General features: G+C 41.1%; 1 protein-coding gene, 1 long non-coding RNA gene and 1 pseudogene across 12 annotated transcripts; 2 read left to right on the top strand and 1 right to left on the bottom strand.

Moving 5' to 3' along the window:
* The first annotated feature begins 30,815 nt into the window (after nucleotides 1–30,815).
* On the top strand, nucleotides 30,816–44,275 carry LOC147621601 (uncharacterized). 10 transcript variants are annotated; one of them, XR_015269861.1, is made up of 3 exons: nucleotides 30,824–31,166; nucleotides 31,478–31,579; nucleotides 31,791–32,479. It is a non-coding gene; the product is annotated as an uncharacterized LOC147621601 (long non-coding RNA). The 10 variants fall into 10 exon arrangements; XR_015269857.1 differs by adding an exon at nucleotides 43,886–44,275 and having other exon boundaries at nucleotides 30,826–31,579; nucleotides 31,791–31,901; XR_015269856.1 differs by adding an exon at nucleotides 34,550–34,649 and having other exon boundaries at nucleotides 30,826–31,579; nucleotides 31,791–31,901.
* On the bottom strand, nucleotides 34,403–36,972 carry LOC147621602 (calcium-binding protein KIC-like). The gene is made up of 2 exons (XM_086824390.1): nucleotides 36,773–36,972; nucleotides 34,403–35,448 (listed from the first exon to the last, which is right to left on the bottom strand). The coding sequence occupies exon 2, from the start codon at nucleotides 35,154–35,156 to the stop codon at nucleotides 34,803–34,805; it is 354 nt and encodes a 117-aa protein (XP_086680516.1). The 5' UTR covers nucleotides 35,157–35,448; nucleotides 36,773–36,972; the 3' UTR covers nucleotides 34,403–34,802.
* Nucleotides 44,276–50,773: 6,498 nt separating the features above from the next.
* LOC147621600 (calcium-binding protein KIC pseudogene) lies at nucleotides 50,774–51,391 on the top strand (annotated as a pseudogene). The gene has a single exon (XR_015269897.1). The product of XR_015269897.1 is annotated as a calcium-binding protein KIC pseudogene (transcript).
* Nucleotides 51,392–72,089: the final 20,698 nt, after the last annotated feature.

Here is a 72,089-nt window from a genome sequence, read left to right as displayed (position 1 = left end):
AGGACGTGGTATCCCCGGACCCAGCTAACGCTCGTACCCTTGACCATATCCTAACCATCATCAATGGTCACAACAATATTGACCCCATCGGCGTCTAAGCCAGGGTTCCCACTAAAGACGTATGCACCATGGCTACTCCTCATAATGGGGGCCGAACAAATGTGCATTATATATCAAAGTGAGATACATGCTGATAGGCAGGCATTAAGTGTATACTAACATGGTTTGGGAACTAAAGCTGATGAGGTAAGTAATACATAAGCCCTTTTCTTGTCTTTATGTTCTCTTTTATTATTTTATCCTCCTCCTCCTCCCCCACCCCCTACGCATTCCCAACCCTCATCCTCGACTCTCCCCACAGCAGCCCCCCCTACCCCATCCTCTTCACATCCTGCACGCCCCCCTCCATGCGCCTCTCCAGAGCATTCCCACTACCCTTCAGGTGCGCCAGACCCAAAGTGGAGGCAGCTGACGAGTTCACTCCACCATTTGATTCATCGCTTCTTGGAGCCGGTAGAGATGACCATCACCACCTCCCCATGAGGGCTCTCCTACAAGAGTCGCCATTTGATTCATCGCTTCTTGGAGCCGGTAGAGATGACCATCACCACCTCCCATGAGGTCTCTCTTGCCAGAGTCGCCAGGTGGCCCCCCCAGGATCCTGGGGCAGCCAATGGATTACAGTTTCTTCCGATGTCTCTCTGTCGAAAAAAGTGATATTTTCAAGGAGATGGTGACTCCCATTCTAATCTATGTGGTGTTCCATCACTATAGGCCATCCACACCAAAGAGTGACGCGAGGATCCTCTCTTTTCCCTTGAGTGCAGCCTCGCAAACAGATTGGGATTTAGAGTCAGTGTCCACCGCCATCCAGGGGTGAGCAGTGGAGCTTCCACACAGTCTACATGATATGCACATCACATGTGCTTACCCATCTTTGGTCCCTAGATCGGATGGAGCTGGGAGGCTTAAGTCATAGAGATCGAGACGGGGAGGTGGTGTCCTCCAGCTTGGAGGTGCTACTCTTTGTGTTCCTTCATATCTTAGTTGCAGTATCCCTTCCGCCCTCCTACAAGTACCTGCGTTGCAACAAGTGGAGTTCAGAGCATGCTTACTCTCGAGCTCGAACAGAGTGGCAACACATGGAGGATAGGATCCATGCCCACTCGGTGCGCCTAGGACTGACTGTGACTACTTCCCGTCGAAACCTATACCCAAAGACTCTTCCAATGGGGGGAAGTTCTCATAGCTCTGCCTCCCACAAAGATTGATATGCGGATTTCCTCATGGAACATTCAGGGTTTGGGGGGGCCTCGGTGTTTTCAGAGGCACGGTGTCCTTAGAGGAGAGCTCCATAGAGTAGCAATTGGTTGGGGGACCCATCGACATTCTTTTCCTCCAAGAGAACCATATTTCGGAGGAGCATACCCATTCGCTGCAGCAAGATTTTACCAAGCAGGAGTCACTTTCTGGTCTCCCTCTTTTGGCCCCTCCTAGATGCAGGGGGGAGTTTGTATTTCTGTTCACTGAGCAACTCTTGCTGGCAGTAATTGGCTCAGGCATTATAGACACTGGGTAGGCTCAGTGGGTTACCATTAGGATTGGTGCGAGGACTATGTGGGCTTACTTAATGTTTATGGCCCGAACGTCATTGCAGGGTTATGGAGTACAGTTCGTCAATCCCTCCCACAGCCGACTCTTGGTACATGGGTAGGGACTTTAACATGATAGAGTCAGCAAAGCATAGACTCAGAGGAGGCATGGCTAACTCTCATAGCTCAGAGTACACTGCTTCAGAGGAGTTGATCCTGGCACTCAGGGGACAGGATCCTTGGCACTTGCTAGATCTTGGGCGCAACCCAAGGAGTCTATGCTTCTCGCGGTTTGACAAGAGGAGCACCAGCACCAATCTTTCTTGACTTGATAGATTCTACGTGGATGAGTGGGCTTGCATCACGGGGGCATGGTTGGTATCTTGGCGGGCACCACCTTTTCTGATCATGCTTCGGTTATTTTGTCCTTGGAGGACCCCTAGAGGCACGACAGACACTTGAGAACTAGGATTTTGAATGGCCTCATACAGGACTTTGAGATCTAGAGCATAATAGAGCAGATATAGACGGGAGTGGTTTTTTTCTCAAGTTCGCAGGCACCTTGGATGCAAGCCTTGGTGAGATTAGTGGTTTACTACAAGAGGCAGCACAAAGCAGACTTGCGGCATTCCATGTGCAAGAGAGGAGCATTCACCTAGGTCTTGCCTCTCTCTAGAGCCTTCACAAGAGTTCCCCACATAGCCCGTGGATTGAGAATAGCATTTGAATTTTATTCAATCATTTGCAAAACATACAAATCAAGAAAACCATAGATTTTTCATTAAAATTCGTAAACAAAGTAAGAAAATTAGCTTACATGGAGCTTGTAAGCTCTCCTTTGGCTTGAGGGATTGAGGGTTCTACTATTGTTTGAAGTAATAGTGGCCACCAATTCACTTTGGAGAGGATTAAGCCAAAAACAATTGAATTATTAAAAATTCAATGTAGATGGCTCAGGACAGGAGTAGAGTAACAGTGCATGAACACCATTAAGCTTTTACAAAGAGGGAGGCTTCTATTTATAGGAAAAAGTGAGCCTCTAACCAAGCAAACTGATTCTAGAATTTTCCAAATCAGTTTGGTCAATTTTTGACCATTTTTGGGTCAGAGTTCAGCTTACTTTTTGGATCTAGTTTTGAAACAAGAGAGAGGAGAGATGAAAATATCTCATTTTATTGATTAAAAATTGGGGGTAATGATGAGAAAAAGGCGCCTACTTCATGAGGAGAGATCCCCACACTAAGGTGTCAAAATTCAGTTTTTTTATTCTTTTCTTTGGTCCGTAGTCCTGTAAGATTCCTCCCTAGCCTCTCAGGATGTCCAGTATCTTCCCTTGTAGTCAAATCCCTCTTCAAAAATATAAAAGATCTTGTTTCTACCTGTTTTGGCCTAGAGAGAGAAAATATTCTAGAGAGAGATTATTCAGATTTTGGATATTTTTGGATGAAAAAATATCTCTTCATATTTAAATAAGTTCCCCCAAAACAGAATTTCAAAAAGATTTTCATATTTAAATAAGTTCCCCCGAAGAAACAAAAGTTCAAAAAGATTTTCAGAAGGTGCATTCGAAATAAATTATAATCTGTTCAAAAGGCCTTATCTTAGGGGTCCAGATTTTCTGAAAATTTTAAATTAAGATTTTGAAGGACCAATTAGATTCATCCAAATGTGTGGAGGAGATAAATGAAAGAAATAAAGAAAATCCCCCCAAAAATGAGTAAATACTCACATAAGATGAAGAGTTGACTAAGGACAAGGTTAATAGTTAAAAAAGAGAGATATTTAGAAGAAATGATGCATTTTTGACACCTTAGTATGGGGGAATTCCCCTCATGAAAGAGGCACCTATGTGGGAGAGTTTTAAACTCCCAAATAATGAGATATTTTTATCTCTCCTCTCTCTGGTTTCAACTAGATCCAAAAAGTGAGCTAAACTGACCTAAAAATGATCAAAAATTGACCAAACTGATGTGGAAAATTCTAGAATCAGTTTGCTTGGTTAGAGGCTCACTTTTTCCTATAAATAGAAGCCTCCCCCTTTGTTGAAGCTTAATAGTGTTTTTTTGCACTGTTACCCTGCTTCTCCCAAGAGCCAAAGACTGTGAATTTACTCATAATTCATTAGTTTTTGACCTTCCCTCTTCTAAAGATTGGTGGCCACTCTTGTTTCAAGCAAGAGTAGATCCCTCAAACCATCAAGCCAAAGGAAAGCCTTTAAATTCCTTTGTAAGTTAGAAATTCTCTCTTTTTTCTGTTCATTTTATGGTTTTTATGATTTTTGTCTTCTCTAAAATGAATATGATGTTATGCCTCATTGAAATAAGGTATTCCCCTCTCTTCTTAGTAAATCCAATCATTCTTTATCCTAGATGAATGATTAATAAAATCAAGTTTTTCATAATGTTTTTCTTAAATAAGTAGAAAATGTTTACATTAGAATGATTTAAATACTCTTGGTGAAATTCTAGTTGATTTTAGAGAGTTAAAAATTGAAAAATGGTCAGCCATACAAAGGAGATTATGGCAAAATTTTCTAAAAATTGTGTAAAATAAGTTTTATCTTTTATTATTCAAAAAGAGTAATCCCCATCGTATATGTATTCTTAAAGTGTTATTTTTCATTCTAAGTATAGAAAAATGCATACTAGAATTATTTTATTATAAAAGTGTTATTTTCTTTAGAATTAATTTCTATGCATATAAGGATGTATATTGAAATTTTTATTTTGATTATAAAAGTGTTACTTTTATCATAATTGGATTTTATGCATAATTAGATGCATAAAAGAATTTTGTTTTTATTATAAAAGTGTGATTTTCATCAAAATTAGATTTTATGTATAGAAAGATGCATAAAGAATTTTATTTTTATTCCAAAAGAGATATTCTTATCAATTTTGATTTTATGCATAGAAAGATGCATAAAAGATTTATTTTTATTTCGAAAGTATTATTTTCATTGAAATTGAATCTATGCATAGATAGATGCATAAAAGATTTATTTTTATTTTGAAAGTGTTATTCTCATTAAAATGAAATTTATGCATAGTAAAATGCATAAAAGGTTTATTTTTAATTCGAAAGTGTTATTTTTCTTAAAATTGAATTTATGCCTAAATAGATGCATAAAAGGATTTTTATAAAAGTGTTATTCCTACTAAAGTTGTCTTTATGCCTAATTAGATGCATAAAAAAATCTTTATGTCAAAAAAATAAAATTCTCTTACATTCTATAAATAGATGTGATGAGATGTGATAGGAATCAGATAGATGTAAATGTTGCAACAGCTGACGGAGAGTCAACGGAGGACGTCTCGCGTAGCATGGTCGGCCGAGGTCTTGACTAACCTCGGTTCAATTTAAATGGTGAGCTTCTGGTAGTACGGTGGATGGGGGACTAAGGAAGCGGCCTATGAGTGAAGCGTTAGGCAACTTGCGAAGGATCCTAGAGGGTGCTGACCATACGGTGCTCGGGCTCTGGGTCGTCGAAGATACCCACACGTGCGTCGTGGAAGATTTGGATCAAGGAGTAAGTTGTTTTCTGAATTCGGGTGTGGATCTGGTTGATTGACCTTGCCGGTCCTCAACGGATGAGTCCATAACTCATTTATATGGATCTGTTGGTTGATCTTGCTGATCTTCCATGAAGATTCCATTTTGTTATGTGAATATATTGCCGGTTACTATGAGCTAGGAACTATCGAAAAGGCCCCCTGAGTGAACAGGTGGTGAGCGTTCTGGTTGCCAATGATGCCATAAGTACACCGATGAAGGAATGATTGGAAATAAGGATTCAACCAGAGATTTTGAGGATTGTGATCAGTGACAATGGTTTCATTAAAGGATTGTTTTTAAGATAGTTGATGCTGAGAAAAAGGCAATTTCATATTGGGTGTGTACGTGGTGTGACTAGTTTTATGTTTGCATGAATATCCGGCTAGGGGGCCTGGGAACTCTTTTCCCTGGTACCCGGGACAAAATCTAACCAAATTCCTAATTGGATCCCATCACTACAGTGGTTGGGCAGTTGGCTAACCCATGGGACTGGATGCGGTTAGGCTGGATTGATGGATCCGTAAATCGAGACTCAATTGTTTAGTTCGATAATGAAGTAAATTCCGGACAAAAATTGTTCTATGGAAAAGAATCAACGGCTGTGCCTCTCAATGAGGAAAAAAGCATTGGTCTGTATGATCCAAGTACAGTCTTTTTCCCTGATCTGACTATGGGACTTACAGGTTTGGTCAGATGAGCTCAGTTAGTTAAGGCTTTTGACTACGTTAGGGAAAAGTTATCCTGGTGGAATCGCCCGTGCTTTCCGGGCAAAGGAAGTTTTTTCGGGTTCGGTTTTGGAAAAACCGATGGCTTAGTCTCTTGTCCGGATATCCGTGGGTGAGACCCCGAGTGTGGGACCTTGCCCCGCACAAGAAGTGCTACTTCCGCTGTGCTAGCACCCCTGAATTTGTTGCGCGGTGGGGACAGGGATCTTACAGTTGGTATCAGAACGAATTGGCTAATGAGGATCAATCGAGAAGCCAAGAATGTCAAAAATTTATGAAGAAGCAGTAAAAGATTGTAATTGTGTGATAAAATTCATACAAATTGATATTCAAACTGAAATTCGTAAATTGGTAATTGAGTCTTCAAATAGAAGTACCGCAATTGTATGGAATCCCTGACTTGCTTGAGGCCTAGAATTGATAGTATTTACCTTATAGTTCCAAGGACCGTGACTACCCCTATATACCGAGGGTATAACTGCAGCTCTTTACTGGTAGTATATACGAGTAAATCTAAGACTTGAAATTATAAGTATTTATACTATCTAGATGATGAATTCGAATGTGGTTGATATGATTTTAAATTCTGATTGAGAACTAATGAGTTGATTTGGATTCTGATTGAAAAATGAAGATTCTTAAATTTTGGTTGAAATGTAATAAGCTAAGCAAAACCTCAACGAGGATGATTGGGACGAGTCTCTGTGATAATGTTCGTAGCTAGAATGATGTTTATTACTGTTAACTTTTGATCAGTGGATCAAGTTAAGGGTTGATAAATTAAAAATCTGAAATATTAAAATCCCCATGGAGGACTATTCAGATGGAAAAATTCAGTCTGATGGACCATTATTGTGTTAAAGATATGAATGAGATATTCTGAATGAATTGTTATTTGTTGATAATGCATTCTATATGAGTATATTTACCCCATGATTATGTGGGGAGCCGACCTATTTAAAGAACCCCGGAATCAGTTGAATCAAAAATCGGATTGAATCATAAATAAAGAAACTTAACAAGAATTTTCATATTGATAGGAACATGGATCGAGGTCGTCGTGGTAGAAATGTTAACCCCCAACTCGATGAAGAAGAGCTCGACCTGGATGTTCGTAAAACTCTTCATAATTCGCAGCCTGGTCCCTTCAAGGGTGAAGGGGAACAGTTAGGTGAAGTTGTAGAAAAGTGGATTGAGGCCATGCAGGAATACTTTGATGTAATTGGCTACAATGAGAGAAGCAAGATGGCTCTCACCAGGTTAAAGATTGTGGAAACGGTCAGAGTTGCGTGGAGGAATCACTGCGAGACAAACTGTCTCGGCTGAAATACCCAAACCTGGACTGATCTCAAAAATTTACCTAAGGATGAGGTTTTGTCCTCCCGGCTTTTTAGAAACAAAGATGAACGAATTCTTAGAGTTAACCCAGGGGAGTAGAACTATTGAAGCATATCACCAAGCATTCGCCCTCCTCCTCAGATACTCGCCTCCACTGTGGATGAAGAACAACTGATGGCCAGGTTCATTCGGGGACTGAATGAACCTTTGAATATCGTGGTGAAGAATGCCAAGCCAGTTTCCATGGCCGAAGCAGTTCGGATGGTGAAGGATTTCGCCAAAGCCTTTGATGACAAAGTCCCACCAAAGCCAGCACCATCACCTTTCAAAAGGTTTTTACTCCCAAAAGATGATTCCAACCTTCCTCCGCCTAAGAGATATCAGGGTCAAACCTAGGATATGGGAAGTTCTAGAATGGAAGAAATGTCCTTTTCCCAAAACTCAATCCCCTGGATTTCAACTTCAGAAGTTCCACCCTTGAACAAGAGAGTGAAATGCTATAACTGTCAAGGATTTGGACATCGCAGTATGGATTGCCTAACTCCTTTTGGATCAAGGTTTTCAAGGCAAGGAAATCTGGGATCAAGATTCCAGACTCCAGCCCCTTCCTTCCAGAGTAATCAGGGTTCTATCCGCCAAAATCAGGGAAATCCCAGAGGTAGACCCTCTATCCAGCCTGCAGTTTTAATCCAAAGTAATGCAAGACCTCCACCTCAGAATAGGGGAAGTCAAAAAGAGTTGTTCCCAAATCGGCCGTCCACTTCCAAGAAGGCAGTAACGCTAGAAGTGATTGAAGAAGAAGAAGAAGATGAAAGAGATCATACTCCACCTCTGTGAGATGAGGACATCTCACGTTTTTTAAGTGGGGTAGAATGTAAGATTCCTCCCCAGCCTCTCAGGATGTCCAGTATCTTTCCCTGTAGTCAAATCCCTCTTCAGAAATATAAAAGATCTTGTTTCTACCTGTTTTGGCCTAGAGAGAGAAAATTTTTTAGAGAGAGGTTATTCAGATTTTGGATATTTTTGGATGGAAAAATATCTCTTCATATTTAAATAAGTTCCCCCGAAACAGAAGTTCAAAAAGATTTTCAGAAGGTGCATTCGAAATAAATTATAATTTGTTCAAAAGGCCTTATCTTGGAGGTCCAGATTTTCTGAAAATTTTAAATTAAGGTTTTGAGGGGCCAATCAGATTCATCCAAATGTGTGGAGGAGATAAATGGAAGAAATAAAGAAAATAGGGAGAGAGATTATCTAGAGGATTAGCAAGAGAAAGATTCAATTGCACAATGGGAGAGTATTGTATTATGAGAGATATTCACTTATATACATGGCCGTAACTGTCCACACTCACTTAAACTATGGCCGATCGGGCACTGTAGGCTCATAAGAGACCTAATGCTATTACAATGACTACTCTCATAATATATGCATGAAGTACATCACTCAGGACTTCATCCTAACTTGCTACCACAAGCTCTTGAAGCGAGAATCGTCATAAATACTCTGTCACACCATTACGGGCGCCTGTCCAAGTTATAGCTTTGGACACTATTGCTTCATATCTTGAATGTATGACCCTTTGGTGTATCTATTGTGACTCCTTGATGTAAGATAATGGCGGTAGATCTTGTTAACCACCCTAGAATTGGGTTAACATCCCCTCCCCTTCGTGTTGGCGATCATGTCCTCGCGTTATCGCATCGTGAAGACCTTTGTGTGGGGAGAATGGACAAGCTTTGTTGATGGCTTTGATGTTGATTGACACTCAATGGTCTTTGTTCATCTGGAAGGAATAAGAAAAGCTAGTTAGTGAATGAAAAGGTTAGTGGTTTATTGGGAATTCTTAACGGGGTGGGGGTGGGTTTTTTTTGAATGATTACATTTTTATATTTGTGTGAGCCCCCTTTTTTTTGGCTCACTGTGTTTTTGGCAATCATAAGCAAGGTTACATGTGTTTTGTGTTAGTGGGGATACTAAGAGATGTTAATAATGGGAGAGAAGATAAGAAAGGATTTGGAGGAATGTAGAGTTAATCATCAGAACGAGATAGTGATTCTCAGTTCCTCATTTGATTCATTAAAACAACATTCATCATTTGAAAAAATTGGCCTTCGATGATGTCCCTTTGTGTGGCATGATTCTTGTCAAATGTTATTGAGTAGGACCTGTTCGTACTTTCTTCTATTTATGTGTCCTCTTATATACATGAAGTACGAGAATTGAGTCATATAGACTCTTATTAAACTACTCTGTGTGTTGAAGTAGCCACTTGCAAGGTCAATATAGATATCTTCACTCACTAAGGATTGAAGATCATTGATTTGTGAAGATGGTTTTGTCATTTGGAGAGGTTTGGAATTTGAAGGAAAATTCCAGGTGATGGGTTGTACTATTGGTCCCCCATCTAGAGATATACCGGAAAGTTGTCGATGGTGAAGCTTTGGTGAAATCGTTCTATAGTGCATGAGTATAGATATGTACTCATGCTACATTAATGTAGCCAAAAGAATAGTAAGCTTGAAGATCATTAGGAAAGTGTTAATGCGTGAGATGGCTTAATCCGTGATGTGGCTTAAATCGTGAAAGTGCAGGTTCTTAAGCCATGAGACTGTTAATTCATGAGAGACCTGAACTCGTGAGATTGCAGGTTTTTTGGCCATGAAGGGATATTCTGTGAAATGGCCTAATCCCATGAGATTGCAGGTTTTTTGGCCGTGAAGGGATGGATATTCTGTGAAATGGCCTAATCCCGTGAGATTGCAGGTTTTTTGGCCATGAAGGGATATTCCGTGAAATGGCCTAAACCAGTGAAATGGTGTTTTTGTGGAAGTGCAGGCCGTGAAATGGAATTCCGTGAGATGGAATTCCGTGAAATGGAATTCCATGAGACAGAATTCCGTGGAGGGTAATTCCGTGAGATGGAATTCCATGAAGTTGCAGGTTTTTTGGCCATGAAGGGATATTCCGTGAAATGGTGTTTTCGTGAAAGTGCAAATGGAATTCCGTGAGTGAGAGGTAATTTCGTGAAGGGTAATTCCGTGAGATGGAATTTCGTGAGAGGCAATTCCGTGAAGTTGCACATTTTTTAGGCCGCTGTGAAGTTGCAGGTGTTTTTTTTCCGGTCATGAATGGTTATTCTGTCGTGAAATGGCCTAAACCTTTAAAAGTGCTGGTTTTGAACCCGATGATTTTTATTGAAATGATTCTATGGGTCAGCTAGGGCATGATATGCGAGCAACAGGTTCTTGTGTACTTATATGCTTCACATCCAAAGGGGTGAAGAGCATTGTGAGTTTGTCTTTGATGCGCTCATAAGTCTCTGTTTGTAGACGTGGGAATTTCTTCTTGAATTTTTGGCTCACATGTTGTCGAGAGGCAGTAGATAAGACTGCTCATTGGTTACCATTGGGGTTGCTTGAACACAAAAGCTCTTGTGTTGTTGAATGCACGAGAGTGGTTGAGTGACTTGCTTGGTGTTGCTTGGGCCTCCATTCTCGTTGAAGATGTTGGGGTTGAAGTCGATGGTGAGGCTGATTTTGAACTTATAGATGACTATAAGGCCATAGGCGAGGATGGTGTGGAACTGAATACCATCCATTGCCATTTGATTAACACATTGTTTGATTTTGGCAACCATATGATAGGATTACTATCATAGTATTCTTGTTCTTGAAGTACATGCACAGGTACCCATCTTTGCTGAACATGATAAGTTGGTGGGGTTGATGCTTTTGGTGCTGAGACTTTCGTCTTTGTGCAAGCTTAGGGGACTTTGTGATGCGCTTGGGAATCCAAGCTTTGGTATTACTTTGGTAGTACCCTTGTGCTTGCAGTAATATTTTTAGTACCCACACTTGTTGACTTGACCGTGGAGTTCTTTGAGGAACTCGCATAGGCTTTTGTGGACGGTGTTGTGGAGTACTTTTCTTTTTCCTTGGTCTCTGAGTGCTACATTGAGGAAGAGGCTTTAATTGTCGAGGCACCCAAATTTGATTGGCACATTCATAGTAGCCTTGAGCTACAAGTAGCTGCTTCTCCACCCACATCTTGATACTATTAAGATACCTTGACTTTGGTTGTCTTGGTAGTGTTTTCTTTTGGGTTGATGTGGAAGGTTTGGGGCCCTCCTTGACTTTAGTTAGCGCTGAGGCTGCAGGTTTGAGACTCATGGGCATTGTTGACAATGATGAGGCTAGAGTCTCTTGTGGAATGGCTGTCGATGATGAGGTTTTTGAGCATGCGGTTATCTTCTTTGGTGGGGTTTGTCAATGAAGAGGCATAGGCTCCGAGGCTTTTCCTTTTGAGCATGCGGTTGTCTCCTTTGGTGGGGTTTGTTAAAGATAGATGGTTGCACTATGGGAACTTCATTAGGAATAGCTGTTGATTGTAAGGTATTGGCATCTAGCTTCGTTGGTGACGATGGGGTTGAAGGAGTAGATGCGTTATCGGAGTCGGGCATAGATGCAAATGGTAGGTCATTGTGTAGAGGGACTTATGTGGAAGAATCTTGTAACCTTTTGCGTTCAACATCATAGAAATCCATTAAAGTTGGATCCTCTTCCTTACAGTATGGTATTGTCAACTTTTTGTCATTGACCATCATGATGACTCTATCGTTAGCAAAGCACATTGGTGCTTGGGTAGCAATTGTCCATTTATGCCCCAAGATCAAATCTACTTCCAACACATAATCACAAAAAACTTGCAAGTAAGGGGGTTAGTTTCAATATACATTGTATGTTCAAAGTATCCCAAACATGGCATGTTCAAGTCTTGTGTAAAGGGAATTCTTTTAGGATGTGCCATGAGTGTTGGTTGACCTAACAAATCCCATAGGTCGAGGGTCATGAGATTGTGTTCTCATGTTGGATAAAGTTGTGCTTGAGCTTAGATTTTATTTGAAATTTCCAATCCAACCATGATTCTAGGAATCTTTTCAGTAAGATATGTTGGAAGTTCTAGCTCCTCCCCAAGGTCTCTTCCTCCCGTGTAATAGCAATTGTACATTGCCTGCAGGAGTGTTCAAGGTGGCTGTTGCATGGATTCATCAATTGAATACGAGTCACGTATCCAAGTTCCACCAAGGATGACAACATACTCAAGGGAATCTAGGGTAACATGGAATGTAAATTCCATATCTCCACCGATTGTTTGAGTAGCATAGCTAAAAGAACCAAGAACTTCAATGTTTTGTCCATTGGCTCCTCTTGCAAGACTATTGTCTCTAGAAATGAGTTTAGGTTGTCCCAATGACACCCAAGTGTCTATTGTCGTGATGTTATGACTAGCTTGAGGGCTAATCAATGCGCGTTTGCGCTTAACATCATTGCCTATAAGGAAATCTAACCATACCATGATAGAATCTTCCAAAGGAACCATGGATGTTTCAATTTTTGTTTCAACTTCAGATCCCGTTTCTGTTTCATATTTCTATTCACTTTCATCCTCATTTTGGCTCTCAGTTTTTTCAACAGTACCCAATGTGTACACTGGCACACTTGATCAATTCTAAATGAGATCTGTTTGGAAGCTTGCGAATCCTCATTGTTATGTTCGATGGAGCTCTTTATATCTTGGTATAACTCATGTTGAGCCCTTAAAGGTGCAAGTGCTGATGTTATGCTGGCTTCACCATGAGAGAAGAGCATTCTTTCAAATGAGGTTTTGAGAGACTACTTTAATTTTGTAAGGGAATTATCGAATTCCTCACGTGCTTTCTCAAGCGCATAATTTATGCAATCTGTCTCAAATGACTCTCCTGTAGAGAGAGTATGTCTTTCTCTTGAAAGGGAAAATGGTACTCCTCTGGGCTTTGTATTTTGGTTGCTTTCTTAGGACTGGCATTATGAGGCTCAATCACAACCGATAATCCTGTAAGACATTCAACTAAGCTAAGCATGCTCTCCTGAGCTTGCTTTTTGCGTTTTGCATATGTCATGTGATCATTATTATCAATTTGGGGTAGTTGGTGTTAAATTTGCAGTAATGTGATCAGCTATGGTGGATCAAATGCAAGAATCATTATTAACAAAGAGATTAAATGATGATTAAGATAAGATTAGTGAGCAATTAATTATAGCTTAATGTAGGCATGGATAATCAAACAACCAACATATTCTCATTAGGCCAATGCCTCAATTTATAGAGTTTACATGCATCCCACTTATCTCTCCTTGATTCACTCCACCTCTTTTGTTTGATTCTCTCCACCTCTTCTCTTTTCCTAGAATATCTCCACACATCCTAAATCTTCTCATGCTACCCTTTATTCTCTCCCAATAGATACCTTTCACCACAGCTTCTCACTCATTTACAAATTCTCTTTTACAGCCTCTTGCTAAGGGCTTGTTCCTACACACACCTTATTCACTTGTATATTTCAACACCTCCCCTCAAGTGAATAATCTTAGCACACCTGGGCCCTATACCAAGTTTCCCTCTTACTTGGTAGCCCACGACCAGTGCCTCAAGTCCCTAAACTCATAGTCCTTGACACTCTCTCTCTCTATGTGTCCAAGCCTACTACAAGTGCCCGTGACCTTGACTAAAGTACTCACACATACATCTACCACATGGCCTACATCATCGGTGGCTCAGAGGTGGTTTTACTCTGTTGACGCAGATTACATTAGGTTGTGGGGTTTCTCTCTCTCTCTCTCTCTCTCTCTCTCTCTCTCTCTCTCTCTCTCTCTCTCTCTCTCTCAAAAAAGATGATTTGACTCCACTTCCTTAGCTCCATGAAGTTTGCCGATGTCGTTCCTTCTCCATTGGGTTTCTTGTAGCAGTCTCTTTCCATGTGTCCTGGCTTCCCACAGTTGTGGCAAGTGAAGTTCCTTCCTCCTACTCTGCCTCTTCCTCGTCCTCATCCTCGTGAGAGAATCCTCCTCAGGTGAAGAATGCTTTTTCCTCTCCAGCTGTTGAGTCCAACCATTTCTTCTCTTTAACCTTGGTCTCTTGCTCTAGTAGAGCTCCTTCTATCTCGTGCAACTTCAATTCAGGTACATTCTTTAAGGTTGCTACAATGTTTTTATATTCACCTTTGTCTCATTGCTAGTGCCTCATCATCTTCTACCTTCTTGCCCCCAATGGTGGATACCAGTTGTTGCTTAATGCTTTTGTATTCGTTCAAGTGTGTAATTAAAGGTTCACTTTCCTTCATATCCATTTTATAGAATTACATTAACAGATTTATCTTTGAATTTTTTGCTAGAGTGCCAAATAATTTATTGAGTTCATCCCATGCATCTTTTGCCCATTGTATCCCTGTGATGTGATGAATGATTTCATCATTTAAACTAAGTGCAATGAGTCCTAATGATTTCTCATTCCTGCTCTTCCACTCATTTTTCCCACTCACCTCTGGGCATTCATCTCTTCCCTCAACTAGCCCCCACAGATTTCTCCTCACTCATCATGAGCAAATACATGGTTTTTGTTTGTCATGTATAAAACTTCTCTCCATTAAATTTGGCTATCTCTTGTGCCGTGCTCATGATGATGTGAAGGGGTCTTATCTCTTGATCCAATTTCAAGATTCAAGGGTAGTGTCTACCCTTTTACAACTCAATAATGTTTAGGTGATGATTACAATAAATTTATCAGCATAAATTTATCAGCATAATGTTTAGGTGATGATTACAATAAATTTATCAGCATAAATTCACCAAAAATCTGTACTGAATGGTTGGAGTATCAAACCATCTCCGAATTGCAATATGAAGTTATAGGGATCTGTATCAAATACCCAATGGTTAATTTGAACCCTCAATTGCACCAAAATATAGTGATTAGTACTGATTAATCACTAATTAGCAAAATAATCCTCTATTTTGTGTGCAAAAAACAGAGTATGTGGGGAGTCCAGATCTGGGGCCTTAGAGTTCAAATGAGCTCAACTCCTTTCAAATCCATCAATAGCAATTAGTCTAGTAGAGGATTAAGCCAAGAACCACAAGATTTGACCAAACATTGAATGCTTAATCTCTGTTTTACCAAAGTCACCTATAGATTTGATGTAGAGCTTGATTCCACTTTTCCTTGAAGAATTTCTAAATTCTAAGGCCACCAGCATGCTCAAAGCATCCAAAAACACTTTGGGCTAACTCCATTGCTCCCAATTCCAAGTAGTGAAGCCACAATTGAAGTTTTCCTCAGACAAAACAATGTTGGCTTTTTCACAAAAATCGGTAGCTTCAGATGGCGGTTTGGCGATTCGAGTTGATAGGCTAGTGCATGGGAGGCTTGGCTAGGTGGGGCTTGAAAGGTTTGGGCCAATGTTATGGCAAGAGGGAGATTAAGCCCCTCCACTAGCTGGGGATACAGAGGTTATTGAAAGAAAGAGCTAAAAATTTGATTCTCTACTAATCCTAATTAACTAGGTGATTAGCAAGATAATGGGCTCATTAATTTGATGGATTCTAACTTGGCTCTGATACCATGTTAAATTTGTAGCAATGTGATGAGCTATGGTGGATCAAATGCAAGAATCAACATCATTAACAAAGAGATAAGATGATGATTAAGATAAGATTAGTGAGAAATTAACTGATAGCTTAATGTAAGCATGGATAATCAAAAAACCAGCAAATTCTCATTAGGCCAATGCCTCAATTTATAGAGTTTACATCCAAGCATCTAATCCCACTGATCTCTCCTTGATTCACTCCACCTCTTTTGCTGCTTGATTCTCTCCACCTCTTCTCTTTTCCTAGAATATCTCCACACATCCAAAATCTTCTCATGCTACCCTTTATTCTCTCCCAGTAGATACCTCTCACCTTTTCACAACTTCTCACTCATTTACAGATTCTCTTTTATAGCCTCTTGCTAAGGGTTTGTTCCCGCACACACCCTATTCACTTGTATATTTCAACAGTTGGGTGGGTTCTCGTTTCTTGATTGGTCTGTGAAGGGTACTGAGTGAGGAATCAAAACTTGTTTCATCCTCACTAAGTGACGTACTAGAACTTATTTCATTTTCTTTCTTTGGATTGTCAGGTTTTCTTTATGTTTTCCCATGCGACGAGATCGAATTTTCTTTTGGGCTTTCGTATCTTGTGTCGCACATATGGGTTTTGTGGTTTGTGTGGTGGCTTTTGATTTTGATGCTTTGCATCATGTGTATCTTTTGAAAAGATGCAGGGGGGAAGAGATCTTGAGCTCTTGCAAGCACACACACACACTCACAAACCCTAATAGAGAACACACAAGGTGAGAGGCTGAAAATCTTCTTCTTCTCTACTCAACACTCAACACACCATATACAAGAATAAGAGTACACACAATATGAAAGGTACTCAACCAAATACATACACGGGTTCTCTATAGTGTGAACCCGACTAAATGAGCTGGCGCTATAACTATGCCAGTCTCTAGAATGGCTGTCACACAGCCTGTCATCCCACTGGCCACATATCACCCAAGATCTCACCAACCATGCCAGTGGTGTAAGTGTGGGGCCTATCCCCCAGGCGGGTCATCAGTGGCCACCGCCTCACTAGACGAGCTCGATATCTCAACACTCCCCCTCGAGCTCAACTCCATCTCATGTACACCAAGCGAAGCCCTGAATCTGCGGAGCTTCTCTTACCCAATGCTTTGGTGAAGATGTCAGCTACCTGATCCTCTGTGCTGACATAAACAAGGTCAAGGTATCCTGCCAAGACCCTCTCTCTGACGAAGTGGTAGTGAACCTCTATGTGCTTCGTACGAGCATGAAAGACTGGGTTCCTGGCCAACTGTATACTGCTGATGTTGTCACAGAAAATGACAACTTGTCTATCCACTGATAGACCCAAATCTGCAAGTAGCTTTCTCAACCAAGCTACCTCACATGCTGCCATAGCAGCTCCTCTGTACTCGGCCTCTGTACTCGATAGAGCAACCGTAGGCTGCTTCTTGCCGCTCCAAGTCACAGCAGCACTCCCCAAAGAAAACATGAATCCACTGGTAGATCTTCTATCTGAGATACTACCAGCCCAATCAGCATCTGTGTACCCATGTACACATATCTCTGTCCCAGTCTCATAGAATAGTCCACAATGCAAAGTAGACTTCACATACCTCAGTATGCGTCTCACTGCATCCAAATGCGGTTTCCGTGGAACCTGCATAAACTGACTCACCAACCCAACAGCATAGCTCAAATCTGGTCTGGTGATCGTCATGTAGATCAAACTTCCTACTATGCTCCTGTACATAGTAGGATCCTCCAAGATCTCTCCTGAATCTGCACTCAACTTGCCATTCTGATCCAATGCACAGAAATAGACTTACAGCCTGTCATACCATACTTGGACAACATGTCCAAGCCATACTGTCTCTGCAGTAATCCCATACCATGTGGTGACCTAATCACCTCAATGCCCAAGAAATATCTGAGCTCCCCCAGATCCTTCATCTCGAACTTCTGTCTAAGCAAGATCTTTACATCAAAGATCTCTGCATCATGGTCCCCCGTAATGATCAAGTCATCTACATAGATGACAACAAGCACAACCCCTCTATCACCATGTCTCACATACAATGAGAAATCTGCATTGGCTACATGAAAGCCAATAGTGACAAGATATTCAGAAATCTTGTCAGACCATGCTCTTGGTGCTTGCTTTAAGCCATACAAGGCTTTCTTCAACCTGCAAACATGCTCGGGGTGACCCACATCCTCATAACCAGGTGGCTGCAACATATACACCTCTTCTTGCAAATCCCCATGCAAGAATGCATTCTTTACATCCATCTGATGTAAAGACCATTGCTTTGACGCAGCCACTGCTATCACAACTCTCACCGTTGCCATCTTGGCAACTGGGCTGAAAGTTTCCTCATAATCAATCCCATATGTCTGCGCATATCCTTTGGCTACCAATCTAGCCTTGTACCTGTTTATGCTTCCATCACTGTTATGTTTAACTTTGTACACCCACTTGCATCCAATGGCTTTCTTGCCTTCAGGCAATTGTACTAAATCCCAAGTCTCATTTCCATATAGTGCATCCATCTCCTCATCCATAGCTTTCTCCCAACACACATTTCCAACAGCCTCATCAATGCATGTGGGCTCAACAACCTGCACAACCTTTGCCATATATGCATAGTGATGTGCCACATAACCATCATAAGTAAACCTCTGCACAGGGTTCTTCACTCTACCAGATCTTCGCAGCTTTTCATTCATGGCTTCCATAGCCTTCTTTACACCAGGTGTTCTCATAGCTGGGATCCCAAGCTCCTCACCAAGGCTCATATCTGAGCCACTAGACTCTCCATCAACATGAGAATGCCCTGCAGAAATGTCAGGCATACCAAGGGGCTCAACCACTTTCTCTTTTCCTTTACGTGATGTAGTAATCATATTTGCAGGACTGGTATTATGGCGCAGCCTGCCACTCCATGGTCTATCAACAGACCCACTAGATGAGGACTCTCCTGGTCCACTCAAAGACTGTGATTGCTGACCTGCATTCTGTGCAACCACACTTCCATTCACATCAGCCCCAACAGCTTCTTTTTCAGCAGCATACCAGCTGCTCATCTCATCAAAGACAACATCCCTGCTTACCCTCAACTCACGTGTAGCAGGGTTATAACACCTGTATCCCTTTTGCTCAAGGGAATATCCAATAAACACACATTTTTCAGCTTTCGGATCCAGCTTAGTTAGCTCAGCTCATCTGGCACATGCACATATGCAATGCATCCAAAGACTTTCAGATGAGACAAATCTGGTTTTCTACCAGTAAACCTCTCCTCTGGAGTTACATCATGTATGGCTACAGTTGGAGTCCTGTTCATGATGTATACTGCTGTAGAAACAGCCTCAGCCCAATAGCAATGCGGCATATTCTTCTCTTCCATCAATGCTCGCGCAATCTCAGCAATGTGCCTGTTTTTCTGCTCAGCAACTCCATTTTGCTGCGGAGTGTATCTGCATGTATACTGTCTCCGAATACCATTCTTCTTTAAATATTCAGAGAACTCATTGGAGAAGTACTCTCCCCCTCCATCTGACCTTAGGCACTTTACATATTTCCCTGTTTGCTTTTCAACCAAAAATCTGAAATTCTGAAAGTGAGTGAACACCTCACTCTTCTCCTTCATGAAATATACCCACACTTTCCTTGTGTGGTCATCAATGAAAGTCACATAATACCTGCAGAGCCTCCCATAGATATGGTCTTCGTAGGACCCCATACATCTGAATGCACAACATCTAGTGCATTTCTGCTCACATATCTATTACGTGGAAACACATGCTTTGTTTGCTTCCCAAATTGGCATGCTTCACAGATTTTATGCATACCTTCCACTTTAAATTTTGGCAGACCTGTCACAATTCCTTTTGTCTGCATAGACTTCAATCTCTGCACATTCACATGTCCAATTCTTTTATGCCATATGTCTGTGTCTGCAACAATTCCTGAACCATTTGCAAACATCGCAGCACTCATCTCAGGCATGTCTACATCCAACGTAAACATTCTGCCCACTCTCTTGCCTTTTGCAACCAACCTGCACTTGTCTTTAAAATCTTCAACATAACATCCATGAGGGTTAAACCGAACCTGCAAACCCTGCTCAATCATCTGGCCAACTGAAACCAGATTCTTTGTTATGTTCGGTACATGAAGTACATCTGCAAGGTACTTCACTTTGCCATCCTGCATAGACAATGGCACATCTCCAATGTGGGCAATTGGATGAGCAGTGTCATCCCCTGTTTCCACAAAACCTGGTCTTTCCGGGTTTTTCATCTCCTTGAACCACTCCCCATGACTCGTCATGTGGTTTGAAGCGCCTGAATCCACATACCATACATTATCTTTTTGTGCTGCATCAACATTTTCAGACATGGCATTCACAACATGCTGCATAACAAACAACCTTTCATTATCCTCATTATTTCTGCTTGAGGATGCATAATTGTTTTGCTGCACTTTCCCATTTTGCATGTCAGCCTGCTTCTTATAACATTCTGACTGCACATGTCCAGGCTTACCACAATAATAGCATTCACGTGCATCATTATACTGTCTTTGCCAATTTCCACGGCCTCTTTGACTCCCCCTGCCTCTGAATTTGCCTCTTCCACCTGCGTGTTGTTGTTGTTGTTGATTCTGGGACTGTTGTTGTTGCTGCTGTTGCTGGCCATAATTCTGATTACCTGTTCGGCCACCTCCTTGACCGCGTCCACGGCCTCCTCTACCTCGTCCTCTTCCTATGAACTTGTGTAGAAGGCCTGTTGCTCTGAACTGTTTTTACTTTGTGAAGACTGTTGGTCTTCACCCAAGTTCTTCTCTTCGATAATCAGCATAGACACCAAATCTGTAAAGTTGGGAATGTTTTCCCGAGTCTGAATAGACGTCTTGAACGCCTTGTATTGTGGCCCGAGACCACGTAGACAAACTTCCACCTTGTCATCATCATCTACTGACACACCAATAGATGCAAGAGATTCCACAATACCCTTTATCTTCAACGCATAGTCATTCACAGACATGCTCTTTTTCTCCACAGTATGAAGTTCATTCTTCAACTGTATCTTACGTGCCTTGGTATTTGTTTCATAAAGCTTTACCAAGGTGTCCCACGCCTCCTTGGGGGACTTGGCATCCTGAATGTGCCCAATCATGGTGTCCTGTATACTAATGGATAGCCAATACATAACCTTCCTGGCTCCTTGGTTCCAGTCTTTAAACTCTTTCACATCTGCAGCAGTCGGATTTATATCCGGTATCTCTGGTGCCTCTTCATGCTCACCTTCTATGTAGTCCCAATAGCCTTTTCCCATCAGGAAATTCGTTAACCTGAACCTCCAAGCATGGAAGTTATTCTTATCCAGCTTCTCAGCCATAATCTGTGTTATGCCATCATTAGACATCTTGCCAAACACACAATTTTACCAAAAACTGCACTCTGGTTTTTCCTGCACAACTGCTGTATTTTCTGCACAGCGGTACTGCAATCCACTCAAATGTCACAACCAGTGATCTCAATGCACATACATACACCCAATGGCAACTGTAGACCTCTTTGCAGCACCCACAGTGTCTGCACAGTCAATCTGTCTTCCTGCAGTACTTAAAACAGAGTTTTGCAGAGAATCGATGACTTACCCGCAGTGCTCGAAATCGCCTGCTTTCTAAAAAACGGAGGTCCAGACGCGCCCGAAACGCGTTTTCGGCCCGAAAATTGTAGTCCGAAGGACTGTAAAGTTGCCATATAGCTTTACTCCCGCGAAGAAAGCTCCTCAATCAGAGACCGTTTGCCGGTGCCTCCCGTAGAGCTCCCGACAAGGGTGTAGTCACCAACACAATAGGGAAGAGTAGTTGAAGCTCTTACCCTCGTACCGCTTCCTGTGGTTCTCTTGCTTGCAGCTCAGCCCTTAGCACGAACCAGGCTCTGATACCATGAAAAGATGCAGGGGGGAAGAGAGCTTGAGCTCTTGCAAGCACACACACACACTCACAAACCCTAATAGAGAACACACAAGGTGAGAGGCTGAAAATCTTCTTCTTCTCTACTCAACACTCAACACACCATATACAAGAATAAGAGTACACACAATATGAAAGGTACTCAACCAAATACATACACGGGTTCTCTATAGTGTGAACCCGACTAAATGAGCTGGCGCTATAACTATGCCAGTCTCTAGAATGGCTGTCACATAGCCTGTCATCCCACTGGCCGCATATCACCCAAGATCTCACCAACCATGCCAGTGGTGTAAGTGTGGGGCCTATCCCCCAGGCGGGTCATCAGTGGCCACCGCCTCACTAGACGAGCTCGATATCTCAACATCTTTTGGCTCTTTTGGGTGGGTTCTCTTTTCTTGATTGGTCTGTGAGTGAAGGGTACTAAGTGAGGAATCAAAACTTGTTTCATCCCTCACTAAGTGACGTACTAGAACTTATTTCATTTTCTAACTTTCTTTGGATTGTCAGGTCTTCTTTATGTTTTCCCATGCGACGAGATCGAATTTTCTTTTGGGCTTTCGTATCTTGTGTCGCACATATGGGTTTTGTGGTTTGTGTGGTGGCTTTTGATTTTGATGCTTTGCATCATGTGTATCTTTTGGCTCTTTTGGATTTATGTCTCCTTTTGGGTTTATGTCCGCTCTACAGGCTCCTTTTCCCTATCTTTTAATTCAACCTTGGTTTCGATAATTTGTGGTCCCTTGTCTTTCTTGGGTTTAGAAGGTTTTGTTTTCTGTTTTGGGTTCTGCTTTAAAGCATGCTCTTCTACCTATGTTGAGGTATTGTCTTTTGCGTTCTTTTTGACCGTCTCTCATGTGCCTTGGCTTGTAAGCGTGTAAGCACATTCAAGGGTACCATGGATAATTGCCCGTTTTGTACACTTAGGATGTTAAGAGTTGTATTTTATGAGACAAGTTGCATTGAAGCAACTCGTCTTGGATAATCTTGGAACATGTAATCAATGCCATATCGTTCACACATGGGTCGCAAAAAGTGTCAGTGATTATGGGCATGGAAGTATTCCAAACTGTGCAGTCTGTCACCTTGTGAGGTCCACGGCAATAGAAACACTAAAGTGTTCGATTTTGTGAGTAGTTTCTACCCTTTGAACTGTTTCTGTTTGGTGTACGGGAGATGGAGGTTTTGAGTCAATTGTGGATGAAGTGGGATACTTTTTAGTATCATGGTCAATGGTTTTATAATATATGCAATATCGAAAAACATGTGCCTTGTATGCACCCCACTACAATTGTCTAAGATACAATATGATCTTCCTCATTGGCTCCTCAATCTGCAAAAGCAATAATATTACTGATGTGAGAAGAGTGTGAGAAGAAGACAATCATATTGCCTAGGATCCCACTAGTCATTCATGAGAAAGTGCCAAGCTTGATTACAACATCCTTAACTTCACTTATTGAAATCTCATTAGCCTTAATGAGTTATGAAATCTCATTAGTCTTAATGAGTTATGTAAAAAAGTGATTAAGAATTAATCCAAGATTAATTCTTTCACTAATCTTCTCCTCTTTTATACTAATCAAAGACTCTAATTAACCCCACTAATCCCTAATTAATTCACACAATTGAGCACATCATTAGATAGAGCAAAGGAATGGTAATCTTTGTGCATCAACAAATGTGTAAATTAATCTAAAATAAGAGATCAATTAGACTCTTAATTGTGGTCTCTTCTTTTGAGGCAAAATTAAGCAAAGAGAGTCAAATTTCTTTAATTAATGAAGAAATTGATGTAATTAGGTGTTTTGATGCATCTAGATGCTCTTAAAACACTAAAAAATATTTAATTTTGACTACTATGATCAATTTAGATCCCAATTAACACATTTTTAAAAAAATTACCTCTTAAACAAGATTAATCATCCTTAATGATAAAAACCAGTCCATTAATAAAAATTAGTCAAATTCAAGGGTTTTTTTATGGTTTTAAGAAATTTTTTGCAAGATTAAGCTATTCCTAATGCTTGCTAACACTCTAATAAAAACAATTCAAACAAAAAACACACAATTAAGCTAAAATTAATGATTTTAGTTCTATGTTTAACACTAAAGAGAGCTAACATTCACTAAAAGTTGCATTCTGTTGCATTGCTTGATGCAATGAATACAATCTAAGCCTAATACAAACTATGTGCAATCCCTAAGAACATGAAAAACCACAATAACAACAACAAAAACAATAAATTAGGCTAAAAATTAAGCAAAAAGTAGTCTTTTAAAAAATAAAAAAGAGAGCTATTCTACACCAAATCACACACAAATCACCATCAAATCCACATCTTTTTCATGGGAAACCATTAATCAAGATAATGGGAAATGGGTAATGCATAGATTAGAGGAAGAACGATGGAAAAAACTAAGGGATGGCTCCTCGGGCAATGACGCCAAAAATGTTATGGCTCATCCTAACCCTCCTTGAAACACATCCAATAAGAGATTACCTGGTGAACCGCAACTATCGTGAGGATCTTTCCAATGGACGAGATCGTAACCTTTGAGGTCTCCAAGCTCTACAACTCCTTGAGAAACAATTCCAACGCACCTCCCACTGCGCGAGCGTTGTCACACCGCCGCGTTGCACTACAGGTACTCGTCCCTTCTCTCACCTCACTTCAATCATAGATTAGTAAGAGGATTAGCAAGAGCAAGATTCGACTATACAATGGGAGAGTCTATTGTATTATGAGAGATATTTACTTATATACATGGTCATAAGTGTTCACACTCACTTAAACTGTGACCGACCGAGCATTGTAGGCTCATAAGAGGCCTAATGCTATTACAATGACTACTCTCATAATATATCCATGAAGTACATCACTTAGAACTTCATCCTTACTTTCTATCACAAGCTCATGAAGTGGGAATCGCCATAAATACTCCGTTGTCACACCATTGTGGGCGCCCGTCCAAGTTGTAGCTTTGGACACTATTGCTTCATATCTTGAATGCATGACCCTTTGGTGTATCTATCGTGACTCCTTGATGTAAGATAATGGTAGTAGATCTTGTTGACCCTAGAATTGGGTTAACACATATACATGAAATCCGATCACCCTCACCTGTTTTTGCAAGATACATCCATTGAAGTCACCCAAGGGGGGCGTTGATCTCTCTAATCTGCCATGGGGTACAATCGAAAAAGTGAGCAAGGTGCAATTCTCATCCGTGCCATGGACTGCCAAGAGAATATCATGCGTAATAAACACTCTCAACCACTACAGGAGGGTAGGGTCAGGGATAGGGGTCAACTATTCCAGAGGAATAGCAGAGTCGAATGTCGAGGCTGAGTCTGTCTCTGCCCCAGATCCCAATCGGGCCTCTCTCGTGAGCCTTTGGGGGAAGTTGTCTGGAATGAAAGCCAAACTCCAAGGGATCTACTAGGTCCTGTGGCTTAACGCTCCTCCCCAGGAAACATGAGGCTGGATCGTAGCATGTGGCCACTAGCTAAAAGGATCAAGGGGTTCCGGATCAGGGGCTGTCGAGACGACGCTCCTCGGAGAGTATTGAAACTTATTGTTGCTGAAGGGCCTAAGGTGATCCCAAGCTCATAGTAGACTGGCGGCGGCAAAGCTAGGCTAAAGCTGTGGGCCCACATCTCTGTGAAGATCCATCTGGTGCTTTGTGGCCCCCAAGAGCCCCAAATCATGGCCAAGAGGAAGTCCTTCCAAGACTCACCGCTCGGGAGAAGTCCTCGAACAATCAACTTGCCCAACTGGGCACGACTTTGAAATGGCAGGGTTGATGATGCCTAGGCTCTTCTCTATGGTGCTTCTATATGATCACTCTCTAGCCACCTTGGACGATCGGGCATGCCTCCCATCGATGTCGGCCCACAAAAAGTTACGGATCACTCGCTAAACCTGACCAATGCAGGCACAAGAGAAGGCCCAACAAGAAGTAATATACCACATGGTGGCAAAAGAAGGACTTGGTTCGCTACTTGACTGTGAGAGGCCAAGTAAAGTCCAGAAACACCTCGGATCCACTCCACTAGAAAACCCATTGGTTCATCGTAGGCTAGTCTACTTTGTGCTCCCTCTTGTAGTAAACCACTAATCTCACTAAGAGGCTAGTCTGCTTTGTGCTGCCTCTTGTAGTAAACCACTAATCTCACCAAGGCTTGCATCCAAGGTGTCTGCGAGACAGAACGTGAGAAAAAATCCACTCTCATCCATGTCTTCTCTATTCTGCTCTAGATTTCAAAGTCCTGTATGAGGTCGTTTCGAATCCTATTGCTCAAGTGTATGTCATGCCCCAGGGATCCTCCAAGGACAAAATAACCGGAGCATGCTCAAAAAAGGTGGTGCCCGCCAAGATACCAACCATGCCCTCGCGACTGCAAGCCCACTCATCCACATAGAATTTATCAAGTCAAGAAAGATTGGGGCTAGTGCTCCTCCTATCAGACCGCGAGAAGCACAGACTCCCGGGGTTGCCTCCAAACTCTGGCAAGTTCCAAGGATCTTGTCCCCTGAGTGCCAGGATCAACTCCTCTCAAGCATTGTACTCTGAGAGCCAGAAACGTTAGCCATGCCTCCTGTGAGTCTATCCTTTGCTGACTCTATCATGTTAAAGTCCCCACCCATGTACCAAGAGTCAGCCTGAGGTAGGGATTGACGAACTGTACTCCATAAGCCTACATGACGTTCAGGCCATAAACATTAAGGAAGCCCGCATAGTCCTCACCAATCCTAATGGTAACCCACTGAGCGTGCCCAGTGTCTATGATGCCTAAGCCAATTACTACTAGCGGCAAGAGCTACTCTCACTGACAGAAATACAAACTCCCCGCTGCATCCAGGAGGGGCCAAAAGAGGGAGACCAGAAAGTGTCTCTTGCTTGGTAAAATCTTGCTGCAGAGCGATGGGTATGCTCCTCGGAAAGCTGGTTCTCTTGGAGGAAAAGAATGTCAATTGGGTCCCCTAATTACTGCTCTATGGAGCTCTCTTCTAAGGACGCCATGCCTCTGAAAACATTAAGGCCCCCCCAAACCCTGAATGTTCCATGAGGTAATCCGCATATCAATCTTTATGGGAGGCGGAGCAATCAGAACTGCCCTCCACTCAAAGAGTCTTGGGCATAGGTTTCAAAGGGGAGTAGTGACAGTCAGTCCTAGAGATGAAGGTGCGCCGGGTGGGCATGCATCCTGTCCTCCATGTGTTGCCACTCTGCTCGAGCTCGAGAGGAGTAAGCATGCTTTGAACTCCACCTGTCGCAATGCAGGTACCTCTAGGAGGGCAGAAGGGATACTGCAACTAAGATATGAAGGAACACAAAGCGCAGCACCTCCAAGCTGGAGGACACCACCTCCCCATCTCAATCTCTATAACTTGAGCCTTTCAGCTCCATCCGAGCTAGGGACCAAAGTTGGATAAGCACGTGTGATGCGCATATCATGTAGATGGTGTGAAAGCTCCACTACTCAACCCTGGATGGCAGCGGACACTGACTCTAAATCCCAATCCGTTTGCGGGGCTGCACTCAAGGGAAAAGAGAAGATCCTCGCGTCACTCTCTGGCATGGATGGCGTGGAGTGATGGAACACCACACAGATCTGAATGGGAGCCACCGTCTCCTTGAAAATATCAGTTTTTTTGACAGGTAGACATCGGAAGAAATTGTAATCCACTGGCTGCTCCAGGATCCTAGGGAGCCACTTGGTGACTCTGGTGACTCTAGCAGGAGAGCCCTCACCGGGGAGGTGGCGATGGTCATCTCTACCGGCTCTCCAAGAAGCGATGGTCATCTCTACCAGCTCCAAGAAGCGATGAATCAAATGACAGAGTGAACTCGCTGGCTGCCTCCACTTTGGGTTTGGCGCACCCGGAGGGTAGTGGGAATGCTCTGGAGAGGCATAGGGAGGGGGGAGTGCCTGCTGTGAAGAGGACGAGGTAGGGGGGGTTGCTGTGGGAAGAGTCAGGGACGAGGTTTGGGAATGCGTAGGGGGTGGGGGAGGAGGTGAAGGAGGATGGGGAAGCTAGGGCCGCACGAGCGAGGGCCGAAGTGGCAATGGGAGGGGATTCCATCACTCTCCCTATAGCTCCACCAATCATCAGGAGAAGAGGAAGGTATTCCTTCCAGAGGCCTAGGAAGCAGATTGTCACGGGAACGCCTGAAATGCGAGCCAGTGGGTCGGATGCTGGGTCGAAGCCGTGCTGCCACCTCGCAAAGAGGGCTTGGGCCATACGCAGTGTGACGGGGCACAACTGCACGACTCTATCTGATGCCGCTGGCAAGTCAAACTCAACCTGGTAGTAGCCATGCCCCAAAGGGTGAATATCAGTAATCTTTCCAGGCACTCCAAGGAGGCTAGCCTGTAAAAGATCCCTAAGCTGTTTGTGCACCAGGCGACTACAACAATCTTGCACCCCATAGTGGAGGCCTCTAGGGATGTGATTGTTGAATCAAGAAGCTAGAAGAGAAGAGGCCGAAGCTTGCCAGAAAATAAAGAAGCCCATGAATCAAAAAAATTGCAATTGAAAAAACTTCCTGTAGAATATAGAAGGGGAGAAGCGAGAACGAAGAGGCAGAGCTAAAGGGACGGGGGGAGGGGGATGGAGGAGGCCGCAGGGGAGGGGGGACAATGCGCTAGAGGGAGGAGGCGGGATGAAAGGGGGGGACGGGCAGGCAAATGGGAAGAGGGGGCGACTGCGAGTGGAAGGGGGAGGCAACAAGGACATGGCGAACAAGGGGGGGTGGGGGGGGCAAGGTGGTGGAAGGCAGGTGCAGGGGGGAAGGAAGGGCAAAGGACGGCGAAGCGCAAGCACCAGGGGGGGTGCTCACAGCTCCGGCTCGGTGTTGCTTCCCTTGTACGAAAAAGGAACATACAGAACTTGGAGCCTTGATGGTCGGTAAACCCGCAACCAATCTATTCTTTGAAGCTTGCTGAAGAAGTTGGTAGCTCAAATGGCCAAACCGAGCATGCCAAAGAGTTGAAGATGAACCATGACAGAGCAAAGCGGTCAATTTCTATAAGCCACTATGATGGACTCCCCGAGCCAAGATGTTACTAGTCTCCTTGTCACGAATAGTAATCTCGTGAACGAGAGAAGCTCACCTCCACACCTTGAGTTGTAAGAGCACTCACTGACAAAAGGTTAAATGCCAAATTTGGAATGTAAAGAACATCAAAGAAGTGCCTCTTGTCGTCAGAGGAGCAGAAGATGGAGATGGTGCCACATCCATGAACTTTCATGGAAGGAGAATCACCCAAGGTGATAGTGCCTGTCCTAGTAGTAAAGTCCTTGAACAACCAATCCCGATGGGGTCTCATGTGAGCAATAGCACCACTATCCACAATCCAAGACCTAGAATGAGAAGTCACAAGCGCCAATGTAGTACGAGTAGTACCAGCTAATAGAAGAATACCATCATCCTTCTTGGTCTGGGACACTGCTGTAGAGGTAGAGTCCTTTCCTTCTCCATCTCCTGCTGCTTCTAGTAACATTGGGGCTACCTTTCCCTTTCTTCTGTCTATTCTTCCCTTTATCTCGAGCAGCCAAAGCTCCATCAAAACCACTAGAGGTGCTAGACTCAATCTACATAATGGAGGGTAGCACTTCCTCCCTGGAGTAACTGGAACATCACGAGGAGAAGAAACAAGAGACCGAAAGAAAGCATCAAACCTTTCTGGAAGCTTGGAGAGAAGTCGACTAGCCATGTCCTATGTAGAGATATTCTTGCCACATTCAACAAGCTCGTCCCAGAGATCTTTAAGATGAAAGCAAATAAAGAAGGAAAGGCAGAAATTGAAAGGTTCATAAGCTGCTTTTCCAATGCCAAAATCCGTCCTGAAGACTTAATCTCATAAAGATCTGCAAGGGCCTCCCAAACTTCATGTGCCTCATCTGCTGTACACACATGAGAGAGTACAGTATCCTGACAATTCAACATGAGAAAGGAGAAAACACGACGATCATTTGCCCCCCAAGCATCAACCTGTGTCTGAGTCACACCAACTGTAGAAAGGGTGGGAGTGGTGGCATTGGCAGCAGCTGTTAACAAACCAGTGTGAGAGATCCACTCCACACAAATTTGACTTCACCTTCACCTTCCACAATGTATAGTTGGAGCCATCCAACTTGGTAGACTCAGAGAACATATGAAGCACAATCAAGGCAACTATCACTGAAGTCGGCGGGCACAACTCTCGGAAAAGAAAACACACAACTCAAAAGAAAGAAGTGTCCACCATAGGTACCAAGCTGCCACCAAAGCCACAATCCACACAAGACCCCCTCTGAAAGTGATGGTGTCCACTGGAGAAGAAAACGCAGCCAACAAAGGGGCTGCAAACCTGATTTACAGGTCAACCGACTTCCACACCTCAGATGAGATAAACGCTGAAGAGAAGGTACCTTCTAGTTGAACACTATGAAGCCTAGGTGAAGGTAGAGCAACCAGCAGCAATTGTCCAAAAAACGTAGCAACCAAAGGGCTACAAATCCGAAAAACAGAGAGCAAAAGGGCTGTAGACAGTGCAGAATATGGGGCAGCAGAAAAACGTTGATCCTAGAACGATGATACCATGATAGAGTTTGCACATAGCGGAAGCAAGGGGAGCACTAGACGAACTGAGAGTGCAAGAGAGAGAGATATGAAGCCAATAAGCTGAATATACTGTAGTGAATGGAATCCCGAGCAAGAGACCTAATAGTCTCATAAGTGAAGGATACAAAAAGGAGCAAGTGTGTCAACACATGAACCACACAACTCAACAATGAAGATATGGAATGGGAGAGGCCAGCCCACCCATTTATGGATAAGGAGCTAACCGACTGGAGCTACAAGAGCTGGCCGATTGGAGCTACAACACACCTAACCTGGGAAAAAACCAAGAAAAAGAAGAAAAATAAGGGTGGCCAGCCCACAACCAAGGGCCATAAAAAGGGAACAAATATGGGCAGCATACAGGGATGAATATGCTAACAAATAATAACCCATGGCCTTACTTATATAGTGATAACTGCTGCCATAACCAAGTCATAAATAGTCACTTCATATTAATAATTAACTGTTACGTTGTCGTACTACACGGAGAGGAAGAAGGCCTAGCTCTAGTTCATCTCCCAGCCGTAGAGCGGAATGAGGAGTCCCCCATTCCTCCAGGCTATATGTAGTGGCTTGCCTGCCCACACTAGCCCAGACGCCCGCGATGCTACGACCCGGACGTCTCACGCATGAACACCGGACTCGCTCGCACCCGCTCTCCTGCATGTGTCTTCGGAGCCTGATCGAGCCCTCATGTAGTCACTACGGACTCCGTGACATTAACCCTAGCCACCCGTATCCACCTGCTCTTCCCCTAATCTCAAGGGCCCCTAACCTTGCCAAATTGAGCCGTAACCCCAGGATTAGTGTTTAGGTATGTAACACTGGCTGCCCCTCTTGTGTGCCCCCATGCGTAGATGCTGAATTCCCATGTTCAGTGCCCACACGTCCTTTTGGAAATGGTGAGTCTTGTGCTGTTAGTAGATTTCCTTTGCATCTCATAGAGCCTAGTTGAATGGCAACTACTATGGGTTTGGCACATTGTGGCACTGGCTAGCAAGGGCCTTACGACTCCTCTCTGTGGAGAAAGAGAGCCTTTGTGTGGGGCTGAGTTGCAAGGTGATGTTTGGAGCCATTTTTTTTTGTCTTCCCTGGTCAGATTCACAGTCACTGAATTCATGCTGTTTTAATTTGAGCGTGTGGAGATTTTCACAGATTTTTGAACCCCATCTGGCTTTCATTGACGTTAGGCTCCCTTTGTGGTCTTCATTAGTTTTTTTCCTTAACAGTGTGTTGGTGCCCACCGGTGAGCCTCCGGTCCAGTCAGTGTCTAGCCCTCCAGCGCCCACATACACTTCATATAACTGTCCTCAAGGTACAGGTTATCGCTTTGTGGATCCCACCGCTTTTAAATGTAAAAACTGCATGAGGAGATTACATAGCAAGGCTTTAGGTTAATTTCTGTTTGACAGCAGCAAGGCATGTGTGTCTTGTATGAAAACCCAGCAGGAAAGTCGACATTAGCCCAAAACTTTTAACTTCTGGATTGTTAAGGTTTTAACTTTTTGCTTGGTTATTCGTTGCAGAGAGGAGCCGACAGAGCCATTTTATTTTCTCAAAATCAAGCCTCCAGTTAGGCAGGAAACTATTCTAGACTCTGATCAGTCAGACTGATGATTGCTGGTGGAAGTGGACATGTAAGCCTTATCTTTGCTTGATTGAGGAACATGAATTTCGGTTTGTGTAATATTATCGTAGGACTTTTTATCAAAATGTAGATCCTAGCCATCCCATTGTAGGTTTTCTGAAGCTAGATTAACAAATGAAGCATAAACATGTAGCTGAGTTGCTATATTGTGAAAGACTCTTTACAGTTTACATATTATAAGGCTTCTAAATGCATTAACACGGTGGTTGAGATATTCTAGGGGCCTTTAAAGTGGAGCATTAATCAAGAAATGGTCTTAGGAAGGAGCACGAAGAAATGCGATTTAGACAGAAATCTTTTGTTGTTTGCCCCACATGCGCACATGTAAAAGTATGGTCAAAGATTTGGTGCATACTCTCCCAGGTGTCTTTCTAGAGTTAGCTCTAGCTAACTCCGAGTACTCCTTTCCTTTTTAGATCGCTCTATCTCATTTCCCTCTTGGGTTAGGCCGTCACGCATGATTAGGAGTAAGCCACTGGTGCTCCATGACATATACATGCAGAGTTTGGGGTAGCCCCACTACTAGTCACAGATGCTGTCTTCCAGACCATTACTACTTACGTTTACCATGTATACTCCCTGGACAGAGATGGCTTCCTCGGCTAGTACTAAAGTCTTCTATGCAGTTCTATCATGAGAAGGAGAGGGAACAAGAGGGACATGCCAGACTGCCCTCCCATCTCGCGGAGAAGATGGCCACCACACTCACCAAAGCAGGTATGGTACTCGGAGGGGGTTGAATGGTTTCATGCACATGGATCATCTCCCTCCGTTTCAGTAGGGACTAGACTCCCACATCTTGACCTCTCACGATAGGAGATCACCCGGATCATCCAGTTGGATCTACTCGGCCTACACATACATCAGAGATAGGGACGAAATGTGAGTTCTACAGGGAGCATTTTTTGAGACTCACCAGGGATGGATTCTTTGAGATCTCATGGTACTTGCAGATCCACATGTCGCATGCTATACGCATCGTGATTGGTCAGATACTTTTATGAGTATCACAATTGATCAGCTTAGAGTATCGTCCCGTCGTCTTTGAGTAGAGAATGGGAGAGCCGAGAACATCCTATGAGAGGTGCGGGTATGCAGAGTATGCACCCTAGGGGAGGTAGAGGATGCATTTTCGGGCCACTAGCATGGGTGATGCAATATGAGGACCAGAGATGTTTCGGGATGTACCTGATAGAGCTCAAGCGACGTAGGGATGGAGTATTGAGAGGACATGTTGAGAGTCCTTGGGTGAGTACTTCTCTAGGTTTTGGTCTTTGCTCATAGCATGAATCGATCTAACTTAAAGATACGACACAACCAAAGAGCTCGACTACAGCAAGTGGGTGACTAGGCCAGCAAAGTGTCTCTTGGCTGCTTGTTTGTGGAAAAGAGAGTAGAGTGGGTAAAACAATGTAATTTGTTCTTTCTTTCTATGGATGGCATACCATTGAAGCTGGGGCTTTTGTCAACAACCCATTCTATTATATTTGTGGTGTTGTATACCTTTCCTATTTGCATTGGTAGCACCATTTTACCCATTGTTAACTTTTCTATGTTGTGCATGTCTTCTTGTGGCTTTTCATTTTCTGGATACTAGTTTTGGTCCTTGGATAAGCATTTTTGTGTAGAGTTAATGGACTTTCAGTTGCCTAGCTACATTCCTTAAGTCGAAAGGGATCCCCCATATCAGCTACATGTAGAGGTAAATGAAAAACATGTCTAAGCTTTGTGTTAAATAGAAGCTCTCATAAGTATACATAACATGATTTTTGGTATCCTAAATACACTAAAGATGAATCTCTTTAATACCATGAGGAGTCTTCATAAAAAAATTATCTTCCATGCATGCAAATAATATCATACATTGTCCTTGGGGTTTCCATTCTTTTGGTTAGCCATCATAATGTGCCAACCTTAATGATACCCTCGTGCACTTATACACGCATGTTGGGTATCAATGCTCCAACCACATGTTGTATTGTCAAAGCATTGACTAGCTCGTGTATATAGCCCCTATTCTGAGTAGCTGGGATAGTTTTGCAACACAGCACAGACGCTGTGTGTCCACATGGGATGGTTACCTAGGATGCTGGATTTTGTTGCCGCTCAGATAGATTTGACACAGCTAAATAGGCTCCATGCTTTGTATGGACTGCTATCCCCACACAAGGTCCACACATGGGATTGGCAGATTTCACTCATTGACACCCTGTCCTTGGGGCCAGATTAGCACCCTCAACATTCCGAATGTATGCATTGGTGACAAATCATGCTTTTAGCTTGCTTTTATAACTTAGAAATTAATTCTTTCATTGTTTCCTCTTACAAGACCTGGCTATACATGAGTATAAATACTTGTTCAGACAAGGAAAGGGATGTAGTAGAACATTGTGAGACTTTAAATTTTGTTAATGTCAAAGAAGCGTAAACAAAACAACTTAAAAGGAGGACTTTAAAAAGATAAACAATACCAGAGAAGAGAAGCGTAACGAATTAAGAAATTTATGTAATAGTGGCTTGCCTTCCAATGGTTGCTAGTATTTTAAAGGGCTCTCGTGTCTTATCTCAATGCCATTATTTATTTGGAGGCATTAAACATATTCACTAACTATTATTTATTTGCGATGCATTATGCAGATATGATTCCAAATACACAAAAATGACACTAGTCTTCCAAAGTACATGACCTCTTCTAAGCTTTCTCGAGATCTTACTGGCACACCCCATACAATGGCACACCCACCCTTGTATGGGGAGAAGCGCTCATTTTTTTTGCCGCCATCGGAGTGAAGCAGCTCTCGGATTGCAATGGAAGGGGAAATCTGCTCCCAAAAAAGGAAGAAGAGGGAGGCTAGAGAGAAAGTCCGCTTGCTGTAAGCGCCGGAGGATTCTAAGAGGCGTCTTCTTCTTCATTCTCAGAGAGGGCATCCTGGAGGAGGATTTCGAGCGCTTGCTCCATGAGGGCAGGGCTGGTCCGTATCATGGCCACACAAAACTGGTGGAGATCTAGCTCGCCACGGCCGCCCGTGTCGCCCAGCCTGATCATGTCCTGGAGCTCGCGGTCGCTCATGGGCGAGAGGCCCAGTCTGGGGGCGTTGCGCTTGAGGCTGGGCAGGGTGATGGTTTGAGTGGCCGGGTCAGCCAGCAGTTGGAAGCCCTGGGCGAGCTCCTGCATAAGCCCGTGTCCGCCCAGCCGCTCCGCCATGACGGGCAGGAAGTCGTGGAAGACCAATTCGGGATTCATGGTGTGGGATGAGATGAACGAAGGGGCGACCTACTTGCAGCACGAAGAAGGAACCATTTGCGCCACTTTTTATCACATCCGGATGCTGCTCTGCCGCTGGAGTCCCGGCCAGGAAGACTCAGCGGTCACCAGGAAGAAGCCCTTGTAAGCTGTAGCCGACCTGGCCGATGCAACCATGGCGATGGAAACAGCCCCGCAGCATGCTCTCACGGACGTTCCCAGCAGCTTCCTAGTCAGAGAATATATTGTCAATCCCGAGCCATATCTCGTGAAACCAAAGAATAGTCAACACCTCCATATATTCACTCTCCTATTCACTCTCCTATTCGGAAAAAATCATAGCTCCACAGAGACAAGGCCGATCAAAATTCTGTCACCATAGATATTTTTTAAATATACCAAAGAAAATTCCTATGGAGTTAGAATTTTCATACTTGGTGTCACACCCACAAACTCTCTAGCAGCCCCATCAAGAGTAAACATTAAATATCAGAATCCGGCAACCTACGTAGTATTACATGCAAATTCAATCTGGGTCAATAAGATCCCCAAGCAAAAAAAGAACAGAACCGTCAATGTACGAAAAAACCACAGTGAGCAATACTGACAAGCCCTAATTTTGCTTCAATTTACTGCAATTAGGGTGTTGAAAGCATCGTCGCCCCCTCCCACGGTCTTATCACTCGGCATCTGGCCATCGGGCTGCAAACAAAATTACAAAAACAGAAGGATTATGCATCAAGCTAATATAATCAAAATAAATTACCTTAGAGCATTTGAGGGATACCTGAATTCCATGCTCTAGGCAGAACAGTTCCCAGCAGAGGCGTTGCCGATCTGGATGCTGGCTTGGCCGATATGGATGGAGATGCACTCTCTCATGCATACTGCGCTAATTGAAAGGAAGGAGGGAAAGCACGAATGCTCAGAACAGATTTTGATAGTCCTGACTCCTGCTGGCTGTGTGAGCGACGATTTTGGTGGAAGCAGAGAAATCTATGCTTTCTGCGCTCTCTGACAAATCTCTGGTTTCCATGGCTCAAGCGTCGCTCACTCCTTCTGGGAAGCCATTCGAAAAAACCATGGTAGCCGTGGCCAACACTCTGTCGAAGCCGCTTTGATACCATGGTGGCCGGCAAACGGAGACTCTTGCAACTGCAGTTGGGAAGGAGTGGTGTGCAACCCATCTTCTGGCCGAATCACCAGCCTTGAGATATTCATCACCCCTTTACTTCCCCTCGGACATGCCTTACCATCGTATAAAGCGTTGGCGCAGCACCAACCCATAGACCAATAAAGTTTCCCTCGCCTGTGCGCGCTGTCGGAGTTGCAAGTCTTGACGCCGGGTTTCGACATTGATCGTAGGTTCAAGGTTTCGCCATTTGAGAGCCTGCCATCTCTAAGATCTACGCAGATACATGGATAGCACCGTGAGGCTATTGCAGTTTGGATCCGCGAAAAGGTACATGGTAACCGTTAAATCAACTCATTTCGATTAAGGTTTTAAAAAAACAATCGTCTCATTTCGATTAAGGTTTCCACTCAAAGATTAAAAAATGCCATCAACTAATAAATAGAATTTCTTTTTCCACACGTTGTAGGCCCCTATTCAACACCTCCATATTATTTCCTTTGGAGGCCAGGACGGAATTTTCTTTACGCCTTGTGTGTCTTTGAACGACGTCGCCTCGATGTGTGACTTTATTTAATCACTTCGAAACTCAAAGTGTCGGGCATTGACTAACCCATAGAAAAATGCATCGAGGATGAATTTTTAATGAATCTCATCAGTTAGAGAAAATATAAACTTCGCCCCTTTTCAAGGGGCCTCATATTTTCAACCCTTCCTTAGATTTCAAAATTTTTAAAATTGAAGGCCTAGGTGCTATCTTGGTCTTCCTTTGAAGCCCACTATTAAGGAAAATTTACTTTTATGGCTTTTATTTGCAAGCTTCTTTTTAGTGGTAGCCTTCACTTGAGGGCTAAAAAGGCTTTGATGTCCATTGCAGCCTTGAAGTTTTAGGCTTGAGTCTATATGGTTGAGAAACTCATTCTTCACATCGTACTCCACATCATAATGAGAGGCTAATACAACTCTAGAAATAAGCTTAGTTTGTGGTATAAGCAAATCGAAGTTTCTTTTAAGGTGGAGTTTTCTATAGTATTACTACAATGATATTACAACAAATAGAGGGAGAATCATGTCCTCATAAAATTACAACAATGATATTACAACTAATATAGAGGGAACCACTTACCCAAATCCTCTCTCTCTTGTTCCCCCTTGGAAGGAGTTGAGGACTTGGCTAGTTCAAACAAGGCTACATAGCGCGTGTGAGCATGATTGTGTGGTATGCTTGTGCGGATGAGCACCCAACGAGGACAATTGATGCCTATGAAAGTGTTACATTATTGGTCTTCTATGGTCTATTGGGGACGCCCATCCGACCATTGTGCCATGCTTGCAATTAGTATCATGAGTGATGTCATATTAAATACTATATTGTAAGTGTGATTGGCATATGCTTTGCGGGTCTATGCTATGTATGCTGTGATTGGGTGATGCCATGTGTACGCATGCTAGTGTTGTTGACATTGGTGTTTGATTGCCTCACCTAACATGTTGACTTGTTGAGTATAGGTGATGAGTACGAGGATGCCAAATGAGACGTTATACTTGTGCGAGGGTCACCGAACGAGGTGTCGCACAGGCATGAGTTTGCAAGGATCACCAAACGAGGTGTTGCACGCGCGAGAGTCACCGAACGAGTTGTCGCGCGGATTTTGTCATGTGCATGGGCGTTTACTTCGCCTCGACATTTATGAGTTATACTTCATCATTGTTGGTTGGCCATGTGCCATTTATTTGTACTCGTATATTTACGCACCTCGATGTGCACGGGTGTAAGGCGTGTGAACTAGAGGTTCACTATTGTTTTTGGTACACACTAGATGTGTGAACATTTTCTAGAAGGATTGATTATTTTTGCAAAAAGAGCTCTATTTTTGGCAACAAACTTCACGATTGGCTCAAGGGCTATTTTTTAAGGAATACATAATTAAATACTCATGTCATGCAAGGAGCCAGCACGCTTGATGGGGAGATTTAACTCAATCCTTGTTGATTGATGGTGGTGTTTTATTTTGCGTACAATTTTCAAGTCTATGGTTTATCTTCCATGTTTATTTCCATGTCTATGTGTAATATGTCTGAATCTATTATTTGTTTGGAGTTGAATATTTATTCGTGATTATTCTGTGTAATTTTGGTACTTTGATTCTCTTTTGTGTGGCAAGTTCTTGAGAGTGGTATCAGAGCCAACCACACTCAAAGAGAAGGTATCCACAGTCAAAGAGAAGGTATCTCGTGGAGAAATTGGGCAAAAGGAATCCATGAAGGTCAAAGGCTTTGTATATGGTGGAAAGAAGAAAAACCAGGTCTCAACCTTGTATGGTTTAGGCAAGACATTGATTACATGCAAAACCACCTGCAAAAGGAGCCCAAAAAACCACTCCTCTTTGAGAAAAAGCGATTTTCTTCAGCAGAGCATCTCACACCGATCTAACTGTACAGATCTGATTAGCACCAAGCAAAACCCTAGCTCATGTTCTCAAATATTGAAGAGCTTCAGCAACAACAGATAAATGTATAATCAAGGGTCAACTTTTTTCTCTCCATCCTCACATGGCTACGTGCTGCGTTATTTTCGTGGAGAAGAGATTAGCTACAATCTAATCACACTTAAGGTTTAATTATCTCAAGTCTCTTCACACCATTCAATCTCAAGGCTTTCAAATATTTCCAGTTTCAACTCTTTCAAAGCTTTTCAAGCCAAACCAAGGGGACACATGCATACGAAGGCTCCGGGTTAATTTCTGAAGGCCCGCAGAAAATTACAGATTTATTGAAAATTAATTTATTCTTGCCAAGGCTCTCCGTAACGCCTTGAGGGAAAAAATAATAATTGTTAAAGCTTTCAAAATTTATTTGTCAATTTTGGACGAATCAAAGGCTTCAACAAAATCTCTGCGGTTGAGCAAGTGTATGTGGTTTCTAATATCTCTTGACGGTATTGTCCGGGAGAATACGAGTATCATCGGTGCGCTTGAATCTCGAATCGACTCAACTCTTTGCAAATTTCGAGCTCAACGATAAGTATTATCATCATTTATCATCTCTGTTGAATTATTTCTATCATAAATTAATCAATTTTTCTATCTCTCGACTTTATTACCCTTGTTACAATGAATCTGCAACCCCCAACTATGGAGGAACAGTTGCTAGCCCTTCAAGCTCATATTTTAGAGGAGAGAGAAAAGAGGGAGAAGTTAGAGAGAAAGTTGAGAAAGAGGAGTAAAGGGGAGGAGTCTGATTCAGTTGATGAAATCCGGCATACGATAGAGGCTACTCTTAGAGCCCATGACTCTAGAAAGGAGAAGAAGATTAGTCGGAAGGCCTTTTCCTTCCAAAATTATGATGGGAAGAAGGACGCCAAGTTAGTTCTCTCTTGGCTTAGTCAATTAGATGACTACTTTTTCGAGGAAGACTTCTCTAAAAAAGATAAAGTCAAATGTGCTGCTAATCATCTTATAGGAGCTACGTTACGGTGGAATGCTACCAAGACAGGCCATCATAAGCCTCATACTTGGAAAGAATTTTAGAAGGCAATTAAGAAAAATTTTTTGCCACCACAATACAAGGCCAGGAGAAGACAACAGTGGGATGGCTTACGTCAGTTGGAGAAAGAGACTGTTCAAATGTATGTAGACAAGTTTTGGCAGTTTCTCCTACAACTTAAAGCCATTGAGAAGGTGCATGAGAAGGACCACAAGAGGAAGTTTATAGCGGGACTGAAACCTCACATTAGGGCCAAAGTGAACATGTTTCATCCGCATTCTCTGAGTTCCACAATCTCTTTAGCCATTAATTGCGAAAGAAAGAATAACGTTCCGAAGGAGAATCGTGTTACCCAGGAATTTCGTCCTTTTAAATCTCAAAAGCAAGTTTCTTCATCTAAATCTTTTGACAGGACTCAACTTTGGCGCCGCAACTTTAGTCGATTCAAGAACAAAGAAAGTAATGAATCGAAAAGTAAGAAGACCGACAATCTTCCGAAGACAAACAAAGAGGAGCCCAAGCGTCGAATCCGATGTTTCAAATGCAACAAGGAAGGCCATGTGGCATTTGAGTGCTCGGAGAAGAAGAAGAATACACCAAAAGCTAGTATCAACATGATCAACAAGGAGGACAACGACTATCTGCCCGAGCAAGAGGCGAAGACGAAGATCTCTTAGATCCAGGAGGTAAGCCTAAATCTTACGGGTTAAGTCTAAATATTCACGACCTAAGTCCACACCACATATGTTGTTGAAAATGAAAGGAAAGATTAAGAATGAATCTATTATAGTCTTACATGATGACGGGAGCACACACAATTTCATCTCTGAAAAGATGGTAAAGGCACTTAATCTTGAAATCACTCCATCTCGTTATTAAGTCTGCTTTTCAAAATAAAAAATATAATTGCACCAAAGAAGTAAGGAATTTAACAATATCACTTACACCTTATGAGGAAAAACGAACTTTTTTGGTTGCACCACTGCAAGGTGTAGATGTAATTCTTGGCATGCCATGGCGACACGAGTATAATCCATATATTGATTATGACACACATTCATTGTATTTCATGTTCAATGATCAGCATTTGTGTATTAGGGGAATGATGGAAGACAGGAGTGCACCTTTCCTTAGCCATACCCAGGCTAAGAGAGCACTGAGGAAGAGGGAGAAGACATTTCTCGTCTTTGTGAATGAGATTACTGCTCATGAACCACCTCCCAAGGACACTTCACATGATTCCTTCCTTTCTCAGTTTTCTGATTGTTTTCTTTCCAGTTCTTCTAGTCAAAAAGAAGAATGGAACCTACCGTCTATGCATTAGCCCTGAATAAAATCACAATAAAAAACAGATATCCTATTCCTCGAGTGGACGATCTTCTAGATAGATTGCGAGGAGCAAAGGTATTCACTAAAATAGACCTGAAATCCGGATACCACCAAATGAGGATGGTAGAGGAAGATATATACAAGACTGCTTTTAGGACGCAGACGAGTCATTATGAGTTCTTTTGTATGCCCTTTGGACTCACTAATGCTCCGGCTACTTTTAGCCGCATGATGAACTGCATCTTCCTCAAATATCAGAACTTTGTGGTAGTTTTCTTCGATGACATTCTTGTATTCAGTGATAGTATTGGTAAGCATGAGAAACATCTGGAGATAGTGTTTAATCTCTTAAAAGAGAATGAGTTGTATCTCAATCCTGAAAAGAGCTCTTTCTTTCAGACAGAGATTGAATACCTTGGTCACATTGTTTCTACTGATGGTATTCGTGTGGACTCCAAAAAGATAGAGACTATAGTGACTTGGCCGATACCCAAAGATATTCATGAACTCCGATCATTTCTTGGTTTGTGCAGTTACTATAGACGTTTTGTAAAGAATTTTGCTTACATTTCTCATTATCTCACTTTTCTTTTAAAGAAAACAAACAAGTATGTGTGGACTGATAAACAGGAAAAATCTTTTAATGCTTTAAAAGAAGCACTCACTAAAGCACCAATTCTGCAATTACTAGACTTTGCTAGACCTTTCTTTATTGTTGTGACTGATGCTAGTGGTACAGGCATAGGGGCAGTATTAATGCAAGATGGTCACCCCATAGCATTTGAGAGTAGGAAGCTTAGACCCCCCGAGTGCAAGTACAACACTTATGACAAAGAATTAACTGCTGTATTCCATGCCCTAAAGATTTGGAAACACTATTTGATGGGATCAGAATTCATCATTAAAACAGACCAGCAGAGTATCAGGCACCTACTCACCTAGCCTTTAATATGTGATAAACACATCAAATGGGCTGCTTTTATTCAGAGTTTCCAGCCTACTATTCTCTAATCAGCCTGGAAAAGAGAATGTAGTCGCTAATGCCCTTAGTCGACAGCCTAGTGTTCATCACATCACGGCTGTAGATAGCTCGACTTTTGATGCTATGAAAGACTCTTATGACCAAGACTTAGACTTTTCAGACACTTGGACCCGAATGAGAGATAATGGGTGGACTCCCCACTCAGATTACTCTTATCATGATGGATATCTCTTCTTTCAGAGGAGATTATGCATCACGAGACCTTTTCGACAGTCTGTTTTGGAGGAGTTGCACCAACCCCCATATGCAGGGCATAGAGGAGTATCATCTACTTTACAGACCATTTTCCGAGACTTTTATTGGCCATCTATGAAGAAAGATATAGCCAAGTTTGTAGCCGAACGCATTACTTACCAGAAGATTAAAAGCTATAACGGGAAGACTCAAGGATTACTTATGCCACTCCCAATTCCCAATGAACCATGGGAACAAATTTCAATGGACTTTATAACTGGTTTTCCGCTTACTGCTAATTAGAATGACATGATTTGGACAGTAGTTGATAGATTTAGCAAACAGGCTCATTTCATTGCATGTAAAAAGAAACTGACTACTCATTTATTTTTAAAGCATATATTTGTGCATCATGGTTTGCCTAAAGTCATTGTGTCAGATAGAGATTCTAAATTTTGTAGCGATTTTTGGAAGACATTGTTTGATAATTCAGGCACAAAATTAGATTTCTATACTGCTTTTCACCCTGAATCCAATGGCCAGACTGAAGTGACCAATAGCACTATTCTAGACCTTCTTAGAACCTATGTTTCATCTCACAGCCTAGGCAATGGGATAAATATTTACATATTCTCCAATTTGCCTACAATAACACTCCTCACTCTGCCACTACAAAGGCACCATTTGAGATAGTGTATGGGAAGACCCTTCCCACTCCAATGACTCGTCTTTCCCACACTATAGAAGATACTGATGAATTCACTAGAGACTTTAGCTCTATTCATGACCAAGTTAAAGAGGCTATTAGGAAGGCTCAAGAAAAGTATGTAAAACAGGCCAATAAGAAAAGGAAACCCATTATTTTTAAAAAAGGAGACCATGTACTTTTGAGGATAGAAAAGAGGAGACTTAAAAGTGTAGAAAAGAATCCTGTTGTCAAACTAGCACCTCGATTATATGGTCCTTTCCAGGTAGTCGACAAAATCAATGACCTGGCTTATAGACTAGATCTTCCATCCCATTGGAGGATTCATAACTCTTTTCATATTAGTCTATTGAGACCCTTTAAAGGACCAATCCCTACTCATCCTGTTTATGAAGAACCTCGAGAGCTAGTTGATGATGAAGAGCGATGAAATTATTGACCATGAGTAGACTACTACTAGAACTGGCAATGTTTATAATAGATATCTTTTGACCTTCAAGAACCATCTGAGAAAAGATGCTCGTTGGATGCCCGAGCGATTTTTTCGCACATACCCTGACTTAATACACTCCTATCAAATACGCAACTGAGGTCAGTTGCTAACCCGAGCAAGAGGGATGTTACATTATTGGCCCTCTATGGTCTATTGGGGACGCCCATCCGACCATTGTGCCATGCTTGCAATTAGTATCGTGAGTGATGTCATATTAAATACTACATTGTAAGTGTGATTGGTATATGCTTTGCGGGTCTATGCTATATATGCTGTGATTGGGTGATGCCATGTGTACGCATGCTAGTGTTGTTGATATTGGTGTTTGATTGCCTCACCTAACATGTTGACTTGTTGATGAGTATAGGTGATGAGTACGAGGATGCTGAATGAGGCGAGGTACTTGTGCGAGGGTCACCGAACGAGGTGTCGCTCGGATTTTGTCATGTGCATGGGCGTTTACATCGCCTCGACATTTATGAGTTATACTTCATCATTGTTGGTTGGCCATGTGCCATTTATTTGCACTCGTATATTTACGCACCTCGATGTGCACGGGTGTAAGGCGTGTGAACTAGAGGTTCACTATTGTTTTTAGTGTAACACACTAGATGTGTGTGAACATCCTCTAGAAGGATTGATTATTTTTGTAAAAAGAGTCCTATTTTTGGCAAAAAGCTTCACAATTGGCTCAAGGGCTATTTTTTGAGAAATACATGATTAAATACTCATGTCGTGCAAGGAGCCAGCACGCTTGAGGAGGAGATTTAACCCAATCCTTGTTGATTGATGGTGATGTTTTATTTTGCGCATAGCTTTCAAGTCTATGGTTTATCTTCCATGTTTATCTCCATGTCTATGTGTAATATGTTTGAATCTGTTATTTGTTTGGAGTTAAATATTTATTCGTGATTATTCTGTGCAATTTTGGTACTTTTATTCTCTTTTGTGTGGCAAGTTCCTGAGAGAAAGGCCTAATGTGAAAAGGTTAATTTTTTTTCCAAAAAAAGATCCTTCTATTAGTTACCAAAAAACAACCATAATGGCGAAGTATAAACTCATCTCAAATGGGAAGCGAAAGTCAAGAAGCACAAAAGAGGAGGATGCTCTTCTCTTCCGGCTAGCCACTCTAGGAGGAGAAGGCCATCTCATACAGTGCAATCACACAGGTGATCTATAGTGCCAAGTGGGCTCTCCACCATTGTCATTAAAGAAAGATCATAAATGACCATTATGATAAAAATGGTTAGAAACTGACCATCAGCCCAGACTTCCACCACTTACAAGTGGTAGACATGTTAGAATTACGTACGGATGTGCCAAAGTGGAAACACATGTTCTTTCTTCTGAATGTACAACATTCACAAGTCCACAGACACCTTGCTACTTGCGTTCACTTAGTATTGTGCACATTCTCAAGAACTAGCTATGCACGCTCTTATCTTGGAACACACGTTTCTAGATCAAACCTAGCCATACATGTTCCTACCTTTCTTGGCCACACACATTCGTATCTCTGATGCATGTTCCTAGACCTATGCACACACATTCGCAAGTCTAATTGGGACTTAGAGATGCTCACCTAGCCACGCATGATGTACCCAGCTTCCTAAACTTCTCATGTAGTAGCACTCGCATTTTTCTATAACCATTTGTGCCTTGATGACATGCATTTGAGACAATTAGGCCGCACAATGTTGGTTTAACTCGATACATTGTGCTTGGATGTCAGATTATCCATGGGTGATTAGCCACCATTGGGTCTCATAGTGTTGGATCAACTTGATATATCGTGCTTGGTTGTCAATGGGTAATAAGTCGTTGGCTCTCATAGGCCATGTTGCTAGCCACATGCATCTTTTGCTATCCTTTATGTAGTTTGCTTGGCATTAGAGGAGTGGTCCCATATTTGTAAATAGAGAAGTAGGGTAAAGAGGGCCAAGTCTTGCAGGTGCAAGAATGGGCATAGGTGCTATGTTAGCCTTAGATGGTTCCTTCTCGGTGCGAGCTACCTGTTTTTCATGATGGCTACTCTACTACTAGGCTTAGCTATCTTCTTTAATGGTGTTTCTTTGGTGGTGTGTGTACTTTAGACTCCTTGCCCTTCCCCTTTTGTGATGGATCCTAAGAGAGGGTTCTCTATGAGTTTTAGTCTAATTTTGAGACCATAACAAGGTCTACTCCCATTAGTATCAGCTTTTTCTTCTTGAGCTTAGCTTGATCTAACCCTTTTGAGGTGCTCTTCGGGGTCTATTCCACTCTTGGTTTCTTTGGTGTTGTGGAGTAGGTCTAGGCAATTCCAGATCCCTTTTGTTTGACTTCTTACGTATTTGTGTAGAGGCTTTGTCTTTCACTAGCCTCTCCATGGGCTATGTCAAACTAGGCAATGGCTTGGACGCTTGTATAAATGACTTAGTCAATAGCAATCATGTTGACTCAGGTAAAAAAGTTAAAGCATTGACCTTTAACTTTGACTTTATTAACTTGGTCAAAGCATGCCAACTTAACATCACTCCCTTCCTTGATTTTTGTTTATGTTAACCTTGACTCTATTGACTTAGTCAAAGCATTGACCAACCTAGTTAACATCTAGTCCCTTGAATAATGAAGCTTGATCTCAATGTGATCGTGACACTTCATATTCTAATGTGATAAGGAAATGCAATTTTTCCTTGTCATTGTGCTTTGTTGCTATGATATATCTTATATATAGGCCTTTGTCTTGAGTCCCCGTGTGAACTTTACATCACCCCTTGTTCGAATTCATCACATTGTACCATGCTAATGTCTTAATTCCCCTTTGTATTTAGTCCCTGTGTGAACTTTACATCATCCTTCTCCGAATTCATCACATTGTACTGTGCTAATGTCTAGTCTGTTCTTTAATTCTTCGAATTTGAATGGCACCAAGTTGTCTAGATCACTTGCCAGAGCAAGGGGATTTAGCTAAAAAGGCTAGCCAATCTATGAGAACTACGAGAAGGAAAGGGTAAGATGGAGGAACATGAGAGGGAACTACCAAAGGATCCTATTCTCTATTGGTCAACAAAGTCCACCAATTCACCACAACACAACCCCCAACGTAAGCTATGAAAGAAACACAAAGGGTCAAAAAAGGTGTCAACATTGATGATACATGACATCATCATGAATGAACAAGCTTGGAGGAAGGTAAAGTTATAGAAGTTAAAAGAGGCTCCTTTTCGAGTAAGAATGACAGATCAAAGAACAATGCAGCTCTTAGGAATAATTCAGCAGGTGTAATTAGCGTAAAAGGAGTAGATTTCCAAGCAACATTTATCATAATGGATGTTGGAATAACATATCCTATGCTACTATGAAGACCCTAGCTCAAAAAAACAACTAAGGTGTTGCATGTTGGGAAACTCATTAGTTGACACTCTGATCCTAAGAAAGAACAATCACAATATCCAAAAATTTGTAGAGCATGGAGAGACATATCAGACTAACAATGGCTTATATATACTGAGATTGTATAGTGTTTGGGGAGTAGCCCTCTCAACACACTTGTAAAGTTTGATCACCATTAGATATCATTTGGGTGAGATACGATGCTCCATCTCGTGTTTTTTACGTGGGTTTCTCCAAGTGGGCCCAAATGCATAAAATATGGGTTTTCTCAATCTCTCATCATTTCGAATGACATCCGATGTGACCGAACTTTGTAAGTGTGTGGGGGGAACCACACACTTGCAAATTTCGGCACCATCATCGGATGTTATTCGAGCGAGATATGGTGCTCCATCATCGGATGTTATTCGAGCGAGATATGGTGCTCCATCTCACGTTTTCTATGGGGTTTCTCCAAGAGCACCTAAAGACACAAAATTTCGGCACCATCATCGGATGTTATTCGAGCGAGATATGGTGCTCCATCTCACGTTTTCTATGGGGTTTCTCCAAGAGCACCTAAAGACACAAAATATGGTTAAAGGTTAACATAAAAGTAATCAATAAAAGTTCCAAGGATGCAAGGATCAACTATAAGGACACAAGGATCATGACATGACTGTACATAAGTGTTACGGTCACATTTAGATCAAGCTTCATCATTTGATATCACTTCATCATTTGATAGCACAACCCAAATATCAACTAGGAAGGGGGTAGTGTTAACTTGGTCAACACACTTTGATCGAGTCATAGTCAAAGGTGATGAACATAAGAAACAATCAATGAAAGTGCTAAGGACGTAAGGATCAACTATAAGGTTAATGTGTGCCAAGGGTGCAAGGATTAGCTACAAGATTAAAGTGTGTAAATTACAAAACTAAGGATTAAACACATGCGTAGTAGCATTTAATTCATGGATGAGCACCCAAGACAAGTCCACATGGTTAAAAGCACCAATACAAGGTCAAATATGATCATTCAAGGTAGATTGAAGGTTGATATTGACTAAAGATGAGTTTCTAATGGCTAAAGACCCGAGGATGTGCCTAGACATTTTTCCTAAATTAGAAGCTAGGATAATAAAGAGCTAGAGATTAGACTGAGGAATAAGTGAGTTTTGGGCGGTGGAAAAGTGTGAACCAACAACCTTAACTTAATTTTTATACAATTCAAAATTTCAAAGCTCAATACACTTTTACATGGTCATTTAAACTTTGGGAGCTCTCATGCCCTCTTTCCCTCTTGTGGGTGCTTCTTTATTGTGTAGAGCTCTTGGAATTTCTAGCTTCCATGGTACTTGTGAGTGTTCTAAATTTTATATGTGCTCTTATCTTATTGTATTTTTGCTTACGTTTTCGGATTTACTTAAGATTTAAGGTGTATGTGAGTAGGAGAAGCTTACATTAACTTCTCTCTTCTCAGCGATGAAGGGCAAACATTGGGTTGAAATCACAAGATTAGGGTGGAGTGAAGCATGGGCATGGGAAGGGAATGGAGCTAGGGAGATAAAAGAGAGGTATGCATAGGAGAGGAAGAGGAGATGGAAAAGAGGAAGTAGGGGCTGATTTGTGGAAAGTCTTATGGGAATACAATGGTAAAGAAATATCAAAGTGTGGGGTTGATTTGTGGAAAGTTTTATGGGAATACAATGGTAAAGAAATATCCAAGTGTGGGGTTGATTTGTGGAAAGTTCTATGGGAGTCCAATATTGATTGGGGAAGAAGTAGACATAAGGAGGCATAGCTCTTAAATGAGAACCCTTCAACGAGATGAAAGGAGGAGAGTGGATTAGAGAAGACTTAGCTCCTCATGCTTGGATAAGTAAACACAACATTTCATCTTGCACAACATTCAATACACACCCAATTTTACCTCACACTGACACTGACACTCAAATTCATGCTTGTAACCACCTCCCACTCACACTCACACGTGCTTGTGCTTCCAAACACATCGCACTTGCGCTCGCACACTTGTTCACCTAAGTTACAAGTAGATAGTCAAGTTAATCTAAGAAGTTTGAATCTAGGATTCATATTTGGATAGTGAGAAAGTGACTTAACCTCTTGTTAGTGTAGATAAGACTATTGAGTGAGAAAAATAATAAGAGCACATGTAGGTAGGTTCATGATATTGCCAACAACCTAGTTAATCTGGCACTCGCTCTTTAAGGTGATAGCTAGAAGAGGGAGAAATTACTAGATCCAATGGGTGTTCTTAGGCCTACAATCCCACCTCAATGGAGTAACCCGCTAGTGATTGCAAACCTTGAGAAATACATTCATATGCCCCGGATTATCATGAACACGTGAAAGATTTCTTTAAAAAGAGATGAGATTCGAGCATGAACCGTCTCCGATTGTATTTGTGCAATCACTAGCGGGCTACTCCGTTGAATGAGAAACATAATAGGAGCACGTGTAGGTAGGTTTATCATATTGCCACCAACCTAGTTAATTTGGCACTAGCTCTTTAAGCTGATACTAGCTAGAAGAGGGACAAATTAATAGATCCAATGGGTGCTCTTACATACAGCCTACAGCCTACAATCCCACCTCAACAAAATAGCCTGCTAGTAATTACAAACTTGTGAAAGACATTTATACGCCCTAGATTATCATGAACACATGAAAGATGCTTAAAAAAGAGATGAGCTTCAAGCATGAACCATCTCTTTTGTGTTTGTGTAGTGTGTGGGACTCCCTTCTTTATCAAATTTTTCCTTTGTTAGAGAAAGATGTAACGTCTTTTTACAACTTTCAAGAATATTTATCCAAGGTTTCAATTACCACCTTCGATTATAAATTTGTACTATAGAAGACTTGCCTCTTTCTTGCTTGTATTGTCTACAAAAAAAAGATAACTGTGTTTTTTGATGATGCTATTATTAATAATTAATGTATTGTAAGTTTTCTTTATTATGATCTCTACTTGAGTGTCTTGATATCCTTAGCTAGAAACACATGGGAAAAATCTTGATGATAAATAGGATATTAGTTCATATGTATCTACTCCAAAAAAATCACCTCGTTAGAAAAACTAGACAATGTTATCTATGCTAGAGTTTCAAAGAAAATGTGTATGTCTCCTAAATTTTGTAAAGTGACTGCTACTTCAACATTATAACAACCTCCTTCTCTTGGACCAAGATAATCAAAGGCCGTCTGATCAATTTTTCATCATAGAGGAATGAATACATCCAAGCACATTGCATTGTATTGGATCGCCCTTCCAACAACCTAAGTCATTAGCTTCTTATAAGGGGAAGGGGGGTTAGGGTAAGTGGTTCGCCCTCTATTAGTTGTAATATCATTGTAATAATATTTGTAGTAATATTATGGGGTACATGGTTCCCACTAAAATACTAGAGACAACTCCACCTAAAAAGAAAGCGTGGTTGCTTAGTCCACAGAACAATGCCTATTTTCTAGAGTGGTATCAGCCTCTCTTTATGATGTGGAGAATAAGTTTCTCAATCACATGGTCCATATGGCCCTTGAAAAGGGGTGAGGTTTATATTAATCTTGTTGATGGGACACATTGTCTATGGGCTTAATATATATTGTTACTCAAAGGTGTATTATATAAACGACGTCCTTAAAAGTTCAAAGATGTCCTAGTAAGACTTGACAGCTATTCTTTGTTTTCACGCCAAGTGGCTTGAGTTGACCATGTGTGTATGGTGACTAGGAAGCTGCGGAGAATGTACGTGAGTGCGTGCTGGGCAGCTTCCATCGCCAATATGCTTACAAGGTAGCAAGGGCGGCTGCAGATGCTTACTCACACGGCCGGTGTGAGCCCTCATCTCTAGCTTATTAGCTGGAGACTGGCCTGGCACTACAGTTGCAAAGCAGCATTATAAAAGCGGGGCTACTCTACGGAATGGTTCCGCCTTCTTCATTCCCGTCTTCCTGCTGCACCTTCGTTCATTTCGTAATAGCTGTCAAGCCAAACCATGAATTCTGAGCTTGTCTTCCAGGACTTCCTACCCGTGATGGCGGAGAAGCTGGGAGGTCAAGGCCTTATGCAGGAGCTGGCCAAGGGCTTCCAGCTCCTGGCTGACCCGGCCACTCAAACCATCAGCCTGCCCAGCCTGAAGCGCAACGCCCCCAGGCTCGGCCTCCCGCCCATGAGCGACCGCGAGCTCCGGGACATGATCAGGCTGGGCGACACGGGCGGCCGCAGTGAGCTAGATCTCCACCAGTTCTGTGTGGCCATGATACGGACCAGCCCTGCCCTCATGGAGCAAGCGCTCGAAATCCTCCTCCAGGATGCCCTCTCTGAGAATGAAGAAGAAGACGCCTCTTAGAATCGTCTGGCCATCACAGCAAGCGGACATTCTCTCTACCTCATTCAACACAACGGGGTTTGGGACTCCAGCTCCCATCCCCAATACTGTGATACAGAAATGTGCATTTTGCCTAAATAACATGTGATTTCACTCCCTGTCCATTCCATTGGCGTTAATTGTTCAATTCTATGCTTCCTTTTTTTTTTTTTGAGAGGAGGGGGTAATGCGGTTGGGTAATTGGGCATGTTTTGGTCTACCAAATTTCCCAAGGGTTCAAACCTTAGTATTCAATTTGTATCTGTCCGCAACCCCAGTCGCTCTCTTCGTCTCGCCCCATCCTGCCGCAGCCTCTCTCTATAGCTCTGCAGCATCTCCCGTACATGATTACGTGAATAGCCAAAAAAAACAAAACAAAAAACAAAAAACAACAACAACAACAACAACAACAACGCCGGCATACTCAGGCAATGCGAACTGCCAAAAAAACAACCTTGGAACGTCATCGCTGCGTCTCTCCTTCGCAACGTGAGTCTCTCTCTCTCACGGGAAACCCATGCTCTTGTTTAGCATGGCCTTCCTCCAACTCCAACGTGCACACACGTTATCTTCATGACACCTTTTTTAAGGGTCCATTAACTTAAATTACGTAAGGTCCTACTACTAAAGTTCTCCCTCCCAAACTAATTAATTAATGTATTAGAAAATTGGGTACTCATATATTCTCTCTCTAAGTGGCCCCATAGAGGGAAAATTTTTAGATCTTTGAAATTCCAAATGAAAGGATAGTATTTCACACTTGGGAAAGTATTTTTTGTGATATGGGATGGATGCACCAGTCACCTACTTGTGTGCATAATGCATTATAAATAATAATGAAAGTATAGTATTTCACACTTGGGAAAGTATTTTTTGTGATATGGCATGGATGCACGAGTCACCTACTTGTGTGCATAATGCATTATAAATAATAATAGTAAGTTATATGGCATGGATGCACGAGTCACCTACTTGTGTGCATAATGCATTATAAATAATAATAGTAAGTTATATGTATAATATATCCAAATAAATCATAAGTGAGAAAATACAAATCCAAGAGAGTCCTTTAAAAACTCTAGTAGAAGTGCTATCAATGATGAATTTTGGTCTGAATGTTACACTTTATATCTTGATGACAAGGCGATGCACTTTTCCCTCATCTATTATGTGCTTTTTTTTTTGATCCAACATGCCAAAGTATGGTGGCCGACCGTTGTCCCTACTTTACTTATTTTCTCTAGTTTACTTTTCGATCGACGTGTCAAAAATTGCAGTGGATCGCGTGTAATCTCAAAGCTATCGATCCTATCTGACACTAATGAAGAAATTTACTTTTACAGTGATGCTTGTTTTGTGACAATGACACCACCATAACAATCCAAAGGCGAGGACCTATGTGACCAATATTTATCCATGTATACGTGCAAAAGCACTAGTATGTATATATCCTAGGAGTCTAAGAAAGACACTTGCAAGTAAGGAAAATCAATTAGGCACGTGGGGTCTTATAGCCATCAATACTCCTCATCACAGAAGCCATTAGTTCTTCCTTTTTTGCATGGATAGTTGTCCCATCGGTTAGGTCTTGATGAAGCCATACTCCCTCGCAGAAGCCATTGATTCTTCCTTTTTTCCATCGATAGTTGTCCCATCGATTTGAGAGTTGGGGTATGTTAGAGTGATTTAATTTTGAGCCAAATCACCCTTCATAGTAAAGGTTCAAAAGGAATTTAGGAGACCCTCAATGAAAATTGAACTAAAGGCATGTTGCAGGGATGTGTCCCTTCTTCAACATTTCACTGACTCTTCATCGGCCATTAGACCATCCTGAAATTTCCTTCCATATTGGATTTCCTTGATTTTCTCTTGAAAGTCCTCTTTCGCCTTAGTCATCTGCATGGTCTCTTTTGTTGCATTTTTTGTGTACTACGCTTCACACGCCTTCATGCTCGCTCTATGCAGCGTCATCATTTGCACATGCAGTTCAGATCTCAGTCCGTGCATCAAGTTGCTCTGTGCATTCTTAAACAGACAGTTATTCCTATGAATCCAAACACTCCAGAGATATTGAACACGAATGACATTCCAGAGAACAGAGCATTTAATCTGTTGTCCCAGAAGGATTTCTTGCCATGACAGTTGTCAGTTATGTATAGGGCTTACACATTGTTTCAAAAATTTAATAGTTTCTATGTTATGGGCACAACCTAGAAACATATGCTCCATTGTTTCCAGTACATCATGACATCTTGGACATACACCACTTTCGTACCCAAAACGTTGGGCACTCATAGGGCTTTATGGGAAACTAGCCAAAGCAAACACGATTTTTTCGCGCGATGAAGGGTGAACTTATGTTTTTGTATTTGAAACCCCAATGTTTCTTGACCTAGAGGATGTTCCATCTTTGATTTAAACTTCCACGCAAAAGCTTTGCGCGTAAAAGGCCCCCTGAGTTGGATCTGAGCCTTTCCATCATTAGGCTAGAACTGCATTCTACTGTGAATCAAGAGAGTGTCTTCATGTGATACTCTGAAGAGATATTTTAGCTCTTGTTTTGTAAGCCCTCTGCATTCAAATCTGTTCCATATATATTCCCATATATGTATGCCTTTTTCATGGAGCTTAAAGGCATCTTTTTAGTGCTATGTAGAAATGTTCACAGCGATGAAGAGAACTAGATGAAGTCCAACTAGATGAAGAGAACTAGATGGAGTCCAAGTATACAATGTGGGCATGTTTCCGTGTATTTCTGTGCAGTACAATTTCTTGTTTGTATTTATTCCATGCTTGCCATATGTATTTAACCCCAGTGCACTTCCCTGAGGTTTGATGGTGATTGGATTTTAAAAAAGCGTCATCAAAGGTAGTTTTTTCCACCTAGGAAACTCTGCCAGACTGAATTGGTCAAGATTACAATGTAATAGAATTGCCCAATCAGCATCTGGCATATAAAAACTTCGAACAATCCACTTGGTTACCATACGGTCAACAATGTCTGTGATATTTGGCAGACCCAAACCCCCTGATTTTTCAGTTGTGTACATGCATTCCAAGCCACTTTGGGGAATTTGATTTCTTCAGCATTTCCAGACCATAAGAAATTCCTGCATAGTTTCTCCAATTGTTTTAAGCCTGAGTTAGTGGGACACCAACATGCCAAGAAGTATAGGGCAACGAGGAATAAAATGTGTTTTAGGACAACTATTCTACCAGCCAAATTATGTTGCATGCCAGACCATTTATTGAATGTATTCTGTATTTTGTCAAGAACCCAAGTCCATCTTTGATGCATAGACACTCCCGAATCCCATTGGGATCCCAAGGAGTCTGAATATTTGTCCTTCCTCCAAGAGAACCGTACAGCCTTGGTCCATTAGCCATATCGAAGGCTCTTCAAGCATCGTTTTTATCCCTATTTTGGAATGGTTAATAATTCATCCTGAAGCTAGGTAGAAAACCTGCAGACATCTCCAAAATGCAGAAATAGAGATTGCATCATTATGAATGAGACCATTCGTATCATCAGCAAATTGTTGAAGACATGTTTGCTTACCATTCGGCATAGAAATGCCCTCCCTGTAGCTGCAGATTAATAGCTATCCATCTACTAAGGGACTCTCTCTCATGACTCATATAGAAAGGCATCCATAAGTTGTGAAGCCCTATAGAAGTACCACCTCCGCCCTGGGTATGGTTAGAGCTAAACCAGTTATGTTGTTTGGAAACTAGCTCCAGGTTCTTTTTCATCAGTTGGTGGCCTGCAGCTTTGACTTCTTAGAAACAGATTACGATAGCTTGAAGGTTAATTTGGGTTACCCTAGCTCTATTGCCATCAGTTAATCCTTTAGTATTGTAGGATAAAGTATTAAATTCAGTGATAACTTCTGATTTTACTTTATTTTATTCTTTTGGGGGGGGGGGGGTTCGGACGACTCTTGAGGTCTCTTCTCTTTGAAGGGATTGGAGAAGCCATTCCTCCTACCTGAGATTGCCTTCTTTTCAAGGCAATGTGGTCAATCTTAGACTTCTCGTTTTTTCTAAGGACCTATTTTACTACTGACAAGGAGGGAGACTTCTTGCTCTCTAAAGGGAGAGATTCTTCTTCAGCCTAAGAAGGGCCTGGGTCTAGATTGACTTTGGATGCATCGTGGAAGTCCATGTCTTCAACTTCCTTTTCTAGATCACTGTCCTCCTGGAGCTGTTTGCTCGGGGCTTCTTCATCTTCATCTTCACTTGATGAGTCCTTTCTGACTTGGGAGGGGTCTGTTAGATCTACTAGAAGATAAGGAAATCTATTGTGGTTGAATCTTCTAGGGGGATTCGTGGGGGTCTGATTATGATTTACTACCTTTCCTCTTCTACCTACCTGTTGAAAGCCTTGGCTGTCCTCTTTTGGGGTCAGCTGTTAAACGGGTCCTAGATGTGGTGGGGGAAACTTGATGGGGTAGTTGAAGTGGCCCTTTGAGCCACAATGGAAACAAGTGTTGGGTACATTCTTGAAAACCAGTGGTTGTTCTAAGACAATGTCTGATCCTACATTTAGAGTGAGGGAGGTTCTACCCACCCCTACACAACCAGCCGGGTTGCTACCAAAAAAAGGACCAGTCTACATGATATCCACATGGTTCACATGCGAGAAGAGGAATCCTGAGGACCCCTCTCTCCTTCACATTAGGAAAAATTTGGACTCACTTTTGGGCCTTTTAAGCTCTTTGAGATTCTAAGGAATATTCCATATGGATATTTTGAAAAAGCATAGACTATCTTTAATATTTTGTAAAGCGTGATATGCTTTAAACCCGAGCCTCAATTTATGGGCACTCTATTTTTTAAGATAAGAGAGTGTCATGCAAGAAAAGCACCCTTTTTGTGTTTTTGGAGGCTATGGCCTTAATTGGAATAAAGTATCTCGTAAATACTCATGTGTGGGGGAAAATAGGCCATAGGGTGGTTGCAAGATGAGGTTATCTAGTTTCACTTAGTGGGCGCCCTTGGCTTTAGCCTGCAAACATGCATTTTTTCAAGAAGAATAGCCAATCTCTTCTAGTTAGCCAAGGAGTTTCACTTCAAGGTCTTATAATGAAACATTATATGCAAAGTTGGGCACCTAAAACTATAATCTGATTGAATATCAAATAATTGCAAATCTCATTTTCTTTGGGAACCAAAATTGTATACAGGCTCTGGTAGAGGTTTAGACAGGTACACTAAATGTGAGTAAATTACCTATAACTTTTACATTATTACTCATATAATGTTTCCACTTTGAATATCACAAATTCAAATAACATAGAGCTTAACTTGATTTATCGAGTAATTTTTGATGTGTTCTATTATTTTCTATATTATTTAAAAGACATTAGAATTATTAAAAAATATACTATTTTGTCCTCCCACCACATCTACCATTTAAAATGCTCAATTTGTATGGATCTAGTAATGATTAGATTAGGGAAGATTAGTAGAATGTGGGTATAAGGTAAAATTACAGATCTAACGGTTGGATTTTTGTAGATTTACTTTGAAAAATTTGTTATGATTGTTAGAGGCCCACCATTAAATCAATTGTAATTTGATTCTAGAAAATCAAATATTGAATCTTTCAATCTAAAAACTCTAGGGATCAATAAACTTGTTTCCATGAATTTATTTAAAAAATTTGAGTATGGGAAGGTCCATTTTTAATCCTCCCAAGTGAAAATTCCCATATTGTGTCCACTCTCCCCTTTTCAAGTCTAAAACCAATCCTAGTTAGGTTTGGAAATCTAGGCTTGGTAAACTTCAAAGCCTAGATATTATTCCATGTGTGAGGCTTGGGTGGTAGACACAAATCTTATATATGCATGCCACTTTATATTCACATCAACTTCAAGAGGATCCATATAAGTAGCTTGCCACCTCCACCCTCCATGTCAACATGGTCAACCTAGTTGACTCCCCACCTCATCATCCTAGTCATCATTAATGCCACATCTTCTTGCCACCTTTGCATGCCACCTTACACTTGGTGACCTGGCATGCCACATCATGGAATTGCCACATCAGCCACATAATAGTGTCACATGTCAAGAAAATGCCACGTATCATGCACGCATGTGACACATGGGACCTCGTTCCCACCTCCCTATATTTTTTAAAAACATATTTTTGAAAAAGTTAATTTAGTAATTTAGAAAAATAAAATATAAAATTTTAAATAAAAAATATATATATAACTTATTAATATAAAAGAATTTAAAATCACTAATTTTAAAGGATTATATTTTAGAATTAGATAAATAATATTACTTTTAAAGTTCATGTTATTTAATTTAAAAATAATAATTTTTTAAATTTCATATTTCTTGAAAATATTTATGTGTAGGATAAACCTTTGAATAAAATTTAAAAAAAATACATTATAAAAGAAAATATAGTTATATAATTATAAAACACAAGATATATTTATATATCTAGTAATAATAAATATTTAGACTTGTTAATAAATATTATTAATAATATTAATTTTTAAGTGGATAATAGTTTATCTTTAATTATCTTTATGTTTATCTTAATTATCAAATCAATCTTAGATAGGAAATCCAATGAGATTTGAAGTGGATAACATATTTTTCCTATATAATCATATATCTCTAGTACTATCCCACACTTATCTCTAGTACTATCCCATCATTGAGCCTTCATAATTTTTACTCTCTTAGCTTCCTTCTTGAGAATGGGTTCTCAAAGTCGTAGGAGTCGAAAACGTGATAGAACTAGACTTCCCCTGTCCACCGAGTTCAAGAGGAGGAGAGAAAAAGAGTAGCTTGTGAGAGAAAGAGAGAGTGGAGAGCACGACAATGAGCAACACCTTCCGTGCAATGATCCAAGCCTTGCTCCTCCTCTTCCACTTCCTCTCCCACTACCCCTTAGTTTAGATAATCCACATGAACCCCTGAGCCCCCTTCTCTTCCACAAGAACCCACCCCCCCTCCTTTAGGTACCCATAGTGTGGATAGGAAAGAACTATCAAAGTCAGGGGCGCATCGTCGTGTCCATGCAATCTTCCATACCTATTTCAAAGACCTCACGCCTTCATCACACAGGCATGCGTGTTTGATGCTTTGATCGATCTGCCCAACATGGCCAACTGCAGGGCGCTTTCTGACATTGGAGGTTGAAGAGAGAGGAGAGCTGGCATGGTGGTGCTACAAAGTGTTCGTTGTTCCTACTAGATGAAACCACTAAAGCCTTGATAGAAAGTTTTTGGGAAGAGAATTGTCATGCCTCGCCAGTTTTCAAGAAAGCTTTGCGTAAGAGAGTGACAAGAGGAGTGTGCATTGAGCACGGTGCTTGCTTTCTTGAAATGACCCAAACATAGTTGTATTCTCAATTTGTGGCATCGTATCAAGAGCTTAAAATTGGGCAAAGGTCATTTGAGAGGTGTAAGCCTTAGTTTATGAGGTACTCACGTCAGCGTGACACATGTTGTCGCTGGCATGTTGAGTTTAAATTTTTTTATGATGTGTTCTGTTCTCTTAGTGGGTATAGAGAGTTGCCTCGTAGTCCTCGTGATTTCATCCACTCTCTTTTATGTGCATGCATGGCGGATGCCCAGCTCCATAGGATGCCTTGTGTGGAGAGCAATTGCACATCATGAAGTTCACAGTCATTGTGCCAAGTGGCAGGATCATCAATTTCGAGCATGCCTGGCAGAGTTTCCTATTGGTGTGGTCGTCTTTGTGATTGATTTTGCAGAGAACTACACCTTCACACCTTTTCAGTAGTAGATACAATCTGTGTAGTATTACTTCTCAGAGCAAGTAATGGTTATATTTCATAATATTTGTTTCGTGTTTGAGCTATATTACTTATTTGATTTTTTGTGTGGCGAGGAGAAGGAGAGAAACAAGGACTCGGTCAATATATTTCTAGCGAAGTGGTCAGATTTACACGCGCTGCGATAGCAGCCTAGCCGTATACAGCCGTATACAGCCCGTATAGAGGCTAGCCTCTCATTAACCGGCAAAGCGTACAAGTGGTGGATGAGTTTGACAACTCGTCTTGCCACTTGGACGGAGTTTGAAACGATGTTTCGAAAAGAATTTTTGCCTGTTAATGAGGTAGAGAGAAGCTAGGAGTTATGGGACAAGTGCTCGATGGAGAACAAATCCCTAACTCAGTACATCTTAGACTATAGGGAGATAGTACTCAAGCTAAAGGGAATCGATGCATTCCAGACATTGTGAGGCTTTAAGAGAGGCCTCAAAGATGATTACCTTGAGTACATAGAGCCCTTACAGCCTAAAGACTTAGCAGGGGCAATTAAGTACGCGCAGATATTCGATGACATCAAGCGCCGTAGTGCGCGTGGTGGTTCTATCAGGGCCGAGGGTAGTGAAAAGAGGAGGTCAGACCTTAAAAGAAAAGGGTTCTGCAATGATAAACAAGGGGATAGGACGGACCAGGAAGGACAGGGTGGTCATTGGTCTAAAAAACCGCGACCATCCAAGAAGAAAAGAGACATCGAAATCCAGAAGAAAGAGCAGTATATTAAAGCGCGAAAGGAAAATCGCTGCTTTAATTGCAATGATGTAGGGCACACGAAGGCTGAGTGTCCAAAGCCTAAAGCCAGCACGAGTGGCAACGAGCCCAAAAAAGATGGTAAATCCTCGAGGCAGTTGCATACAGTGCAAAGACTCCCTCTCAGTTCCGCAGAGTTCAGAGAGGTGACAGTGTGTCATTGTGATGAGCATCACGCTTGTTCAGTGACACCAGCGATGTGGCAGCCTACTGTAGGTCCGCATGACATGGTGCGCATGTATGGCACCATCGGTGGCCGTAGAGTCAGTTTTTATTGATGATAGAGCTAGTCACAACTTCTTGAACCACTCGTTAGTCAAGAAGTTGGGGTTGACTGAGACCCGGAGTGATCTCACGAGTATACTATTGGCCTAGCCAACGGATATGACAAAACGGTATGGAATACCGTAGTATTGGGGGTCTCGTTATCTATGTAGGACTACGAGGCTCCGCTTGACTTTTAGGTCATGCACTTAGCCAGAGCAGACGTATATCTAGGCAGGGAGTAGCTGTATGGCTTGGGCCCTAGTCTAGCTCGGAATTACTTACATAATACACTATGTTTTGAGCATGGAGGTAGAGTCATTACCCTACAGGGCGACCGTGCTGTCCCCGCCACACCACTTATTTTCTCCATGGAGCTGTGTACAGCGGTCCGCAGAGACCAGATAGCAGAGGTATATGCATGTTACCCTCTTTTAAATTCTGTTTCCGTAGTTGAACCTATAAATGATGTTTGCGTAGACAAACAAGAAACACAAAATAACCTTGGACGAGACCCACTATTTGAAAACCCTGTTTGGCATGCATGTGATTCAAACAAGAAAAAATCCAAGGTGAATGAGACATTAAAGAAAAAGTACGTAGATACTTTAATGAATTTATTAGAGGAATTTCAGGATGTTTTTCCTGATGATTTACCAGATGGTTTACCACCATCTAGAGACGTAGACCATGGCATCAAAGTTATGCCAGGATCAAAACCTATAAGCAAACCTGCTTATAGATTAAGCCACTCCAAGGCACAGGAGGTGGAAAAACAATTGACGGAATATTTGAACAAGACTTCATTCGTCCTAGTTCAAGTCCGTGGGCATCGCCTATTCTTCTGGTAAAGAAGAAAGACGGATCTATGCGGATGTGCATAGACTATAGGGCTCTTAATCAGATAACGATTAAGAACAAGTATCCAATGCCACGCATGGATGAGTTGTTTGATCAACTCTATCGATCGAGATACTTTACAAAAATAGACCTGAGATCTGGGTATCATCAGGTTAGAATAAAAGTAGAAGATGTTGCGAAGACAACATTTAGGACCCGTTTCGGGCATTTTGAGTTTTGGGTTATGCCATTTGGGCTAACCAATGCTCCAGCAACGTTTATGACGCTGATGGACAGTATTTTACGTCCATATTTGGGAAAATTCGTAGTAGTTTTCCTAGATGATATTCTTGTATACAGTAAGACACAGAAAGAACACATAGAGCATTTGCGTCTAGTGTTCGAGTTGTTGTGAAAGCACAAACTATTTACAAAGAAGAGCAAATGTGATTTTTTTAAAACAGAAATTCACTATCTTGGCCATATTATATCCACCGATGGTACGCGGATGGAGCCAGAAAAAGTAGAGGCTATTCTTAAATGGCCAACGCCGAAGAATCTTGAGGAACTGCAGATTTTTCTTGGCATGTCGGGGTTCTACCGACAATATGTGAAGGACTACGCGAAGATCGCAGTCCCCTTGACTGACCAGTTACGGTCAAAGACTAAAAACATTAGTTGGGGGGAAGCCCAACAGAAGAGCTTTGATAAGCTCAAGGTGAGCATAGCAGCTGCACCTGTTTTGACTATTGTCGATCCAAATGAGCTATTTGTTTTGGAAACAGACGCTAGTAATGAGGCCATTGGGACCGTGCTTATGCAAAGGGGACGCCCAATTGCATTAGAGAGTAAAAAGTTAGATCGTGCACAGCGTAGCTACTTGGCTTACGAGCGAGAGTTACTAGCGATAGTTCATGCACTGAAAAAGTAGAGACACTATTTATATGGTGCTACTTTTGAGGTCCGGACAGACCATGAAAGTCTGAAATGGCTTTCAAGTCAAAATGAACTGAAGGGTAGAAAAGCTCGGTGGGCGGAGATTCTACAGGAGTTTGACCTTCAGATACGTTACTAGAAAGGTAAGTATAACGTGGTGGCAGATACACTTAGTCGCATGCCACAGATTAATGAACTTAGTTTCACAGTCTTCAAGAATGATTTCTTGGAGTCACTACGTGGTTTATGTGAGCATGATCCATCTTTTACAGAGGTCTGGCACGCTGTACGCATACGCACTTCTCACAGACTCGACCACCTCCCTCATTGGCACGGATTGCTAGTCTGGAGAGATTGGCCGAAGGTGCAACGGGAAGGGAAGTGAGAGTTGGTCCGGAGAGACTAGCCGTGTCTTCTGGGTATAGTTTGGAGCCGGAGAGCTCTGACATAGGCCCTTCATCACCTTTGACTGCCCACGGCTTCAAAGGGGAGTGATAAACTTCGTCGAGGGGAGAAATATGCTAATTACTCCATTAACGACGGGTACTTACTCTACAAGGGTAGAATATGTGTACCAACTATTGGTAACTTTCGGGCCCAAATTCTTAAAGAAAGTCATGATAGTCCAAGTGCGGGTCATCCTGGGATTCAGAAGACCTATGCACTAGTAAAAAGACAGTTGTATTGGCCTAGTTTGTTTAAGGACGTCCAGACTTATGTGCTGAAATGCAGTAAGTGCCAGGTCAATAAACATGAACGTCTTAAGGTTGGAGGACTACTCCATCCGTTGGAGATTCCTCAAGGGAAATGGGAAAGCATTTCCATGGATTTCATTACCGGTTTACCCAAGACGAGTCGAGGGAATGACTCGGTGTGGGTGGTAGTGGACAGGTTAACTAAAATGGTAAAGTTTATCGCCCACGAAGAAAACTGTTAAAACGCCAAAGTTGGCAAAACTCTTTATTGAACATCTCTACAAGCTATATGGCCTACCCGCAGATATAGTGTCGGATAGAGATAGAAAGTTCAATAGTCATTTTTGGAGGGAAGTCTTCAAAAAGTTGGATACTACTCTGAGTATGAGTATGGCATATCATCCGGAGTCTGATGGTCAAACTGAAAAAGTTAACCAAATTCTAGAGGATATGTTACGTTCTTATGTTAGTAAGAAGCAATCTAATTGGGAAGAGTACTTGCCCTTATTGGAGTTTGCCTATAACAGCTCCAAACACTCAGCGACTGGATTTACACCATTCATGTTAATGTATGGATTCCAGCCCGAGATCTCCTATGGCTGTAGGCCTAGAAAAGGAGAAGATTCAATCTGTCAAGGATTTCCTTGAAGATATGAATGATATGCTCAGAGCCGCACGATGTGAGAGCATTCGTAGCGCTCAGGATCGTGCTAAAACTTATGCGGATAAAAGACGTAGAAAGGTGACCTTTGCAGAAGGTGACTTTGTATTCTTTAAGGTTCCTGCGCAGTCAGAAACCATGAAAACAGGAAAGTGTAATAAACTTTCTCCGAGATATTGTGGTCCTTTTAAAATCCTTAAGAAGATTGGGGACGTAGCATATAAACTTAAGTTACCGGAGAGTTCTCAAGTCCATCCTGTCTTCCATGTCAGTAAACTGAAGAAATCAATTCACGGGTTAGAGAACACAGTTTCTCCAGAGATTTTGGTGGACTTGATAGAGCCACCAAAGATACCACATGAACCTGAAAAGATTCTACAATATTGTGACAGACAAACACGACATAAAGTGTACCAGGAGGTACTTGTTAAATGGACGGATAGGGATGAGGAGGTAGCTACCTAGGAATCCCGTAGTGCAATTTCCAAAAGGTTTCCCCAGTTTATTTTCAAGGACGAAAACTCTTCTTAAGGGGGGGTAATGTCACGTAGGCTGTAATGCCTCTTTCCCAAGTGAGGAAAAAGTGAGCACTCATACTGTTCTATAAAATCCTTCTTCACAGACTCGCTCGCGTCTTGAAGGTGAGAAATCATCACGGATAAAACTAATTCCTGTTGCCAAGCCATGAAGGAGATTAAGAAGAAGGGAGATCGATGGAAGTAAGATTACTGTGAGCGATAAGTAAAAGTTACGACTTATATAAAGGAAGGAGTTAGCGTAACCTAGAAGCCAACGGTATCTTGCCCCCACTGAAGTTTTACCGTCTTTCCATGATTTGGGTTTGGCACAAATTTCTATAGAAGGCATTAAGAACTTTGAGATGAGGAGATAAAAGAAGTTCGTAGGCTAAGTCACCTACTTTCTTTGATCCACAATAGCTGGGGGATAACTACTTATACTCCCCTAGAGATAAAGAAATTCTTTTGGTCCGTAATCAAATGAAGACTATAACTGCTTCTTTGAATTCTCTGACTGTCCTCTTCTTATCTGTATATTGTCTCTGTCGATCCTGGGCAGCGTTTATATCTTTATGAATTGCCTGCATCTGTTGCTCTAAGTCGCCAAGCGTTTGACTGGTCATCTCGACCCTAATCAATGGGTTGGACCTAGTTTAAGCAATCTTGTCCGAGAGACGGACCTTGATTAGATTGGTATGAAGGAATTGGTCTCTGAATTTGGGTTCTAGACTTCCCTGTGCCCTTTTCATGGTAGGAGTCGGGCAGTCTTTTAACTGATGACCAAAACCTTGGCATCCAAAACACCGGTTCTCACTTCTGAACTCATTGTTTTGAATTCTTAAAATAGGTGGGCTCCAGATAAGGTATTCTGGGAAAAGTGTCTTCCCTTTTTAAACAGAATCTTTCTTTTATTTTAGAGAGGGAATAATTTTAAGATCAGAAAGGGAGATTCTTACTCCTGTATACCTCGAAGGTTGGGGGGAGGAATCTTACAAACTTCTAACCCACTTAAAAAGGTGCGAGATGTCCTCATCTCGCAAAGTAGAGGACAACTCTTTTTCTTAGGATCCAATTTATTCTGGGTTCCTTAGATTCTGGTCAACCCAACAAAATACTGGGATAAATATTCCTTATATAGAACTCATCATTAAATAATAATTCATTTAGATCATATCATTCCTACGATAATGGTCCATTAGACCGAAAAATTTCCTTCTGAACATTCCTCCACGGGAATTTCAGTTAAGTAAGTTATCAATTTGTCATCCCTTAACTTGATCTACCGTGACAAGTGTTAACAGTAGCAAGTTGACAGCACAATCCACTAATCTCATAGTGATTTGCTGAAATCATTATCATCATTCTAGTTATGAGTATCATCACAGAGACTCGTCCCATTCATCCTCATTGTGGTTTCGCTCAGGTTATAATATTCCAACTAAATTTCAAAAATCATCATTTTTCAATCAGAATCCAAATCAATTCATCAATTCTCAAACAGAATTAAAAATCATATCAACCACATTCGAAATCATCATCTGGATAGCATTAACGCTTATAATTTCAAGTATTAGATTTACTCGTATATACTGTCAGTAAAGAGCTACAGTTATACTCTCGGTATATACGGGTAGTCATGATACTTGGAACTATAAGATAGATACCATCATGTCTAGGCCTCAAGCAAGTCAGGGTTCCATACAATTGCGGCATCTGAAAACCCAATTACTAAATTACAAATTTTTCAATTTGAATATCAAATTGCATGAATTATATCACACAATTACAACCTTTTTGTGTTTCTTGATAAATTTTTGACATATTTGGCTTCTCAGTTGATCTTTATTAGCCAATTGCTCTGATGATTGTATCCTGTGACATCAAAATACTCTTCCAAGGCTTCCACCCATTTCTCCACAGCCTCACCCAGGTTCTCCCCTTCTTCTTTGAAGGGTCCTGGCTGAGACCTATGAAGAGCCTTGCGAACATCAAGGTCAAGCTCGTCATCTTCAGAGACAGGGTCTGGCTGACGACCACGGTTTCCTCGTCTCATGGTTTTGCCAAAATTTATATATTATTAAATTTTTATTTTGATATTATTCACGAGATCCTAAGACTTAAGAGTTCGGAAAACAATTTCTTATACAAGACAAGATCTTAATGGAGATCTATGACATATGTCCGATAACAGATTTTTTTTTTCTTTATCAGCAGCAGATCGTTCGCCATAAACAATCATTTATCCAACATGAATTTTTTTAACCGAAAAACGTTTCTTTATTTATATGAAAGTTGCAATATGTACATAGAGCAACTCGGCTCTGAGTTCAAAATCTCCTCGAAAGACGTATAAGAGGACCGTACTGGGCCATAGTCATGCCCTGTTACATAAGTTCTCTAACTGCGAAGGGAGCTATTATTTTCTCCTTACGGATAAATCGACTAAGGAGTCTATAAACTCAGCAAGCAAGTCTGAAATTTTGAGGCGTTGAAAGATATAGAATGACACCACGCGTCATTTTCAGCTTTATCAAAATCATGGCCAATGAGAGGTTTTGCCTCAGCATTGCACGCCGGTTATAAGAGGCGTGGATATATAGCCCTGCAAACCACTTATGCTGTTGTCTCTCCACTGGGTTAGGAAAATATAATTCCTCGAAATGGCGTGCGAGTCTTGCTCGGCTTGTTCGTGTTGAAGCGGAAGAGATGAGATGCTCGAAGGCAAATGCAATCATATCTTGAGACTGGGTGAGGTCGGGAATACCAGATAAATGGGGAACTTCCATCTATAAAAACAATTTCTTTGATTAAAATTTCTTCATTAAAGAAGCTTACGGAATGAAAATACATTATGAAAATGCTGTTTCTGAATTCTTATTACCAATTTCAGATAAGAATTTAATTATCTTTATTAGCTTTCAAAACCTGCTCTGATACCAACTGTGAGATCCCTGTCCCCACCGCGCAGGGGTACTAGCAGCGGAAGTAGCACATCGTGCGCGGGTAGGGTCTCACACTCGGGGCCTCGCCCACGGATATCCGGACAAGAGACTAATCCGTCGGTTTGTCCAAAACTGAAACCGGAAAAACTTCCTTTACCCGGAAAGCATGGGCGATTCCACCAGGATAACTCTTTACTCTAACGTAGTCAAGATCATTACGGATCAACTGATCTGACTGCACCTTTAACGGTACTTGGTCAAATCAAGGAAGAAACTTGCACTTGGATCATTGGGATCAACGCTTTTTTCCCCATCAAGAGGCACAGCCGTTGATTCCTATCCATAGAACAATTTCTATCCGGGATTTACTTCATCTATCATAATAATAGAAATTAAATCTCGATTTACGGATCCATCAGTCTAGCCTAACCCCATCCAGTCCCATGGGTTAGCCAACCGCCCAACCACTGTAGTGATGGGATCCAATTAAGAATTTGGTTAGGTTTTGTCCCGGGTACCAGGGAAAAGAGTTCTAAGGCCCCCTAGCCGGAAGTTCATGCAAACATAAAACTAGTCACACCACTTACACACCCAATATGAAATTGCCTTTTCCTTAGCATCAACTAGCTTTAAAACAATTCTTTAATAAAACCATTATGTCACTGATGACAATCCTCAAAGTCTCTGGTTGAATCCTTATTTCCAGTCATTCATTCATTGGTATACTTATGGCATCATTGGCAACCAGAACGCTCACCACCTGTTCGCTCAGGGGCCTTTTCCATAGTTCCTAGCTCATAGTAACCGGCAATATATTCATATAATAGAATGGAATCTCCGTGGAAGATCAGCTAGATCAACCCACAGATCCATATAAAAGAGCCATGGACTCATCCGTTGAGGACCAGCAAGGTCAATCAACCAGATCCATGCCCGGTTTCAGAAAACAACTCTTACTCCTTGTTCCAATATCTTCCACGACGCACGTGTGGGTATCTTCGGCGACCCAGAGCCCGAGCACCATATGGTCAGCACCCTCTAGGATCCTTCGCAGGTAACCTAGCGCTTCACTCATAGGCCGCTTCCTTGGTCCCTCATCCACCATACCGGAAGCTCACCATTTAAATCGAACCGAGGCTGGTCAAGACCTCGATCGACCTTGCTACGCGAGACGTCCTCCATTGACTCTCCATCAGCAGTTGCAACTTTATCAGTTCGGTCTTCATGACCTTAATCCTCAAGACGGTCAAAATGCTTCTCCAGCATTCTTGACATAAAACAGTCATTTACAAACAGTCACAAAATATAGTTTCTATAACGAACTCTTGTCTTTCCATATTATCCACTCTCGGACCACATTACTTATTCCACATTCCATTCAATGTGTACTCGTTCTCATCCATTCACTCATATAGACTACACATTATCTCACATACACCTTCATATTCATTATTCTACATACATATCCATGTTCGTATGTCCACATCATACATCCAATTTCACATTCATACATACGCATCTACATGCATACATCCACATCCACATTCATACATCCATACCTCCATTCCACATCCACACATCCACATTCATATTCATACATCCACATTCACATGCATACATCCATTTTCACATCCTCATTCATACATCCACATTCACATACATACATCCACATCCGTATCTACATCCATACATCCACATCCACCTCTTCATTCACATTCACATCCATACATCCACATCTACATACATACATCCACATCTACATACATACATCCATACATCCACATCTACATACATACATTCATTTTCACATCCTCATTCATACATACACATCCACATACATACATACACATCCGTATCTACATCCATACATCCACATCCACATCCACATTCACATTCATACATATACATCTACATGTATACATCCACATCACATTCATACAACCATATTACATCCATTCTCGTCCTAACACATCCCATATACATCTTAACACATCCTAACTCATCTTAACACATTCTATCACATCTCATACACATCTTATCACATCTTTTCACATCTCATACACCTCTTATCACATCCTATCACTTTCCATACGCATCTTATCAAATCTTATCACATCTCATACACCTCTTATCACATCTTATCACATTTCATATCTTTTTTAAGAAAATTCTTATATTTGATATAAGATTTCTCTACACATTTATTTATGCATAAATTCCATTTAAGGAGACTAACACTTTCGAAATTAATTATGCATCTTCTTATGCATAAATTCAATTTGGTAGGAATTACACTTTTAGAATAAAAGAATTTCTCTTATGCATCTAAGTTATGCATAAAATCCATTTATGATGAAAATCACACTTTTAGTAGAAAAAGAATATCTTTTATGCATACCTCTATGCATGAAATCCAATATGATAAAAGTAACACTCTTACAATAAAATAATCAACTTTTATGCATACCTCTAGTATGCATGAAATTCAATTATAATAAAAGTCACACTTTTATAATAAAATAATCAACTTTTATGCATACCTCTATGCATGAAATTCAATATAATAAAAGACACACTTTTATAATAAAATAATCAACTTTTATGCATACCTTTATGCATGAAATTCAAACATGATAAAAGTAACACTTTTGATATAAAAATTTATCCATTATGCATACTTCTATGCATGAAATAAAAATGATAAAAGTAACACTTTTGATATAAAAATTTATCCTTTATGCATACTTCTATGCATGAAAATAAAAATGATAAAAATAACACTTTTGATATAAAAAATTTATCCTTTATGCATACTTCTATGCATGAAAATAAAAATGATAAAAATAACACTTTTGATATAAAAATTTACCCTTTATGCATACTTCTATGCATGAAAATAAAAATTGATAAAAATAACACTTTTGATATAAAATTTTATCCATTATGCATACTTCTATGCATGAAAATAAAAATGGTAAAAGTAACACTTTTGATATAAAAATTTATCCTTTATGCATACTTCTATGCATGAAAATAAAAATGATAAAAATAACACTTTTGATATAAAAAATTTATCCTTTATGCATACTTCTATGCATGAAAATAAAAATGATAAAAATATCACTTTTGATATAAAAATTTATCCTTTATGCATACTTCTATGCATGAAAATAAAAATTGATAAAAATAACACTTTTGATATAAAAATTTATCCATTATGCATACTTCTATGCATGAAAATAAAAATGATAAAAATAACACTTTTGATATAAAAATTTATCCATTATGCATACTTCTATGCATGAAAATAAAAATGGTAAAAGTAACACTTTTGATATAAAAATTTATCCTTTATGCATAATATAAAAATTCAATTTCTCCATGATTATAATGAATTTCTTTCAATTAATCTAGGATGATAATTCCTAGAATATGGTAGGAAGTCCTCTTTTTATGCTTTGAATGAAATTATTTTATGCATAATTTTTATAAAAATTTTACCATAGCTCCGCTGCTATGACTGATAAATCTCAATTTTTCTAAGGGATAAAGCTTATCATTAAGAAAATAATTAAAATGATCTCTAATTGGATCATTAATCCAAAATGGATTGAATCATCAATATACATAAACTAAAAACATAGAAAAAAGCCATTAATTTGGCCTCAAGCATAGCTTAATCTTGGGTTAAGGAAAAGCTTTATAAAAAGCTTCATTTGGATTGAGAATGGGTCATGAGTATGACCATTTCTTGAGTGAGAGAGAGAAATTACATAAAAACCATTAGAATTTAAACATAAATAGAAATTTATGTAATTCTTTACTATCATTAATTACTTAACTTCAATAGCATTCATCAAATTATGTAACTCTTCACTACTATTCACCAATTAACTTCAATAGCATTTAAAAAAACCATACCAATTAAGCTTCTCAAGCTTGAGAGGGGTTGAGAAGAGAGAAACATTGAGAAATTATAGGAAAGATCAATATTCATTAATTACCTTACAAATTGCTTGATTCTTTGTTCACGGTAGAGGCCCCCAACCAATCAATTGGTTAAGTATGTTGATGGAGCCACCAATGGGGATTGAAGAAAGAGGGAAGCTCCAAAAACTAGTGAATTATTAATGAATTCACAGTTCTTGGCTTAGGTGGAGTAGAGTAACGATGCATAAACACTATATATTTTTTTCAACAAGGGGAGGCTTCTATTTATATGAAAAATTGAGCTCCTAACCAAACAAACTGATTCTAGAATTTTTCAACTCAGTTTGGTCAATTTTTGACCATTTTTAGGTCAGTTGAGCTAACTTTTTGTAACTAGACTTGAATTAGGAGAGAGGAGAGATGAAATATCTCAATTTTTATGAGTTTAAAACTCATTCAAGCATGTGAAATATGCACCTCCTTTAAAGAACTCCCCTTCCTTACATAAGTGTCAAAATAGAATCATTATACCTAAAATATCTCATATTTTTAATATTGCTCATAGTTTTTTACTAATAAACCTTGTACATTTTCAACTCTTCATCTTATGTGAAATATGCACCTCCTTTAAAGAACTCCCCTTCCTTACATAGTGTCAATATGAAATCATTATACCCAAAATATCTCATATTTTTAATATTGCTCATAGTTTTTTACTAATAAACCTTGTACATTTTCAACTCTTCATCTTATGTGAAATATGCACCTCCTTTAAGGAACTCCCCTTCCTTACATAGTGTCAATATGAAATCATTATACCCAAAATATCTCATATTTTTAATATTGCTCATAGTTTTTTTTACTAATAAACCTTGTACATTTTCAACTCTTCATCTTATGTGAGCATTTACTCATTTTTGGGTATCTTCTTTTACAAAATTGGATTTATCTCCTCCCTACACATGGATTGATGCTATTGGCCCATAGGAACCTTAATTGGACCATAATCCAAAAATTTCTGAAATTCTAGACCCTTAGGCTAAGGTCCTTTATACCCATTTCCAATTAATTCCAATTGCACATTGGAAAGTTCTTTTTGAATTTCTATTTCAGGGGAACTTATTTTAATAAGATGAGATAATTTTCTATCCAAAAATATTAAAAATCTGAATATTCTCTCTCTAGAATATTTTCTCTCTCTAGGTTAAAACAGTTAGAAACAAGTCTTTTATATTTCTGAAGAGGGATTGATTACAGGGAAAGATGCTGGACATTTTGAGAGGCTGGGGAGGAATCTTACACCATACGAGGATACAAAGATAAAACTATGCGACGGCAAAAGAAGCAGCAAAAGTGAGATATTTGAAAGATACAAAAACTATTGATTCCAGTTGTTAAAACAAAACAAAATGATGTAAAACATTTTGCTACAAAAAGCGTTGCTCAGCAGCGTAAAAGCGCTACTGAGCAGCGACA

This window comes from Cibotium barometz, chromosome 30 (assembly GCF_041138505.1).
Source record: "Cibotium barometz isolate CiBa-2024 chromosome 30, ASM4113850v1, whole genome shotgun sequence".
Lineage (NCBI taxonomy): Eukaryota > Viridiplantae > Streptophyta > Polypodiopsida > Cyatheales > Cibotiaceae > Cibotium > Cibotium barometz.
This window is presented reverse-complemented; position numbering and strand designations above follow the sequence as displayed.

What these genes read in the sequence shown, in the direction of transcription:
- LOC147621602 (XM_086824390.1), bottom strand. Translation starts at nt 35,156, where the DNA reads ATGAATCCCGAATTGGTCTTCCACGACTTCCTGCCCGTCATGGCGGAG.